The sequence below is a fragment of the Balaenoptera musculus genome, chromosome 12 (genome assembly GCF_009873245.2).
Source record: "Balaenoptera musculus isolate JJ_BM4_2016_0621 chromosome 12, mBalMus1.pri.v3, whole genome shotgun sequence".
Lineage (NCBI taxonomy): Eukaryota > Metazoa > Chordata > Mammalia > Artiodactyla > Balaenopteridae > Balaenoptera > Balaenoptera musculus.
Window position 1 is genome coordinate 132,023 of NC_045796.1, and position 72,089 is coordinate 204,111.

The window sequence follows — 72,089 nt, forward strand, 5'->3', positions numbered from 1 at the left end:
CTGAATATCTAACTTTGAGTCTCTGCCTTTCATATATGACATTTTTCCCCCCTATTTTGAAGTCTTTCTAATTCAGAGCCTGAATGTGTACGTAAAGAACCATGGATGAGTACAGAGAGGTTCCCCAGGGAAAACTGCTATATGGAGAGGAAACCCCAGACCCTTAGAGGAAAACAGCCCTTAACTACCATCTGCACCTGCTCCAGGGGCTGAAACACACAGTTGTATGTCTTGAGTGCCCCCTGCATCCCCCCTCCTGTCTCCCTGAAAGGAGGTTTGTGTCTGGGCTCACACTGACTTCCCCTCACTGTGTATCTTTCACACAGTAATACACGGCCGTGTCCTCAGATCTCAGGTTGTTCATTTGCAGATACAGCGTGTTCTTGGAGTTGTCTCTGGAGATGGTGAATTGGCCCTTCACCGAGTCTGCATAGTATGTGCTACCACCACTACTACTACTAACTGAGACCCTGTCCAGCCCCTTCCCTGGAGCCTGGCGGACCGAGCGCATGGGATAGCTAATGAAGGTGAACCCAGACGCTGCACAAGAGAATCTCAGAGACCCCCCTGGCTGCATCAGGCCTCCCCCAGACTCCACCAGCTGCACCTCACACTGGACACCTGCAAACACAGAGACATACTGGTCAGGAGACTGTCACACAATCACTGATGCCCTCACTCATATCCATTCACATCCTCAGTATCTCTTGCTCTCCATAAATTACCTTGTAAAATAGCAACAAGGACAACCCAGCTCAGCCCAGACTCCATGGTGAGTGTTCTGTCCTGAACCCCGAATGGGAGCACCTGGGAATCCCGGGCTGGAGCTGCTCTCCCAGAGCTGCAGGGTCAGGGCTGGGGCTGCTTTATATCAGCAGAGGAAGGACCCTATTTGCATGAACTTCTAGTATATAAGAGGCTATGTCATTGAATGTCCTCACAAAGGGGAGGGTCTCAGAGCAGGTGTGAGAGTCTCGGATTTCGTGGTGTTGATAGCATTTGGGAAATATAACTTTCATTATGTGATTCTTCCAGAGTAAACACTTAGGACCCATATGTCATTTTACATATGCACACACATCCTGTGATGTAGCTGTCATTGTTACCTTCATACTAGAGGTGTAAACTACACCCAGAGGTATAGAAGGTTTGTGGAGTGTCCAGGAATAAACATGGGGTGACCATAAGATGCAGCATCTGCACCTGTGCTCTGGGCCAGGGTGCCCCCCTGAACGTACTCCAGTACAGAGTTGGACTTGCCGGGTGAGGTTTGCAGATCCCCCTCCTGTAATGGGATCATTATGACTTTGCTCTCTTCCAGTGTTTACCAGAAATACATGGAGAGGGTCAGGGTTCATGAGAAGTATTTTCAAGAGTCTCTTATGTTTCAGTTTCTTTCCTTCACTCCTTCCCTCCCAAGTCATGCATTTCTTTATTTGTAATTACTTTAATGAGGTTCTTGACATATAATGAAGCGCACAAACTCAGAATGAACAATCTGATAAATACTGACATAGGCATCAGCATTATCAGGAGAGAACAGATCAATTCCTCTCATTATTTTCAGTAGTTTCTGGGTTTCCTCCTTCCTGTCCCTTCTTATCTTCCATCCTGTCCCCACATAACCATTGATCTTCCCTTGTTACTTCAGGTTACTTTTCATTTTCTGGAATTTATAAAAGTGGGATCATATTATATGGATTTTTATTGTTATGGCTTATTTTCCTCAGCCCAAATAGTTGTGAATACTATCATGTTTTTGTGGGTACCAAGAATCCTTAGTTTTAATAACAGGTGGCATTTAAAGAATGACCATAGCATGATTGGCTTATTTATTAAGCTGATGTGTGATAGTGGAATTGTTTCCAGTTCTCGGTGTTACAATAAAGGTGAGAGTCGTCTTGGAGATGTAGAGAGATGAGAAGCTTAGAAAATGCTTCTTACTTAATGTTCTTAAAACCACCTCAAAATGGAACAAGTTGCACATTATGAAAATCTCACCAATATATCAGATAACTATAGAACTAAAAGAGCAACAAATTTAAATCTTGGCAAGAGACAAATGCTCACAGAATAACAAAGAATAAGAATAGTAATCCTGACATAGGCTGCTGAATGGAATAAAAACTACTACCAGATTAATCTAGAAATGGATGCCTTGAGGTCGAGTGTGGTTAAGGTGTAATAGTGTCCCAATGTCTCCTAACTAACTACCTCACCAGTGTCAGCATGGTCCTGCTAAAGTGTGAATCAGATGGTGTTACCTCTCTATTCACACAGGTGTGTCTTCCTACCTGGGACATCCCAGGATTCCCGCCTGAGCTCTTAGGTTCTCCTGTATCATGGGGAGGAAGGCCTTGGCTCTGGACTTGGATCTGCACTGTGTCATAGCATCTCCACTTACAGTGTGATCTTTGTCCTCTCATTCAGTCCAACTGTGCCACATATTTACCACATATGAAATGGTGAAATAGGATCGCACGTGGAAATGAATAATAATGTTCCAGGTGCTGACTGACACACAAAACCCTGCCACGACCCATGACAGTTTACACAGAGAGCAGCTCTATATTTTGTTCACCATCTCTGCTTTGGGAGGGCCTGGAGGAGAAGCTCACCCTGCCCCATGCAGGGTCACTGTGAGAGGCGCAAGTTCAGCTGCAGGATCTGCTCCCGTGATGCACACGCACGTGTAAGGGAGGGTGACCCTGACTGTAGGCTGGGGGCTCAGCCAGGTCTGAGGGCTGGGCCTTGTGTCCACCTTGTGTGGACATTGCTTGGGCTCTGACTTCCTTTCAGCAAGATGACTGGGACAGCTGAGTGGTCTCCGCATCAGAGCCCTTCCTTAGGGCAGGCACTTACACACCTAGACAGAGCGTAATATAAGATGCCAGAAGTCATGCTCCTAATATTTACCTAACTGACTTGAAACTTATAGCTCCATAATAGACTTCCCATGAATTATCGTAGTATATTCATTTAGTATTGAGATAAAGTGGAAGCAACAAACACGTTTTTCCATAAATTAGTAGATAAACAATGCGTGATGTATCCATGCTGTGGGATTGTATTCGGCAATTGAAATATTAAACTATTATACCACGAAAGGACATGAGGGAATCCTAAATGCATATTGCTAATTAAAAAATCGACCTGAAAACGTTCAATTTCACCTATTTCCCATTTGGGAAAAGGCAAGTCTATATATAAAGCAAGCAGATGAGCATTTAGCAGGAATTTGGGAGAAGGTCTTTGATAAGAGAAACATGGACAATATTTAAGGGTAGTTAAATTCTTCTCTACAAAATTGCAGTGGTGGAAACATTGCACTATGACCTTGTCAAAATATATAAAGTAATAGCAGAAAGAGTGAACCTTATTGAATATAAATATAAATTTCACTTATAAGTCAGAGACTCAAGGATGGAAAGATGTACACTGTATAGATGATACCTAATATCATAGTGAAACTATGAATTAACATGTCTGAAGAAGGTGGGAACATAGGGTTTGACCTCAGTGACTTTGGAAATGAGTGGAGTCTGAAGGCTAAGTTCTAAGCCTCTGCACATAAGCACTAGAGCCTGTCAGATAACGGTATTTCCATCAGGAGTCAGGCTAAGAATTCTGTTACTACTGTGCCTGTGGAATTGAACAGTTAGTAGCTGGATGGCATCGGTGGAGCCAGGTTTCTCACTGTTGGATGGAAAGTAACAGGCAAGCAAGGGGGAAAGGCTGGATTTACCCATGTGATGTTGCATTAGGTTCGGATACGTAAGCATGATCTCACATTTACCTTAACACAGGTCTGAAGGTGAGATAGAGAGATAGTTGCAGACGTGTGTGTGTATATGTGGGGTAGTGCACAGAGACATATTTCCAAGGTCTGTTAGCTTATAGGGTCTCGAGGCAATGCCCCCAGTAGACAGGACACCAGCATTAGTATCCTAATACCCACTCTTCTGCTTGCTAATACTGTTCTCCAGAAAAGGATACACAACTCATGTAAGGCATGGCTAATTCTAGGGCCGGAGAAGAGAATACACATGATTATCCTGCAGATTCTTGTAGCCCCAGAAAGTAAGGAAGTGTTCACACAAATGGATGGGGGCCCGTAAAGAGGAGGCAGGAGACAATCTGAACGAGCTCCCCATGGCTGACAAGCCCTAACAATTACAGAAGCAAAGAAAATGCTTTAGTATATAACCTTAACACAAGTTATGAAACAAATATCTTGATTCATACTTATATAAAGAGATTGAATAAATATATCTAATGCAGAAGGTAGGCTAAATCTCCCTCAAGGAATAACTTCAGGTAACTCATCATGGTCATCCTCCCTTCAAGAAGGTGGACTTAACCCTCCATCCCTGAATGTGGCCTGGCGTAGGGACGTGGCAGAAATTACGAGTGTCCTTGAGTTTCATGATGAATTTTGAGGTATAATATCCCAAACATCATTCATAAAATAAATTTGTAATTTTTCTGTATGCATTAAAAATTCTGTCCTGAAAACAACAACAGCAACAGCAGCAATAACTTCACTGATAAGGGAATTAGAGCACAGACTTGGAGAATGTGCTTTCTAATATCATATTATAAAGGACTTGTATCATGAATATACAGCAAATTCACAGCTCAACCACAGCAACAAAAAATGAAAGTAATGAACACTGTGCCAGTGATCTGAAGATACTTCCACAAAGAAGAGATAAAAGGTTTTAACAGCATTCTTCATTAAGGATACATAAAATAACACCATGATGAGATACTGCTACTCACTTATTACAACAGTTAAAGCAGAAAATAATAAGAAATTCAAATATTGTGGGTGCTGTAGTGCGAAAGGCCCCTCATCCGCTTGCTGGAAGGAATGGCAATGGCAGCCAATTGGAATATATTTGTCGATTTCTTAGAGAGAAAAGCAGACACTCACCATGGGATTGAGGAGTGAGCTTGAAAAGTATTTACAAAAATTGTTTGAATATTTATGTTTATACAAATAACTTCATACGGGTGCTTGTTTCATCTTTACACATTTGAGCCTTTACCATTCCCTAAACATGGGTTATGTACTCAGTTTTCATGGTTATTTTCCATATGATTAGGATATACCTGTTTCTGTTCCCTTTTATCTAATTATTATTATCAATCTCCACACTAGATAACAAGGTACAGGCAACACAGCACATATGTTACAGCCCAACCTGTGTCCCGACATTTCAAAATGTCCTCTGGGGAGAGAATGACTCCAGTGCTATATGGAAAGCAATTTCTGAATATAAACATGACTGATACTATTCAAGTGAAAGGCATTGCATCAAACAGGACTGGGGAGATTTTCAGGATGAGAGGAATTGGAAATCCATCTGATGGTGGAAAGCAAATTTAAAGTTCAACAGTAAAAATTATTTATGTCATTAAACGATTAAAAGCTTGACAACTAATAACAGAAAGTAGTGACCTAATATTTAAATAAAGGTTTCATGAAGAAATATTTCTGTGCGGCTCGTCCAAAGATAGATCGGGAAAGACAGACAAGCCTGACTCCATGAAAAAAGTCTCAAGTTTAGAGACAAGAATGTTCCTTGGAATCATTGTGGATGAGGCTTCCAGGGGCGGTAATGATCCAGTGGGGAAACCAGGGCTTCTGAGAGAAAACCCCTCCATGACATCCTGTGCACCTGCCCTGAAATTGGTCCTCTTTTTTCCTGATGACCCTGTGCGCCACCTGGTGGTTCGAGCGGCCCCTGCAGGGGGGTCGTGTCTGGACTCACCCTGACTTCTCACTGAGCCTCCTGGGATAGTAACACAGGACTGTGTCCTAGGTCATCACGGAGCTGAGCTGCAGGGAAAACTGAATTTGTGAGGTGTCTCTGGAGGTGGAGAGTCATTTTTGGAGAGACAGGTTGTATGCTGTGGTATTCCCAGAACCAAAGCACCCAAGTCACCGCAGCCCTTTCTCGGGGGCTGAGGGACCCAGTCCCAGCAGTCAGCACCGTTTGTGATGGAGAATCCAGAGACTGAGCAGGTGAGGGAGGGGGTCTTCAATAGTCCTGGGCCCGATTCCTGCACCAGCACCTGGGACAGGACACCGGGGGAAGGAGAAACCATGAGACACCCACTTTGCAGATGTCACCCCATAATTCCACTTTCCTCAGACCCAGGAGATGCTCACAGCTCAGAGATGCCAGCAAGAGGAGGAATGACCAGAAGATTTTCATGTTCATTTTGATTAATGCTTTGACTTTCAGAGAGTTATGTCAGTGAAGATGAGAACCCTGACTCTGAGTAGCACAGGTGCTGTGTTTTCCCCTTGAGCCTGGGTGTGATGTGCAGGTGGGAAGCATGTTTCCATATAAAGATGGTCATGGCTGGTCCTTGTCTAGGGCTCTGGTGGAGGGTGCTGGCTGAGATCCAGGGTGGACACAGCTTCTGTTCACTTACCACAGGTCCTCTCCTTCCAGAAGAAGAGTGTTTGGGCAAAGGAGAGTCATAGGGCAGGGGTGTGACAGAAAGCACAGCAGGTCTTACATTCCCTCCCAGGGTTTCAGGTGAAAACTTCCTGAGGACACATCCGATCCTAACGCCCAGAGCTGGGCATCTCTCACATTTCTCCTCTCATCCCCTCCCGGCCGCCTTGGGCCTTCTCCTCTGCCTCCTGCACACCTTCTCTGTTTCTCTGTTCTAACTCTGAGCTGCTTGTTAAACAAGTGCTGTGCTCTTTCTCATTAGTCACACAACCAGCTATACACATTTCATCACACTGTGTTGGCATTTTTATTGTAAATGTAGTGAACACAGTTCAACAATATGGGTTCTATTCATTTGTTGTTGTTCCGTACCTCATTTCTTCACCTCTCATCTTATGTCGATGATACTTACGTATAAATCCCCAGAAAAAATTTGCATACTCTTTAAAACAACCTCCCTTAAAAATTTGAGTTCTCTTTTGTAAGAAAATATCACACCTTTAATTTTAATCCATTTTTATATTATTCATTTCCAACTTATAGAAATAAAATTTGGTCATTAATTTATCCAGCAATCATTCTATACCCGATTATGAATTCTAAAGACTGTTACATTAGGCACTTATATGTCTTTCTGGAGATGATCATCAGATCACCTCTGAAGAACGGGTGATGTTTCTTTTCCAATATATTTACATTTCCATATATGTCTATCTGCATCTATATTATAGGTGTATTAGTTGGCTTCTCTCAAACCTGGATGCCAGAACTCTGACATCAGGTGTCAGCAGGTTTGGGTCGTTCTCAGGTCTTCCTCCTTTCCTTGCAGATGGACCTCTTCTCACTGAGTAAACAGATGGTCTTTTCTCTGTGTGTCTGTGTGCATCCATGGTTTACTTGTATGTTCATTATTACTCTTCTTAAGTGTGACAAAGACCCTTGACCACCCCTTAGCCAACAGGCTCCTTGTAATGCTCTTCTCAACTAGTCTTGACCTGTGGGCTTCTGTGTTTGTATTTGCATGGCCAGGTTTTGCCAAGACCCCTGCTAAGTGAGAATAATGAGAATCTCCCACCCTTGAACTCTGATCGCCCTCAGTATTTGATCAAATCCATCAAACCTCCTATCATCACCCACACGGTATCTGATCACCCTGGTCTCCCTTTAGCAAGAATCCTTGTGACTCTGTGCAACCAGAATCCCCTTAGCCTGTATTTCTTCTCTTAATAATTTCCACTCCACTTCACCCCACCCCACCCTCTTCTTGGCCATAAGCCCCCACTTGCCCTGCTGTATTTGGAATTAAGCCAAGTTTCCAAGACTGCCTCAAATATGCAACAGCGAGTTTTGTCTTCATGTTTTGGATGAGCTTTATATTGGAAACATGAGTACCATTTTCACCACCCATGGCCATATAACTCATGCCTGAATGAAGGTGATCTCTCACGTATATCTTCCCTAAGTCCACTCCCAGCCATTTGTGCGTAGGGACACTAGACTGTTCTTCAGCCCTATGCCTGGAACTACTTTATCGAACTGCCAAGAATCCCAGAAATGTGAAAAGCATGGCACTAATTTGACCTCAGAAAATGCTCAATTACATGACGGGAGTTGAAACAAGAAAAGAGAGCATCACCTTGACTGACCTCAACTGAAAATGTGTGTGTGTGTGTGTTGGGTGATTCAAACAACCGGCCACATTGTTAATGTCCGTGAATGAGCACAAGATGACAGTGTTTATTTTGGGGTGCTAATAAAAGCTAGAAGTAAGTGAATTTGCAGATATGGAATCTGTGAATAGTGAGGATCATTGCATGTGCAGTATTGGAGCACTCTGGCATCAGAGTCTATAACACTGCCTGCTGCAGAATTCAAACTGTTTGTGCAGGTTGACTGAAACAGGAGGGTGTATCTCTTCCTTCCACATGTACAAAAAAAACCAACAATTAATAATGTTTAAAAATCTCATGTGCATTCTCAGGATATTTACAAGTTTCACGAACTTCAGGCTCAAATTGAACATTATGGTGAGCCGCAGGGTTATACTGAGCTCCTTTGAGAAAAAGAAAAATAAAGAAATGAAAAACAACCTTAATTCTTGAATATTATATGTGTGTGTGCATATGAATAAATATATATACACAACTATAATAAAAATAAAAATTAAGCGAATATGTACATGCACACAAAATTTTCTAGACACCGCATAAACCACTACAGTGAAACATTAGGATACAGAACAGGATCTCTGGTGGAGCTCCTGGGCAGGAAGAGGAAAGCACATGTTCTCAAATTAATCCCCTCCCAGCCCCGATCCGCACCTGCTCCAGGGCTCAGCCCTTAACTTGTTGGGTCCTGAGCGCCCCCTGGTGGTTATGGGCTCCAGTGGAGGGAGTTTTGTGTCTGGGTTAACCCTGACTTCCCCTCACTGTGTCTCTCGCACAGTAATATAGGGCTGTGTCCTCAGTTGTCAGGCTGTTCAGCGACAAATAGACTTGGCTCTTGGAGGTATCCCTGGTGATGCTGAGACGGGACTTAAGAATTGGGTTATAATATGTGCTTCCACTATACCACATTACACCAACCCACTCCAGCCCCTTTCCCAGAGACTGGCAGGCCCAGTGTACACCATAGCAGGTTAATGAGAATCCAGAGACAGTGTAGGTGAGGGAGAGGGTCTGTGAGGGCTTCACCAGGCTGGGTCCCGACTCCTGCAGCTGCATCCGGGACAGGACACCTGTGGACAGAGAGAACCAAGGTGACTCAAGGACTCAGATGCAGCTTCCCCATGTGTTCACGTCTGAATCCCTGAGACACTCACCTCTGGGAGCTGACACCAGAAAGAGGAAGAACCACAGTGGATTCATCTTCTTGCAGATGAGATTCATGAAACCCAGAAAATCTCTTCAAGCATGAGGAAAAACCCGAATTTATGTGAACTGGTTCTGTGCTTTTATCTTGTGTTCTAAGGGGATATTTGCATATAGGAGGGACCTTTTTATAAAAAACATCAAGTAGTGAAGGGAGGTCCCTGTATCTGGGGCTCCCCCTGTGAGCGGGGTGCTGACTGTGCCCTCAGAGAACTCAGCCCCCACCTGGGGTCCCCCTCCTGATGCCTGGGGGACTCTTTGTCCAGGAATGAAATGATGCTGAAGGGCTAGTCAAGAAATCAGACGTGGTCAAGCATCAATGGCAGATTTGGGGAATAGACTTTAATCCCAAGGATGTAAATATTTCTCATAAATACCCTTCAAACATTCAGGGTCCTCCAAGATGTCAGACACAAACTCTTGTTTTTTCCTTTCTGCATTACCTCATGTATATTTCCTGGACACCCAAGTATTTGAGTCAAACCATACATGTAATAATCACATTGAATTCAGACAAAGTTAGGTAAAATTTAATGTTTATCATAATTCACAACGGACTTCATGTTTCCCTTAACTTGGGTGAACATTTCTTCACCTGAAGCAGTTTAAATATTATGAAGAGTTGCTCTGGAGGTGGATTTATTCATAACAACTAAACACACAGTGTATTTTGTGGACAAGACAGTCATTCTTGCTGAGATGGTCATGGTTTCTAGCACTGCTGACTTGGCCAGTAGGCTGTCCTGGGTTTTTCCTGTGCACAACTGAGTGTCTGCAGGAACACCGTGAGCTTCAGGGCTCCTTCCTTGAGGGTGGACATTGAGGAATCCCCAAGGCTACCAAGGTCTAAGAACAGACAGCTTCGGGAGGCTCCTCAGGACTCCAATATGCTGGGCAGGTGACCTGGTCACAGTGCACAGACTCACTCTTTCTAGAAGTGTTCATTTCTACCTCTGTCACTGCCAGTGACATTGGAGGTCAGGAAACATAGTTCCCACTGCAATGGGTGAGAGAACATGCATGATTTTTGGAAGTAAACTTTCACAGTGAATGGCTTGCAGAATATGAGGGCGTGATAGTCAGAGGAAAGCCCCCACCTCAGGAAGCAGGTTTCTTTGAAAAGTCCACCTTAGAGCAGCTTTCCCGAGTCCCTGGGTCAGTGAGTCCTGGAACTGTGCCTGAGGTCATATAAGTAAGTGGTGCTGGAAAGCAGAGCACAGCTCCATCCCATCTCACTGTGGGCAGTGAGGATGTGGCCTCACCATCTGCATTTCAGTCTGCAAGGATGTAAATTGGGGATCACGATGGTAATGGTATGTCTGAAATTTATAGTGGGTTTGTCAGGGGTGTTGAATGTTGTCATCAGTGTCATCAGTGATGTTACCTCTCCTGGGAACCAGAAAGACCAATGTGAGTCCCCATCTCTGATGGACACCCTTGTACATGTAGCACTGGCTCCACTCCTGCCCTGAGAGATCATACCTGTGGGTCTGGAGCAGGTCAGCTCTCTCTCAGCCGAGTGATCTCACCCACTGACTGATGTGGAACCTGCTGTCTATGAGAAGCCCTTTCCTCCATACTATTTCATCAACAGAGTCCTAAATATACCATATTGCTTCTAGCTTTTTCAATTATATTACTAGAGAAAGTTAAATAATAAAAAATCTGCGTTCCTGAATGTAGACAAAAGGACAGTGAACTAAAACAGGATGAGCAAGAATCAGAGGACAAGTCTGGACCCTCTGGTCTCGACCTGAAAAGTGAGCCGAGATGCTGTGGGACAGGGGAGGGGAAGGGATGGTATCCACCACCTAGAACCAGGTGAGCCCATTATTCACCAGGTGGAAGCAGGGCCTGCCTTTGAACAGATGCACTAGCATCTGACCTGGCCTTCATGAGCTGGTGGACTGGAGGAGACCCAAACAAATTCATGTTCACGTAGAAGGAAATATAACTGGTGTCCTTATGTTTCAGTGGGTGGGGTGTGCTGTTAGGGTGTATTTACCCCTAGGAAAATGTGTTAGGTCACATGCACTAAAAAAGTTATTTTGTCTATGTGTGGGTAACTGAAGGCAATTATGTCTAGAGACTAGATCATATTATAATGCTGGAGGGAATATCCATAAGAGATGATCAATGGGTGATGGTAAAAAGAAGTGCTGAGATTAAGTTGTATTCTTTCCCAGGTCTCCAGTGATGGTCCCACCAAGAGAGCCCTACCACTGTGATGGAAGGGAGAAGCACAGATGGTGTTGGGCTTCATGTTAACCACATGGACAGGTCCATCAGATGGTCTCTGTATTTCCCCTTATGAAGGCTTGAGAGTATAAGCTCAGAATGGGGTGTGGACTTCAGGAAAGTTGAGGCCAGATGATTGAGGACACCCCACCCACCCGAGTATACACACATGTCCATGCCAACTCACACACAGAACACACAAGTACACACACATATATTGCAAAGACTCACACATGTCTCATATCTGCATTCAAAAATATTCGGTCAAAAAAAAAATATTCGGTCAAGAAATTGTGGCTACGTATTCCAAACAAAACTAACTTCTAATACAAAATTAATCCAAACTGGTACATTTTGGAATAAATAAATAAATGAAAAACCTCAATTAAATGGAGTTGGGTGACATGCAGTGTGGGCTCTCATGTCATACAATGACAGCAGAATCCATCAGAAAGAAGAAAGGATTCCTCTCCTTTCCTGGCAAGGACTCAGCCAGGGAGATATTGTCACAACGCATCCAATGAAAAGCCGTGGGCTCTTTGTTCACTGGAGCCCTCCCAACCTCATTTCTCCTCTCTAAAAGGGTTATTCTCTCCATTTATGCTGGGACTTGCAGGAGGGCGCCATGGTTGCGGACACTGAATTTGAAGCATTTGTTGGTTCTAGATAAATCCCTTTTTCCTGAGGAAATAACTGGCCATTTATTTGTGTTGGTCACCTTTTGGTGGCCATGTGGATTAGGAGAAGACTCCTCTATGACTCGAGGCTGTTGAGCAAAGAGGTGCTGGACCTGCATTGAGCCCAGTGTCGCTCGCTGCTTTTTTCACCCACTCTTGAGTTCGAGGGTAAATTTTCCCCTTGGGTTCCAGTTTCCACATATTTGCACTATGAAGCTCTCCAGGACTTATTTGAGATCTATTTCAAGGTTCATCATTTCTAGATAAGTACTTGTATTATGTGTGAGTATTTATTTCTCAATCAGCCTGATTTTAAGATCAGATTGTTGCACCTGGAACTGGCTGGATGTCCTTCAGCTTATTTCTTGGGAGTAGGGGATGTTCTATTGAAACTGGGCTCAGCAGCCTTCAGCCTGGGTCCTTCAGAACCAGACTGCTCCCTTAGAACTGACTGGTATTAGGCCCACTGTTTCTTTGAGATGTTTGATCATTTAGGCTGTGTGAAATTTTTTCTTACTCTCTCAAAAACCCTTTGAGTAATGGGTTCCCCGTTATCTAAATATTTTGAGGCCTCCACCCCTACAGGGACCCCAGCTTATTTTCTGTTTTAAAATCAGGCACCTTCCTTATTCAAATTTCTCATGAAATAGACTGACCTGGTGAAAGGAAATTCATACTTCAATGAAATTTGTATATCACTGTCCATTATGGGGAAATTTGAAATCCTCAAACTTACTTTTCTTAGAAGTAAATTGAACCAATATAGCTCTAAAGTTTACAAAACTGAATGGAAAACTTATTTCCATTGTTATTCTGAGGCTTTCAAACATTATTAGGAACCTGCAATTGTCTCTCTGTAAAATAAGATGATAAGATTAACGGAGGAAGCACAGACTAAAGAAAGAAAAATTGGCTTCTGAAGCATCAGATTTCACCTTCAGCACCATCTTCCTCCTTCTCTTCTTGACCCCTACACCTCCTCTATACCCTCATTCTTCCATAGAAATTATCTCACCAAACTTCCCTTTTTCTCTGAAATTTTCTCCACAAAAATTTTCTCTGAGCTTGTCGGGACCTGTCTTTTTAAAATTAATCCTCCTGAGGATCCAGAGGGTAATATCCTAAGTTCTTATATTCCCTGGACTAAAGCTGAACTACAAACAATCATCAAAGATTTTTCCAAAGAAACCAAAAGTCTTCACTGAGAAATTTAACCTGGTCATTCAGACTCATCAACCTGGTGTCTCTGACTTATATCATCGAGTTCCTATGCTTGTTGGTGAAGGCCAGGTCTAGCATTGGATGCAAACTCATTACTGGGAGAACCTTAAAAGTTCTTTAGAATTACAGTCAGGAGAGCAGCCCACTGACTTATTATTTGATCAGGCTCTAGCATTTGCTAGGCAACTTCATTGGGAAATTCCTAGGGCTTTTTCAAGCCTAATGTTTGGGAGAAAATTCAGGCTAGCTCACAAAAATCTAGTGAGGCTCTTCATGACTATTACAAGCAACTTCAGAAAATTTTAAAAGAAAATTATGGGCTTCTTCAGATGTTTATTCCACCCGGGCTCCCTTTAACTCTGTGTTTATCAATGGGCTGAACCAGGACTTTTCCATTCTTGTGAAAAGAAACAAGATGGAATGGAAATTATGTCCACTCCAGATGTAGATAGCTCTATCACAGCATAGATGAGACACCTAAAAGGAAGATTTCCAAAATTCTTAAAGTTCAATTCTGGCAAATGAAGGCCTTGGAAAAAAAAAAAAAACTCTCCTGGCTTCTGCTTTTATTGCAAAGATGTAGGACGTTGGAAAAGAGATTGTTACATATGTGTGCACTTCAGACATAGTCGCCCCTCTAGCCAGCCCTTCTATCATCCTCCTACTTCTCAATGCAGGACTCCCAGGAAATACAGGTACTCTTCCCAATCTTTTCTCTTAACGGGCTTGGGCAAACACTTCTCCAGATTGGGGATGAATCTCTTCCAGTCCTAACTGGCACCAGAACCATACTCTTGGTGCTGAACTCAGCTACTTACAGCAGCCCCTGCTTCAGAGAAATAGAACAGTTCAAATGGTGGGGGATCTGTAATGAACCTCAGGAGGTGCATGCCTCTGAACCTATTCCTTTCTGTTTAGGCCTTTTGAGAGATACACAGCTTGTTCTCCTTAGTTACTCCACGCCTATCCATTTATTAAGATTGAGACTCTTTAGTGAAGCATCATGCTAGAATTTCTTTATCTACAAAAAGGGGAAATAATTCTAGAAGTTGATAATAGCCATCAAAGAAACTAACCATATTAATTAAATGACCCATAGACATCTTTTGTTTATTCTGCTTCTGATGGTACTAAAGCTAATTCTGGAATCACTGATTATTTGCTACATTTGAATCAGTTATCACCTTCCCTGTGGCTAAAATCTCCAACTGACATTGGCAAAATTCACACCACAACTCCCTTCAAGATACAAACAGATTCTCCTAAACACCTTCTTAGGATTAATTGACATCCTACAAGAAAAGAAGCCCTTCAAGCCACAGAGTGCATAAGAGACGATTACAAGTCTCAAGGCCTCATTATCCCTTGTACTTGTCCCTGAAATACTCTTATTTTCCTGGAGAGACAACCTAAGGACCAAGAGTGGAGGTATGTCCAGAACCTTGGAGCAATAAACTGTATTGTAAACCCGAAACACTCTGTTGTGCCTAACCCTCTTATGACACTAACCTCCATTCCCACTGGAAATATTTTTTTTACTGTAAGTAATTTATGCAGTACATTCATTAGGATTCCAGTTGATAAAACTACCAATACCTTTTTGTCTCCAATGGGAAGACTAAATATTTATCTGGAAGGGAATGCTTCAGGGTTTTATTGAGAGACCTTCTTATTTCTGGATAATCCTGAAGGCTGATCTGGATGATATAAAATGTTCTAGAAGTTCTATTTTGTTGCAATGTATGGATAATTAGCTTCTTTCTCTGCTTCTCAGACTATCTTGCTAGAAGACAGCATCCTCTTATTAAAATTTTAGCCTTACAGGGATGACAGGTCACTACAGAAAAATTGCAGTTTGCTTAAACTCATATATGATATTTTGTGCATCTGATATCAGAACAAGTGCTATACTTATATCCAGAGAGGATTCATGGTCTCCAAAGTTTCCTAACACTCAAAATTGAGTTCCTAATGTGAGGTTTTCCTTGGGCTTGTTTATTATTGTTGAGATTGGGTTCCATAGTTCTCTCTTATGGTCAAATCTAGGTGACTTTTCTCAACAGTAACAATCCAGACCCAGTTTTATGGGAGGAAGCAGATGAGACAGATTTCAAGTCCTTAAAGGAGAGTTAGAAGAAGCCACATGCTTGTGGATGTCCCAATTACCAGATTCCTTTTTTTTTTTTTTTTTTTTTTTTTATAAATAAAAGAAGGGAACATATTCGGGTACTCACCAAAAAAACACAGGGACCACCACAGATATATAGGGTGTTATAGCCAGAAACTGGATGCTGTGTCATGGGGATAAACCCATTGCCTTAGAAACATTATGGCCACTGCTCTTCTGGTTAAGACCACTCATCACACTCAACGTTTCTCAGTCAGCCGCCTCACCTCTAAGACGTCCTTTTGTTAGCTGCTCCAATCTTAACTCTTGTTTGTTGTGTGAACTTCATACAGCTGCTCTCTCCGCTGCATCACCAATGACGTCCCTCATGAGTGCTTCACACGGATGGACCAGCTCCTGACTCCTGATCATTTACAAGAAAGCCCTCTGAAGCAATCTCTTCACAGTGGCTCTCAGGAGATGAAGACTTAAGCATCATATATTGCAACCTGCAAAGTTTATGTATTGGAAAAGTCACCTCCAGAAGAACTCTTCAACCTCCCTGGAAAGTCCCTACCAAGCACTGCTAACCATCCCCTGTGCCACGAGTCTCCAGAGAATAGGAACATGGATTCACATGACACACCTAAAAAAAGAGCTGAGCCCTGAATGGACCTGCATATCAAAGGTGACCTGAACATAAAGAATTTTCAGAATTGAAAATGATATCTTATGAGAGATTTCCAAGATATCTGGACCAGAACTATTGGACATATTTCTGCCAAACCTTTGAATATAATGTAACATGTCCAGTGATCTCCAACATCTATGATCTTGATAACATAGGGACTTTAGGTAAAAAGCTCCCAAGAGCTCTCTCTTACCCCTCCTTGTTATTGAAATGTGACCTCAACTGTTTTTCACTCTTTGCACTTCCCCTCTGACATGAAACATTACACCCAGAAAAGTTTCTTCCTGGAATTGAGAGACAAAAATCCAAACAAAACAACAAACAAACAAACAATCCCCCCTCCGTGGAAAGCCCAAGGCTTGATCTGTGATGTTTTTAGAGACATATCTTGATCAGAGTTGGAAAATGTAAAATAATAATAATAATAATAATAATAATAATAATAATAATAATAATAATAATAATAATAATAAAGAAAAACCACAATAGATCAGATGGACTTAGCTGATCTCTATAGAGTGTTCCATTCTTTTTTCTTTATTCTGCTCCTTGTCAGTTATTTCCACCATTCTGTCTTCCAGCTCACTTATTCGTTCTTCTGCCTCAGGTATTCTGTTATTAATTCCTTCTGGAGTATTTTTCAGTTCAGTTATTGTTCATCACTGTTTGTTTGTTCTTTAGTTCTTCTAGGTCCTTGTTAAACATGTCTTGTATTTTCTCAATCTGTGCCTCCATTCTATTTCTGAGATTTTGGATCATGTTTACTATCATTACTCTGAATTCTTCTTCAGGTAGGTTACCTGTTTCCTCTTCATTTATTTGGTCTTTTAGGTTTTTACCTTGCTCCTTCGTCTGTAACATATTTTTCTGTCATCTCAGTTTTTTTGATGAATGGGGCTGTGTTTCTGTCTTGGTGGTTGTTTGTCCTTAAGTATCCAGCACTGAAGTTTGCAAGCAGTTGTGAGGAGCTTGGCTTTGGTGCCAAGATGAGGACCTCCAGGAGGGCTTGCACCAATTAATATTCCCTGGGGGCTGAAGTTCTCTGTTAGTCCAGCAGCTTGGATTCAGCACTCCCACTACATTAGCTCAGGCTTAACCTGCAGCCTGATATCCAAGACCCTGAAAGCTGCACAGTACGGAAAAAAAAAAAAAAAAAGAAAAGAAAGAAAAGAAAAAGCAACAAACAAAAAGGTGCAGTACAATAGCAAAGAATAAAAATTTTAAAAATTAGAAAAATAAAAAATATATTTGAAAAAATAAAAATAAAAATGAAACAACAACAAAGCAAAACAAAACCACAACAGTCAAAACAAAACAAGCCAGAAGAGGCTCTGTTGGGGTGGGGCTCAGGCTAAGGGCCAGTGTGGCTGGACAGGCCCTGGAGTGTGGAGGTTCAGGTCTGGGACCCCAGCAGTCTCTCTGTTGCCCAAGTGGGCAGGAGAGATGCTGGCCGAGATCCCCTCAGATCCCCAGAAGTTCTCTTCTGGTCCCTGCTGATCCCCTCGCCACGAGAGGACCCCTCCAAGCATGGAATACCCTTCTCTCACCAGCCGCCCCTCAGGAACGCCAGTCCCATCTGGCCTCTACTTTTCCTCCCCTCTCTTCTTCCCCTGCTACATCCTAACCTTTGTGTGGGGATTCTTCCCATCACCTTTGGTGTCCAAGGTGCCCCACCAGCACCCAGTAGGTGTCCTAGTTGTGTGGAGACACAAACTCCATGTCCTCCTAATCCACCATCTTTGCTGAGAGCTTTTTAAAAAAATCACTGATGCCCAACAGGAAGCCTCTTCCTTAACCCCTTGTGTATTTGCTCCTGGGGTTGAAATTTGTGCTGTTTCATCTTGAGCACCCCCTGGAGGTCCTGAAAACCCCCTTCAGCCTAGCCCCTTCTGTGTCCCTGCAGGGAGGTTTTTGTCTGGGCTTGGAAGAATTTCCCTCACTGTGTCTCTTGCACAGTAACACAAGTCCTTTTTCTTGGTGGTCACATAGCTCAGACGCAGGGAGAACTGGTTCTTGGAAGTGTCTCCAGATATGGAGGTGCTACTTGTGAGGGATGGACTGTAGTAAGTGCTGCCACCAGAATTTGTACATTTCCTCCATTCCAGCCTCATCACTGGGAACTCGAGGATCCAGCCCCAACCATAAATAGTGGTTATAGAGTAACCATCACACTCAACATTTCTCAGCCAGCCTCCTCCATTCTGATGTGGTCCTCGCTTCACAGACATTCCTGGAAAATCTTGTTTATAAGAGAGAGTGTGGCCAACAAGAAGTGTGCAAGAGATGAGGGGACATGAATTTTAGCACTGTGCTCCTGATGGGGAGGAGATATGCATATTGGTGAAGATCTAGTACTTTCTGCACAATATTTCTGTCACAAATGTCCATCTCAGTGATCTGCTGAGTAAATTATAGGAGAGTAAACATAAAGTACCATGGAGGTTAAGACCTTTGGTGACCTAAACCAAAGAGACTGCTAGTTATTTCTTCATACAAAAATTCGTTTATTGGGAATCAACAGAGAATTGCAGTTCAGGGTCTGCAACCATGGTGAGCCACACGGAAATCCCCAGCAATAATGTAGAAGAGAATGTGTTTATTGAAAGTAAAAGGAAGTTTTGAGAGCTATAGTATACCGAGTGCCCATGGGTTTTCTTTGGCAGAGTTCTGACAGTCTCTCATTGACTGAGCTCTTGCTAGGAAAAGACATGCATCTTCCTTCTTCCTGTTGGACTCTGCTATCATTCTTGGGTATGAAATCTCCCCGTTATGGCCTCCTAACTGTATTTAGTTGAAGGGTTTTTCTCTCTCTCTCTCTCTTTTGTTCCCTACATTTCCCTCTTTTGATACAGATGATTCTCTGAACGCATCACTGATCAATAGTAAGGTTTTCCAGTTTCAGTGGCTTTTTGATTCTCAATGCCAGTAAGGACTTTTCCTGGTTGTAGTGTCTCATGTCAGAAAAACAGTGCACAAATTGGAAATCTTTTGGAGAAGGTCTAGTCATTTCTGCGACAATGCATCTTGAATATATTGGTTTGGTTTGAAAAATTACTATTAAATGTATTTTAGACTTAGAAAATAAAATATCGGATATGTTCTTCATATTTTTAAAATACTTATTAACCATGGGCTAAACTATCATTCCAAAGTAAAACTGTCAAATATTCAGTATCTATACAAGTACAGGTGGGAAGTTGTAGGCATTAAAATAGTCAAGTCAGCCTTGACACAGACTTGTTCTTGGGGACTTAGGTTTGGCACAGAAAGAACTGGGCTTCAGGTTCTAAAATCCATGCAAACCATGCAGAGTTCCCTACCCAGTCCTGGGTCTCTTCCAAGTCCCTCCCCCCATTCTCTTGTTAGCTCCATGCTTAGGTCCCCTCTGCCCACATCTGAAGTATACTGTAGAAGATTATTTAATGGTTTCTCTGAGTGCACAGAAATCCAGAGGTTTTTGTTTCTTTTTTCATTTTACCATTTAGTTAGAATAACTTAAGCACAGCAAATATGCCTTCTACAGGGAAATATTTATACACAATTTGACCAGATATAACATTTTAAATCAGAGTACCTCACCATTATTGACTATGTGCTCAGATATTCCCGTGTTGTGGGTGCTGTCTTGTGCAGTGTAGGATGTCTGGCAGCATCAGTGGACTCTCCCAACTAAATTACTAGGTACCTGTACCACCTCCTCCTGTTGTTACAAACCAGCCTGTCTTCAAACATTGCCAAATATCATCTGAAGGACAAAATAACTCCAGTGATATATTGACATAAATTTCCAAATATGCAACATTACTCCTACTCTTCAAGAGAAAGTCACTTCATGAAAAAGGACTGGGTTGGACACTTCAGAATAAGTGGACTTGGAGGTTTTTCTGAGAGTGGAGGGAAGATTTGAAGTTCAACAGAAGAACCATTCGTGCTATTAAATGTTTATAAATTGTAAACTTTATGTACAGGCTTATAAACCTGTCTTATTGGTTATTAGACAATTAATAGCTTCTATGGTAACCTAAATTTAAAATCAAGTTGCCATGAAGAAGTATTTCTCTGCAGCTGTCCTAAGATAGATGGGAAAACAAAGACATACGTAACTCCATGAAAAAAGAAAGTTTCAAGTTCAGAAATAAGAACGTTATCTCTTACCTGGAATCATTATGGATGAGGTTTCCAGGGAGGGCAATTATCCAGTGGAGAATTCACAGCTTCTGAGAGAAAACCCGTCCATATCTTCCTCTGCACCTGTTCTGAAATATGTTCGCTGGTTTTCCTGGAGAACCTCAGCATTCTCTGATGATATTGAACATCGTCTGGGAGGTCCTGAGTGCCCCCTGCAGCCCACCCTGTCCACTTGCAGGGAGGTGTGTGTCTGGACTCACACTGACTTCCCCTCACTGTGTGTAGTGCAGTAATATATGGCTGTGTCCTCAAATATCACGGAGCTGATCTGCAGGGAGAACTGGTTCTCTGATGTGTCTCTGGAGATGGAATGTAATTTTTGGAGAGACAGGATGTACACTGTGCTTTGCACAGACTCAGTGCACCTCAGATGACCCAGCCCTTTCCCTGGGGGATGATGGATCCAGTCCCAGCAGTCAGCACTGTTTGTGATGGAGAATCCAGAGACAGAGCAGGTGAGGGAGAGGGTCTTCAATAGTCCTGGGCCCGACACCTGCACCAGCACCTGGGACAGGACACCTGGGGAAGGAAAAATTATGAGAACCTGCTTCACAGACGTCACCCCATAATTCCATCTTCCAAGAAGATGCTCACAGCTGAGAGATGCCAGCAAGAGGAGGAATGACCAGAGGATTTCATGTTCTTTTGGATTATAACTTTGACTTTCAGAGAATTACAGCAGTGAAGATAAGAACTCTGAGCCTGAATTTGTATAGGACCCCTTGACCTTATTTTAGTCAGGCTTCTTGAAGTGCTTTTCTCAACCATGTCTTGACCCGTGGCTTTCTGTGTCCATCTTTGCCTAGTTTTATCACGACAACTGCTAAATAAGATTAGTGAGAATTCTTACCATTGAACTCGGTTCACTGTCAATATTTGATCCAATTCAGTGAACCTGCTATCTCCTATGTGATATCTGATCATCCTGGCCTCCTTTTATCAAGAATTCTCTGGACACAGTCTAGCCAGAATCCCCCTGAACTTGAAGTCTCCTCATAGTCATTTTCCATCCAGTCAACCTCACCATCTTCTTGGCCATAAATCTCCATTTTACCACCTATATTTGAAATTGAGCCAAGGTTCCTAGTCTCCCTCAAATACCAAAAGTGAGATGTGCATTTTTATTTTTAATAGTATTTATATTTGAAACATTAATATCAAGCTCACACTCCCAGCAGTATAATTCATACCTGAATGAAGCTTATCTGTCATAGATATTTTCTACTTAGGTCAACTCATAGCATTTTGTGCTTAGGGATGCTAGCCTGTACTTCAGGTCTATACACGGGGCCACTTTAACAGGGAAATTGTCAACTAATAGGACAAAAGTATTAAAAATATGGCACTAACTTGACCACAAAAGAGACTCATTTGCATGATAGGAGTTGAAACAAGAAGGCAGAGCCTTGACTGACTGGCTTCAGGTGGGAATGTGGGTGTGTTGGGTGCTTCAACTACTGACCACAGTGTAAATGTCCATGAATGACCATAAATACAACAGCAGTGTTCCTTTTGGACTGCACAAAAATTTTACTGAGGATGTGAATTTACAAATATGGAATCCGTGAATGAAGATCATTGTATATGCAGTATTGGGGCTCTCTTCCATTAGAGTCTATTACACTGAATGCAGAAGGATTCAGACTCTCTATGCCCATTGACAGAAACCTGGAGGGTGTGGCTCTTCCTTACATGTGTACAAAAAGCAAAAAACAAAATAATACTTTATACATGTTTTACAGTTGCTTGTGCCTTCTCAGGACATTCACCAATTTCGAGAACTTCAGAATCACCTTGATAAGAATGGTGTTGTTGTAGCTTCTTTGAGAAGTAGTAAAAAATATACTTAATTCATGAGTAAAAATATTATTTTCTGAAAGCAACATAAGCCACATCAAGAAAAAGTAGAATATATCAGGGGAGCTCTAGTAGATTGATGGGCAGGAAAAGGAATCCAGGGATTCTCAGTATTGGGTTGGCCAGAAACCCGAATGAACTTTTCCGCCAACCCCATACAAACTCTTCCCCGCCCCCTCTGCACCTGCTCCTGGGTTCAGCCCTGTACTTGGTGGGTCCTGAGTCCCACCTGGTGGTTATGGGCCCCTGTGCAGGGAGGTTTGTGTCAGGGCTCACACTGACTTCCCCTCCCTGTGTCTCTTGCACAGTAATACATGGCCGTGTCCTCGGTTGTCACAGAGCTCAGCTGCAGGGAGAACTGGTTCTTGGATGTGTCTCTGGAGATGGGGGTGCAGCTCTTGAGTGATGGGCTGTAGTAAGTGCTACCATCGTACTCTATGTCCTGCATCCACTCTTGTCCCTTGCCTGGGGGTTGGCGGATCCAGCTCCAGTAGTAACTACTGGTTGTGATGGAGAATCCAGAGACAGCACAAGGGAGGGAGAGGGTCTGCTGTGGATTCACCAGGCCTCGGCCCGACTTCTGCAGCTGCATCTGGGACAGGAAACCTGGGGACAAGGGGAATCAGTCCCTGTCAGTCACCTGCAGTCACAACCATGCCCACAGACTCATGTCTGACCCCTGAGACACTCACCTGAGAATCTGTCACCAGGCAGAGGAGAAGACCCCACAGCCTCATCTTCTTTTAGACCACAGCTCTGCCTTCCTCAGAGATCTCAGCCCTGCCTGAGGGGAGAGCTGTGAGCTCCCTCAGCCCAAGAGTGGATTTCACCCTCGATCTTGAAGAGGCATTTGCATGTGGGCAAGCCCTGTCCTTATAAGTGGGGAAGGACTGAGGTCAGAGTCCTCTGATCCTTCCTGCTTTCTTTCCCTATCATCTCTCCTGTGATGTGGTTCTCATCACCCCCAAGCACTTGTTACATATAAAATAAATACTTAGTCATCCAGACTGATATTAATTCAAGGCTGAATAAATAAAACATATGGAATGAAGGGACATATCTCTCTTAAAGTATAATTACAAATAACTTATGTAGATTCCCCTTCTTTCAAGGGTTTCTGGACCCCACCTGAAAATACCCAGTAAGAATTCAGTAGATCGAAAACAGACTCACAGACTTAGAGAATGAACTTATGGTTAAAAGGAGGGAAGATTGGTGGGGTGGGGGGAGGGACAGATTGGGAGTTTGGGATTGGCCTCTACACACTACTATATTTAAAATATATAACCAACAAGGACATACTGTATAGCACAGGGAACTCTGCTCAGTATTGTGTAATAACCTAAATGCGAGAAGAATTTGAAAAGGAATAGATTCATGTGTATGTATAACTGAATCACTTTGCTGTACACGTGCAACTTACACAACATTTTAATCAGCTATGTTATAATATAAAAAAAATTTAAAAAAATAGAATTCAGTAGAATGAAAATCTGTTATTCACGTTCATGGATGTGAAGTATACATTCTACCTAAAGTGTTGCCTCCACTTTTGCACATGGGAGAATTTCAAGGTTGAACTTGAATGTAGCAATGAGATTTTAGACAAAACACCAAATATATAATCCATGAAAGAAAAAAATTATATATTTAACTGCGTCCAAAATGTAAATTTTGCTCTACCAAAGGCACTGTTGAATGAGTGAAATTACAAGACACAGTCTCGAAAGATATATTTTCAAATTGCATATTTGTCCCATGAGTAACAAAGACACATATGGGAGAAAAGAAAACCAATAACCTAATTTAAAAATAGGCCAGAATATGAACAGACATCTCAATGAAGAAGATGCAAAAAAGTGTTCAGAATAATTTTCATTAGGAAAGTGCACTTTTAAACAACAATGAAATACTACTCACCTATTAGAGTGGCCAAAATCCAACATACTGACAATAACAAGTGCTGATAAGGACATGGAGCAACAGGAACTCTCACTCACTGCTGCTGAGAATGCAAAAGGGCACATCCACTTTGGAAGACATTTTGACAATTTCTTATGGAGTGAAAATTTCACTTCCCATAACATTCAGTGGCTCACTAGGAAGGCTTGTGTGGTTTTGTCATCACACTGAAGGTCCTGAGTTATCAGGAGAAAGATACCAGCAGGGAAATAACACACCACAGCATTCATTGTAGAAATGCTTCTCAGATTGCTGTGAGGGGAGGTATTTCAGGGGGAGGAGTTAAGAGTCCTGCGCAAATGTGCAGGCATGGTTTGGAGAAAGTCCCTTGTCATGACAATCTCAATTGAGGGCAACACGGCATTCTCTGCCACTCATGAGATTCCTAATCACTGTAGAGATTCACTTCATTGATTTTAAACACTCAGCCCAGCCAGGTCATCAGATAAACCTACATGGATTTTCATGTATGTGGAAATACAGATGCACACAGACTGCAGAATGGAGCCTGAGCATCCTTCACTCACCTGTGTTCCTGGTCAATTTCAGCTGTGGGTACACATCTTGTGAGTTCTCAGTTCTCCCAACTCCTGCCCAAAGCGCGCAGAATAGGATGATATTTAGCAACTGGTATCACTATTCCAGAAGACCTCACTTGATGTCTTGACTAGAGCTGGAAGCATAATAATGGATATCAAAACACAGACAGAGGATCAAAGTAGGAGAGTGCTGAACATTATTTAAAAAGAAGCCATTATAGATTTTACATCCATGGAAAAAGAAGCCACAGCGAGATGGTAGGAGGGCCACTTTCTTAATATAATTAATCCCATATGCATTGGATGGGTGACCCACAAACAGGAAAATAATTATATTTCAGAGATTCTCCCACAGGAGTGAAAGTTCTGAGCCCCAAGTCAGGCTCCCCAGCTGGAGCATCTGGCATTGGGAAGAGGAGCCCCCAGAGAGTTCGGCTTTGAAGGTCCATGGGGATTGTGTGCAGTAGCTGCACAGGACTGGGGGGAGCAGAGATTCCACTCTTGGAGGACACACACAAATTTTCACGTGCAATGGGACCCAGGGCAAAGCAGTGACTCCACAGGAACCTGGGCCAGACATACCTACATGCCTTGTAGTATCTCCTGGGGAGGCAGGGGTCAGCTGTGTCTTACTGTGGGAGTGAGGACACTGGTGACAGAAGCAGATGACATGATACTATACATAGAAAATCTTAAAGATGCCACCAGAATGCTACTAGAGCTCGTCTATGAATTTGGTAAAGTTGAAGGATGCAAAATTAATACACAGAAATCTGTTGCATTTCTCTACATTAAAATCAAAAGATCAGAAACGGAAATTAAGGAAACAATCCCATTTACTATCACTTAAAAAAGAATAAAATACTTAAAAATAAACCTACCTATGGAGACAAAAGACCTGTACTCTGAAAACTATTAAATACCAATGAAAGAAGTTGAAGATGACATAAACAGATGGAAAGATATACCATGTTCTTGGACTAGAAGAATCAATATTGTGAAAATGACTGAACTACCTGATGTAATCTACAGATTAAATGCAATTCCAATTAAATTGCCAACTGCATTTATAACAGAAATGGAAAAAATTTAAATTTGTATGAAAACAGGAAAAACCCTTAAGTAGAAAACTCAAGAAAGATAAAAAGAGCTGAGGAATCAGGCTCACTGAATTTAGACTATACTACAAAGCTACAGTCATTAAAACATTATTATGCTGACACAAAAACAGAAATATAGATCAATGGAACAGGATAGAAAGCCCAGAAAAAAAAAAAAAACCCACACATATGGTCATTTAACTAATGACAAAGGAGGCAAGAATATGCAAAGGAGAAAGGACAGTCTCTTCAATGATTGGTGCTGGGAAAACTGGACAGCTACAAGTAAAAGAATGAAATTAGAACATTCTCTAACACCACACAGAAAAATAAACTCAAAATGGATTAAAAACCTAAATGTAAGGCTGGTACTATAAAACTCTTAGAGGAAAACAGACAGAATACTCTTTGACATAAATCACAGCAATATCATTTTCAATCCATCTCTTAGAGTAATGGAAATAAAAACAAAAATAAACAATGAGACCTAATTAAATGTTAAAGCTTTTGCAGAGCAAATGAAATTGGGGGGGAAAAAAGACAAACTACAGAATGGGAGAAAATAGTTGTAAATGATGCAACCAACAAGGGATTAAACTTCAAAATGCATAAAAATCTCATACAGCTCAATATCAAAAACACAAACAATCCAAACAAAAATTGTCACCTCTCATGTATGTATGGATGATTCTTTTTGCTGTACAGTAGAAAGTAACACAACATTGTTAGGCAACTGTACTCCAATAAAAATTAATTTAAAAAATTGAGCAGAAGATCTAAATAGACATTTCCCCAGAAAAGATACACAGATGGCCAAAAGGCACATGAAATGATGCTCAAGATCGCTAATTATTAGAGAAATGCAAATCAAAACTATAATCAGGTATCACCTCACACCAGTCAAAATGGCCATCATTAAAAAGTCTACAATTAATAAATGCTGGAGAGGATGTGGAGAAAAGGAAACCCTCCTACACTGTTGATGGAAGTGTAAGTTGGAACAGCCAATTTGCAGAGTGGAGGTTCCTTAAATTACTAAATATTGAACTACCATATGATCCAGCAATCCCATCCCTGGGCATATATCTGGAGAAAACCATAATTCAAAAAGATACATGCACCCCAATATTCACTGAAGCACTATTTACAATAGTCATGACATGGAAGCAACCTAAATGTCCATTGACAGATGAATAGAGAAATAAGATGTGATTTTATATATATATATATATATATATATATATATATATATATATATATATATATATATATATATATATATATATATATATACACACACACACACACAATGGAATACTACTAAGCCATAAAAAAGAATGAAAGAATGTCATTTGCAGCAATGTGATGGGATTTTGAAATTATCATACTAGGTGAAGTAAGTCAGAAAGATAAAGACAAATACCGTACGATATCACTTATATGTGGAATGTAAATAAAAATGGTACAAATGAACTTATTTACGTAAGAGAGACACAGAGACTTCAAAATCAAACTTATGGCTAGCAAATGGAAAAAGTGGGAGGGAGGGATAAATTAGGTATTTGGCATTAACATATACACACTACTGTATATAAAATAGATAATCAACAAAGACCTACTGCATAGCACAGGGTACTCTTCTCAATATTTTCTAATAACATATATGGGATGAGAATCTGATAAAGGATATATATATATATGTATATATGTATATATATACATATATATATACATATATATATATGTAGGTTTAAATGAATCATTTTCTGTACACCTCAAACTAACACAACATAGTAAATCAACAATACTTCAATAAAATAAACTAATTTAAAAATAAAAAGTAAAAAAAAAAAAAGCTTTTCTCTGCAATGACATGTGTTTTCTTATGGTAGGATAATTACAACTCATGAAGCAAAATTGGTACAATTGTATTCAATTGGTTCCAAAGGTTATTGTTTATTTCAAACCTCATCTCTGATTAAAATTAGAAAAAGATGTTTTAAAAAAGTGGAAAATATAAAACAACAACAGCAACAATAATAATAATGAAGAGAAACCTCAATTAAATAAAATCGGGTGAACAGAAGGGGGAATTCTCATTCCCTTTGGAGATCTCAGAATCCTACAAGAAGAAAGTTTACCTGTACTTTTCTGGCAAGAACTCAGCCAAAGAAAAAAAAATGGACTTAGTTCTCTATAGCCCTCTCAACTCTCTCTTTACCTTGATAAAAGAGTTATTCTCTCCATTTTTACTGGGGACTTGCACATGGTTCATGATGTCGTGTGCATTGTAGGATGTGTGTCAGCATGGATGGACTCTACCCACTAGATAACTAGGTACTGACAGCACAGCCCAAATGTTACAGCCCAACCTGTGTCCAAACATTTCCAAATGTCCTCTAGGGGACAAAATGACTCCAGTGCTATATGGACAACAATTTCCAAACATAAACATTACTCATACTATTCAAGTGAAAGGAATTGCATCAAAAAGGACTGAGGGAATTTTTCAGGCTGAAAGAACTTGGGAATCCATATGAGAGTGGAAAGTAGATTTGAAGTTCAACAGAAGAATCATTTATGTTATTAAACACTTAAAAACTTGACAACTAATAAGAGTAGGTAGTGGCCTAAATTTCAGATAAAGGTCTCATGAAGAAATATTTCTGACATTAATTTATCCCACAATCATTTCACATCCTATTATGAATTCTAACTAATGTTACAGTGGGCACTTATATGTCCTTTTGGGGATGATGTTCAAGTCGCCACTGGAGGATGGGTGATTTTACTTTTCCAACATGACACTTACCTTTCTATATATTTCTATCTGGGTCTATATCATTTGTACAATAGCTGGCTAGTGCGACCATTACGAAATAAAAGACTGGGTATCTTAAACAACAGAAATGTATTTCTCTCAGGCCTGGAGACTAGGAGTCTAATGTCAACCTGTCAGCAGGTTTTGGGTTCTTCTCAGGCCTTTCTCCTTTGCCTGCAGATGGACCTCTTCTCACTGAATCCTCAGATTGTCTTTTCTCTATGTGTGTGTGTGTGTGCATCCCTGGTTTCTTTGTGTGTCAATATTACTCTTCGTAAGTGTGACAAAGACCCTTGACCACACCTTACCCAACAGGGTCCTTGTAATTCTCTTCTCAACTAGTCATGACCTGTGGGTTTCTGTGTTTGTATTTGCATGGCCAGGTTTTGTCAAGAACCCTGCTAACAGAGAATAATGAGAATCCCCAACACTTGAACTCTGATCACTGTCAATATTTTATCAAATCCATCCAATCCCCTATCACCCACATGATATCTGATCACCCTGGTCTCCCTTTAGCAAGAATGCTTTTGAGTCTGTGTAACCAGAATCCCCTTAGCCTGTATTTCTTCTGTTAGTAATTTCCAATCCCCTCCACCCCACCCTCTTCTTGGTCATAAGCTCCCACCTGCAATGCTGTATTTGGAATTAAGCCAGCTTCCAAGGCTGCCTCAGATATGCAACAGTGAGTTTTGTCTTCATGTTTTGGATGAAATTTATATTGGAAACATGAATATCAACCTCACAGCCCATGGCCATATAACTCATGCCTGAATGAAACTGATCTGTCATGTATTATTTCTCCTAACTCCACTCACAGCCATTTGTGCTGAGGGACACTAGACTGTTCTTCAGCACTATGCCTGGGGTCACTTTAAACAATTGCCAAAAATCATGGAAATGTGAAAAGCATGGCACAAAGTTGGCCCCAGAAAGTGCTGATTTACATGACGGGAGTTGAAACAAGAAGGGAGAGCATCACCTTGACTGACCTCAGCTGCGAATGTGTGTGTGTGTGTTGGGTGATTCAGAGTACCAGCCACATTGTAAATGTCCATGAATGACTACAAAATGACAGTATTTATTTTGGGCTGCTAATGAAAGATAGCAAGTAGATGACTACAAAATGACAGTATTTATTTTGGGCTGCTAATGAAAGATAGCAAGTAGGTGAATTTGAAAATATGGGGTCTGAATAATGAGGATAGTGACATATGCAGTATTGGGGCACACTGACATTAGAGTCTATAACACTGCCTGCTGCAGAATTCAAACTGTTTGTGCAGGGTGACTGAAAGTAGGAGGGTGTGTTTCTTCCTTCCACATGTACAAAAAAAATCCCAAATGAATAATGTTTAAAAATCTCATGTGCCTTCTCAGGATATTCACCAGTTTTGAGATTCAGACTCACCCGGAAAATGAAGGTGACCCTCAGTGTTGTATTGAGTTCCTTTGAGAAGAAGAAAAATAAAGCCAAAAAACAACCTTAACTGCTGAGAAGTGTGTGGGTTTGTTTGTGTGTGTGTATAAAATCAACCATAGTTCAATAAAAAATTAAGATATATATACACACACACAATTTTCTGAGCGTGACATAAACCACAACGATGAAACTTTAGGATACAGAACAGGATCTCTGGTGGAGCTCCTGGGCAGGAAGAGGAAAGCACTGGTTCTAACAAGAATCCCATCCCAGCCCCCGCTGCACCTGCTCCTGGGGCGTAGCTTTGTCCTTGATGTGTCCTGATCTTCCCCTGGTGGTTATGGGTCCCCGGGCAGGGAGGTTTGTGTCTGGGCTCACCCTGACTTCCCCTCACTGTGTCTCTCGCACAGTAATACACAGCTGTGTCTTCAGTTGTCAGGCTGCTCAGTGATAAATAGACTTGGCTCTTGGAGGTGTCCCTGGTGATGCTGAGCCGGGACTTCAGAGTTGGGTTATAATATGTGTTTCCATCACTTCACATAGCACCAATCCACTCTAGCCCATTTCCTGGAGGCTGTCGGACCCAGGCTACAGCATAGCTGGTTAATGAGAATCCAGAGACAGTGCAGGTGAGGGAGAGGGTCTGTGAGGGCTTCACCAGGCTGGGTCCCGACTCCTGCAGCTGCCCCTGGGTCAGAACACCTGTGGACAGAGACAACCACGGTGACTAATGAGCTCAGCTACAGCTTCCCCATGCATCCATGTCTGAATCCCTGAGACACTCACCTCTGAGAGCTGACACCAGAAAGAGGAAGAACAACATTTGATTCACCTTCTTGCATATGAGATTCATGACACCCAGAAAATCTCATCAAACATGAGAAGAAAACTGAATTTAAGTGAACTGGTCCGTTGGTTTTACCTTGTGACCTAGGTGGATATTTGCATATGGGGGGGACCTTTCTATAAAACGTAGAAAGGAGTGAAGGTAAGTCCCAATCTCTGGGGCTTCCCCTGTGAGGAGGGCTCTGGCTGTGCCCTTAGAGACCTCAGCCCCCACATGGGTTCTCCCTCCCCATGCCTGGGTTCCTCTTCACCCACGAATGAAATGATGCTAAAGGGCTGGTCATGAAATCAGTTGTGGTCAAGCATCAATGGCAGATTTTGGGTGTAGACTTTAATTCCATGGGAGTATATATCTTCACTTATCAAATACCCACCACACATTCAGGGTCCTAAAATTTGTCAGACACAAACTCATTTTTTCCTTTCTGCATTAGCTCATGTTTATTTACCGATTATTCAAATATTGGAGACAAAACTTACATGCAATAGTCACTTTGAATTCAGACAAAGTTGTGTAAAATTCACTGTTTAACATAAATCACAAGACATTTACTGTCTCACTTAAGTTTGTTGACCATTTCTTCACCTTAAACAGCTTAAATATTGTGAACAGTTGCTCTGGAGGTGGGTTTGTTCATAACAACAAAACATGCAGTTTATTTTGTGGACAAGGTAGTCTTTTCTGCTGACATGGTCATCTTTCCCAGCACTGCTGCCTTGGCCAGGAGCCTGTCCTGCTTTTTCCTGTGCACAACTGAGTGTCTGCAGGAACACTGTGAACCTCAGGACTCCCTCATTGAGGGTGGAGATTGAGGAATCCCTAAGGCTAACAAGGACTAAAAACAGTCAGCTCCTGGAAGATCCTCAGGACTCCAATATGCTGGGCAGGTGACCTGGTCACTGTGCAAAGACACACTCCTTCAAGAAGTGTTTATTTCTTACTCTGTGTGTCACTGCCAGTCAAATTGGAACTCAGCGAACATAGTTCCCACCACAGTGTGTGAGAGAATATGCAACGTTCTTGGAAGTAAACCTGCACCTGAATGGCTTCAGAATATGAGGGCATCATGGTCAGAAGAAAGCTCCCACTTCAGGAAGGAGGTTCCCTTGAAAACTCCACCTGAGAGCAGGTTTCCCGAGTCCCTGAGTCACTGAGTCCTGAGACTGTGCCTGAGGTCATATAAGTAAGTGGTGCTGGAGAGCAGAGCACAGCTCCATCCCATCTCACTGTGGGCACTGAGGATGTGGCCTCACCATGTGCATTTCAGTCTGCAAGGATGTAAATTGGGGATCACGATGGTAATGGTATGTCTGAAGGTTATAGTGGGTTTGCCAGGGGTGTTGAATGTTGTCCTCAGTGATGTTATCTCTCCTAGGAACAAGAAAGAGCCAATGTGAGTCCCCATCTCTGACTGACACACTTGTACATGTAACACTGGTTCCACTCCTGCCCTGAGATGTCACACCTGTGGGTCTGGTGAAGGTCAGCTCTCCCTCAGCCCAGTGATCTCACCTGTACACTGACTGATGTCAAGCCCGCTGTCTGTGAGAAAATATTTCCTCCATACTCTTTCCTGAACAGAGTCCTAAATTGCTTATCTCGTTTCAATAATATTAGTAATAATATTAGAGTTATTTAATAATTAATTATTAATAAATTAATTATTAATTAATATTTAATAATATTAATAATAATATTAGAGTTATTTAAATAATAAAGAATCTGCCTGTCTGAATTGTAGATAATAAGAGAGTCAACTAAGGCAGGTTGGGCAAGAATCACCGGACAATTCTGGACCTTATGGTCTAGATCTGAAAAGTGAGTCGAGATGCTGTGGGACAGGGTTGGGGAAGGGATGGCATCCAACACCTAGAACAAGGTGAGCCCATTATTCCCCAGGTGGAAGCAGGGGCTACATCTGAACAGATGCACTAGCATCTGACCTGGCCTTCATGAGCTGGTGGACTGGAGGAGACCCATACAAATCCATGTTAAAATAGAAGGAAATATAACAGGTGTCTTTATGTTTCAGTGGGTGGGGATTTGTTGTTAGTGTCTATTTCACCCTAGGAAAAATGTGTTAGCTCACCAGGACTAAAAATTTAATTTTGTCCTTTGTGGAGATAATTGGAGGACTTTATTTCTGGAGACCAGATCATATTATAATTCTGGAGGTAATATCCATTATACGGGAGCAATGGGTGATGGTAAAGAGAAGTGGTGAGATTAAATCACATACTTTTGCAGGTTACCAGTGATGGTCACAGAAATAGGGACAACCATTGTGATGGGCAGGAGAAGGACAGATGTTGGTGGACTTCGTGTTGCTGTTGACCACATGGACAGGTACATCTCATGGCCTCTGTATTTCCCTTTATGAATGCTCGAGAGCATAAGCTCAGAATGAGGTGTGGACTTCAGGAGAGTTGAGGCCAGATGGTTGAGGTCATTTAGCATCTTTGCTGGAATCAGTGAGAAAAGAGGAACCAGAAACTATATTTGGAAAACATCAGTGTGCCCAGGTGATATTAGATTATTTGCCGTAGATGTTACTGAATATACAAGGATTCACTGTCCTCACATTTCATACTCTGGTTCCACTTGGAATCCAATTTCAAACATGAGGGATATAGATGAAACTTATTTATTAGGAAACAAAATGGTGCCTAAATTTTAAGAGGTATAAGTCAAAGCTATGTAAATATGTTACTGATATTGTAATTGTCAATCACTGCACTGGGGTGAAATAAATTAAGGCTAATGATAATAATATAAAGAACCACTGATTTTGTTTTCAGGCATTGCTAAATCCATAGAATAATTCAAATAACAATCATTCGCAGCTTGATATCCATCTCTGGTAAAAGTTAGGGTTAGAAAATGGTATTTATGATAGATGAAATCTCACTCTCTCTCATGGAGGATCTGTGTCTCTGTGGACATGCAGCATAGTTCTCATCAGCAAGACAACAGGGAAGTTTGTTGGGGCATTTCAGTTTATCCAGAAGAGCATCTCTGAAGAAACCCATCCTCCATTTACGCATTCCATCCTCGTATCTAAAAGAGGTCTTTGAGTTCACTGTCACAAATTCATGCATAAAGTTCCCCAAGGTTTAGGCAGTGAAAGTTCATTTAACTTCACTTTTCACTGAAGTAGAAACACCTAATATTTGAGAAGCATGAAAAAAACACATACATTTAAATTTACCCAAAGACAAACCATAGATTAGAATAAAATATTTGCCAAAGACATATGTAGTATATCTGATTGTTATCTAAAATATGCAAAGAAGTCAATCTCAAGTAGAAGAAACAAGCAGACTAGACATAGAGAATGGACTTGAGGACATGGGGATGGGGAAGTGTAAGCTGGGACGAAGTGAGAGAGTGGCATGGACATATATACACTACCAAATGTAAAATAGATAGCTAGTGGGAGCGGCTGCATAGCACAGGGAGATTAGCTCTGTGTTTTGTGACCACCGAGAGGGGTGGAATAGGGAGGGTGGGAGAGAGACGCAAGAGAGAGGGGATATGGGGATATATGTATACGTGTAGCCAATTCACTTTATTATACAGCAGAAACTAACACCATCGTAAAGCAATTATACTCCAGTAAAGATGTTTTTTAAAAAAAGAAACAAGCAGACTACTAAAAACATGGGTCAAAATCTTTAACACACACCTCACCAAAAAGACATACAGATTGCAAAAAAGGCTATGGGAGAACGTATGTCACAGGGAAATGCAAAATAAAACAACAAGGGCAGATCCCAGCAAACATACTAAAGTGGTCCAAGTCAGGACACTGAAACCCTCAAACACTGGGGAGATGTGGAACATCCACATCTCCCCTCCTGGACAAAGTCAGGGGGTCCATTCACTGCTGGTGGGGATGCAAAATGGGATGCAGCTTGAGAGACATTCTGGTGGCTTCTTACAAAATAAACATACTCTCACCTCATGTTTCAGCAGTAGTACTCTTTTGTATGTATCTGAAAGAGAATAACACTTATGTCAAGAGAAAAACCAGCACACGATATTTACTTAGCTTTATTCACATTTGCCGAAATTTGAAAACAACCAAGGTGTCTTTTCATAGGTGAATAAACTGTGTACATGCAGCAAATGGACACTGAAATGTCCCAAAGTTTGGCAAGAAAACTCCAAGGTTGTGATGGAGATGCAAAGTAGAGACACCAGAACAACAAAACTGGCAAGATGATGTCAGGAATGTGAAAGTAGTCCGTGAAAACTGAGGCTCCTGAGAGGCTGTACAGAGTGAGGCTGAAGAGAAGACAGCTTGGGTTTGTCAGGAGGGAAATTTTTGCCCCTCTGCCCCTCGTGAGTTCTTGAGGCTGCACTCATAATAAAATGGACAAAGAGAGATTAATAGGAGAAAAGAAATAAATTTTAACCATGGACATGACTTGTCATAGAAATGGACCCAGAAGTAACCAAAGCAAAGAGTTTTTATACTTGTAGACAAAGATCCAATATATTTGTGAGGAATTGACAGGACAAAGAAATGTGTGCTTTTGCTGCTCAAAAAATTGTAAAATTTTTTGTTCTAACTCTGTGAAAAATGCCATTCGTAATTTGATAGGGATTGCATTGAATCTGTAGATGGCTTTGGGTAGTACAGTCATTTTCACAATATAGATTCTTCCAATCAAAGAAACTGGTATATCTCTCCATCTGTTTGTTTAGTCTTTGATTTCTTTCATCAGTGTCTTATAGTTTTCTGCATATAGGTCTTTTGCCTCCTTAGGTAGGTTTATTCCTGGTATCTTATTCTTTTCGTTGCAATGGTAAATGGGAGTGTTTCCTTAATTTCTCTTTCAGATTTTTCATCATTAGTGTATAGGAATGCAAGAGATTTCTGTGTGTTAATTTTGTGTCCTGCTACTTTACCAAATTCATTGATGAGCTCTAGTAGTTTTCTGGTAGCATCTTTAGGATCCTCTATGTATAGTATCATGTCATCTGCAAACAGTGACAGCTTTACTTCTTCTTTTCTGATTTGTATTCCTTTTATTTCTTCTTCTTCCCTGATTGCTGTGGCTAAAACTTCCAAAAGTATGTTGAATAATAGTGGTGAGAGTGGACAACCTTGCCTTGTTCCTGATCTTAGAAGAAATGGTTTGTTTTTCACCGTTGAGGACGATGTTGGCTGTGGGTTTGTCATATATGGCCTTTATTATGTTGAGGAAATTTCCCTCTATGCCTACTTTCTGGAGGGTTTTTATCATAAATGGGTGTTGAATTTTGTTGAAAGCTTTCTCTGCATCTATTGAGATGATCATATGGTTTTTCTCCTTCCATTTGTTAATATGGTGTATCACATTGATTGATTTGCATATATTGAAGAATCCTTGCATTCCTGGGATAAACCCCACTTGATCATAGTGTATGATCCTTTTAATGTGCTGTTGGATTCTGTTTGCTAGTATTTTGTTGAGGATTTTTTTTTCTTTTATTATTTATTTATCTATTCATGGCTGTGTTGGGTCTTCGTTTCTGTGCAAGGGCTTTCTCTAGTTGCGGCAAGCGGGGGCCACTCTTCATCGCGGTGCGTGGGCCTCTCACTATCGTGGTCTCTCTTGTTGCGGAGCACAGGCTCCAGATGCGCAGGCTCAGTAGTTGTGGCTCACGGGCCCAGTTGCTCCACGGCATGTGGGATCTTTCCAGACCAGGGCTCGAACCCGCGTCCCCTGCATTGGCAGGCAGATTCTCAACCACGGCGCCACCAGGGAAGCCCTGTTGAGGATTTTTGCATCTATGTTCATCACTGATATTGGCCTGTAGTTTTCTTTCTTTGTGACATCTTTCTCTGGTTTTGGTATCAGAGTGATGGTGACCTTGTAGAATGAGTTTGGGAGTTTTCCTCCCTCTGCTATATTTTGGAAGAGTTTGAGAAGGATAGGTGTTAGCTCTTCTCTAAATGTTTGATAGAATTCACCTGTGAAGCCATCTGGTCCTGGACTTTTGTTTGTCGGAAGATTTTTAATCACAGTTTCAACTTCAGTGCTTGTGATTGGTCTGTTCATATTTTCTATTTCTTCCTGGTTCAGTCCTGGAAGGTTGTGCTTTTCTAAGAATTTGTCCATTTCTTCCAGGTTGTCCATTTTATTGCCATACAGTTGGTTGTAGTAATCTCTCATGATCCTTTGTGTTTCTGTAGTGTCAGTTGTTACTTCTCCTTTTTCACTTCTAATTCTATTGATTTGAGTCTTCTCCCTTTTTTCCTTGATGAGTCTGGTGAATGGTTTATTAATTTTGTTTATCTTCTCAAAGGACCAGCTTCTAATTTTATTGATCTTTGCTATCATTTCCTTCATTTCTTTTTCATTTATTTCTGATCTGATCTTTATGATTTCTTTCCTTCTGCTAACTTTTTGGGGGTTTTTTGTTCTTCTTTCTCAAATTACTTTAGGTGTAAGGTTAGGTTGCTTATTTGAGATGTTTCTTGTTTCTTGAGGTAGGATTGTATTGCTATAAACTTCCCTCTTAGAACTGCTTTTGCTGCATCCCATAGGTTTTGGGTCATCGTGTTTTCATGGCCATTTGTTTCTAGGGATTTTTTGATTTCCTCTTTGATTTTTTCAGTGATCTCTTGGTTATTTAGTAGTGTATTGTTTAGCCTCCATGTGTTTGTATTTTTTACAGATTTTTTCCTGTAATTTGTATCTAGTCTCATAGCATTGTGGTCGGAAAAGATACTTGATAAGATTTCAATTTTGTTAAATTTACCAAGGCTTCATTTGTGACCCAAGATATGATCTATCCTGGAGAGTGTTCCATGAGCACTTGAGAAGAAAGTGTATTCTGTTGTTTTTGGATGGAATGTCCTATAAATATCAATTAAGTCCATCTTGTTTAATGTATCATTTAAAGCTTGTGTTTCCTTATTTATTTTCATTTTGGATGATATGTCCATTGGTGAAAGTGGGGTGTTAAAGTCCCCTGCTATGACTGTATTACTGTTGATTTCCTCTATCATGGCTGTTAACATTTGCCTTATGTATTAAGGCACTCCTATGTTCTGTGCATAAAAATTTAAAATTGTTATATCTTCTTCTTGGATTGATCCGTTGATCATTATGTAGTGTCCTTCTTTGTCTCTTGTAATAGTCTTTATTTTACAGTCTATTTTGTGTGATAGGAGAATTGCTACTCCAGCTTTCTTTTGATTTCCATTTGTATGGAATATATTTTTCCATCCCCTCACTTTCAGTCTGTATGTGTCCCTAGGTCTGAAGTGGATCTCTTGTAGACAGCATTTATACGGGTCTTTTTTTTTGTATCCATTCAGCCAGTCTATGTCTTTTGGTTGGAGCACTTAATCCATTTACATTTTAGGTAATTATCAATATGTATATTCCTATTACTATTTTCTTAATTTTGGGGGGTTTGTTATTGTAGCTCTTTTCCTTCTCTTGTGTTTCCTACCTAGAGAAGTTCCTTTAGCATTTGTTGTAAAGCTGGTTTGGTGGTGCTGAATTCTCTTAGCTTTTGCTTGCCTGTAAAGGTTTTAATTTCTCCGTCAGCTGTTGACCTTATGACGAGTCCCTTGTATGTTATTTGTTGTTTTTCCCTTGTTGCTTTTAATATTTTTTCTTTGTATTTAATTTTTGATAGTTTGATTAATATGTGTCTTGGCGTGTTTCTCCTTGGATTTATCCTGTATGTGACTCTCTGTGCTTCCTGGACTTGATTGATTATTTCCTTTCCTATATTCGGGAAGTTTTCAACTATAATCTCTTCAAATATTTTCTCAGCGGCTTTCTTTTTCTGTTCTTCTCTTGGGACCCCTATAATTTGAATGTTGGTGCATTTAATGTTGTCTCAGAGGTCTCTGATACTGTCCTTAATTCTTTTCTTTATTGTACTTTGCAGTAGTTAATTGCACTATTTTATATTCCAGTTCACTTATACATTCTTCTGCCTGAGTTATTCTGCTATTGATTCCTTCTAGAGAATTTTTAATTTCATTTATTTTGTTGTTCATCATTGTTTGTTTGCTGTTTAGTTTTTCTATGTCCTTGTTAAACCTTTCTTTTATTTTCTCTATTCTATTTCCAAAATTTAGAATCATCTTTACTATCATTACTCTGAATCTTTTTCAGGTAGATTGCCTATTTCCTCTTCATTTGCTTGGTCTGCTGGGTTTTTACCTTGCTCCTTTATCTGCTGTGTGTTTCTCTGTCTTCTCATTTTGCTTAACTTACTGTGTTTGGGGCCTCCTTTTTGCAGGCTGCAAGTTCGTAGTTCCTGTTGTTTTTGGTGTCTGTCCCCAGTGGCTAAGGTTGGTTCAGTGGGTTGTGTAGGCTTCCTGGTGGAGGGGACTGGCACCTGTGTTCTGGTGGATGAGGCTGGATCTTGTCTTTCTGGTGGGCAGGACTGCATCTGGTGGTGTGTTTTGGGGTGTTTGTGACCTTATTATGATTTTAGGCAGCCTCTCTGCAAATTGGTGGGGTTGTGTTCCTGTCTTGCAAGTTGTTTGTCCTGGGGTGTCCAGCACTCTATCTTGCTGCTCGTTGAGTGGAGCTGGGTCTTAGCATTGAGATGGAGATCTCTGGGAGAGCTTTGCCATTTGCTATATGTGGATCCGGGAGGTGTCTGGTGGACCAATGTCCTGAACTCGGCTCTCCCACCTCAAAGGCACAGACCTGACACCTGGCTGGAGCACCAAGACACTGTCAGTGACACAGCTCAGAATTAAAGGGAGAAAAACAAAAGAAAGAAAGGGAAAAATAAAATAAATTAAAGTTATTAAAATCAAAAATTAAAAAATATTAAAAATAAAAAATTGAAAAGTAATGAAAAAAAAGAAAGAAAGAAAGAAGAGAGCAACCAAACCAAAAAAAAAAAAAAAAAAAAACCACCAATGATAACAAACGCTAAAAACTATACCAAGCAAACAAACAAAGAAGCAAAAACGGACAGACAGAACCCTAGGACAAATGGTAAAATCGAAGCTACACAGACAAAATCACACAAAGTCCATCACTTCAATTTTGGGATGATTCGTTGTCTATTCAGGTATTCCAGAGATGTAGGGTACATCAAGTTGTTTGTGGAGATTTAATCTACTATTCCTGAGGCTGCTGAGAGAAAATTCTCTTTCTCTTCTTTGTTCCCACAGCTCCTTGTGTTCAGCTTTGGATTTGGCCCCGCCTCTGTATGTAGGTATGAGGGCATCTGTTCTTTGCCCAGATAGGATGGGGTTAAAGGAGCGGCTGATTAGGTGGTTTTGGCTCACTCAGACTGGGGGGAAGGAAGGGTAAGGAATGCAGGGCGAGCCTGTGGCAGAAGAGGCCAGTGTGACATTTCATCAACCTGAGGCGCGCTGTGTGTTGTCCTCTTGAATTTGTCCTGGATCACGGGACCCTGGCAGTGGCAGGCTGCACAGGCTCCCAGGAGGGGCGGTGTGGATGGTGACCTGGGCTCGCACACAGGCTTCTTGGTGGCGGCAGCAGCAGCCTTAGCGTTTCATGCCTGTCTCTGGTGTCCGGCTGATAGTCTCGGCTCGTGCCCATCTCTGGGGCTCATTTAGGTGGTGCTCTGAATCCCCTCTCCTCATGCACCCCAAAACAATGGTGTCTTGCCTCTTAGGCAGTTCCAGAGTTTTTCCCGGACTCCCTCCTGGCTAGCTCTGGTGCACTAGCCCCCCTCAGTTTGTGTTCACACAACCAACAGCAGTCCTCTCCCTGGGATCTGATCTCTGAAGCTGGAACCTCAGCTCCCAGCCCCCACGAGCCCCAGTGGATGAGCAGACAAGCCTCTCAGGATAGTGAGTGCTGGTCAGCACCGATCCTCTGTGCAGGAATCTCTCCAGTTTTCCCTCTGCACCCCTGTTGCTGCGCTCTCCTCCATGACTCCAAAGCTTCCACCCCACCACCCCCTGTCTCCACAAGTGAAGGGGTTTCCTAGTGTATGGAAACTGTTTAGAAGGCTCACTAATATCTCCATGCCCTTGGAAGCAACGTAAATGTCCATTGACAGATGAATAGGTAAAGAAGATGTGGCTCATATGTACAATGGAATATTACTCAGCCACAAAAGGAACGAAATTGAGTTATTTGTAATGAGGTGGATGGACATAGAGTCTGTCATACAGAGTGAAGTAAGTTAGAAAGAGAAAAACAAACACTGTATGCTTACGCACATTTATGGAATCTGAAAAAAAAATGGTACTGATGAACTTAGTGGTAGGGCAGGCAAAAAACACAGATGTAGAGAACAGACTTGAGGACACAGGGGCAAAGGGGAAGCTGGGATGAAGCTAGAGAGTAGAATTGACATATATACACTACCAAATGTAAAATGGATGGCTAGTGGGAAGCTGCTGCATAGCACAGGGAAATCAGCTTGATGTTTTGTGACAACCTAGAGCAGTGGGATAGGGAGGGTGGGAGGGAGGTTCAAGAGGAAGGGTATATGGGGATATATGTATATGTATAGCTGATTCACTTTTCTGTACAGCAGAAAGTAACACAACATTGTAAAGCAATTATACGCCAATAAAGATATGAAAAAATCCCCATGCCCTGATGAATATCCACTAGGTTCTTTTGAGTTGGTCAATCCATATTCCTCTCAATATCAGGTTTAGTGACACCCTTCTTAATTTATTTGGAACAAGCTTTCAACTTTCTTGAAATATGGATAGGCTGAGGCTGTTGAAAAAATTTAAGTTGTATTTCTTCATGATTAACAATTATGTCTTTAAGTCATTTCTCTCATCTCACACTTACAATAGTATTCAAGAGAAACGAGGTTGATTCTTCAACATTCACTTAGAAATTTCCTCAGCCAAATATACAGTCTTCTCTCACAAGTTTTATCTTCCACAAAACACTAGGACACAAGCACAGTGCAACCAACTTTGCACTTTATAACATGATTACATTTCCTCCAGTTTCAAATGGCATTTCTCTCATTCTACCTGACACCTCATCAGATTGTCTATTTCTAGTGAATTCTGCTCACAACTACTTAGTTCTCTCAGAAGATTGGGGCTGTCTCTATAGGTGTCCTCTGTTTTTTCTGAGCCCTTAGCAAAATCACCCTTAATAAACCCTACATGGCAATGTAGGCTTGTTGTATCATTCATCTCAAAGCTATTTCATTCTCTACCTGTTACTGAACTGATCTTGGGCCTCTTGCCTGCCCCACAGCAAAGCCAGTTTACTGACACCAAGGTGTAGTGAAGAAAAGTATAGCATTTGTTTCAGGGCCTAGCAAAGTCTATGGGCAGCTCCCGCTCAAAAGATATGAACTCGCCAACAGTTTTTGGGAAAGAGTTTTGAAAGGTGAAATTTTGGGTGAGGGCTGCAGAGCGTGTGACTTTCTTCTGATGGGTTGGTGATGAGGGAACAGCATGGTGTTCCAGGAATATTGTGCTCAACATGAATTTACCATCCTCCACCTGGGTGGGGGCCTGATGTTCTGTCAAAGAACTAAAAGATATATTGTTATGTATATCCCTTGAGGAGGAACTAGGACTCTGTGTTATCACTGCAAAATTTTTTTTAATTTTAATAGTTTTATTATATATTGGAGTACAGTTGATTAGCAATGATGTGTCAGTTACAGGTATACAGCAAAGTGATTCAGTTATACCCATACAAGTATACATGCTTTTTCAAATTCTTTTCCCATTAGGTTATTACTGAATATTGAGCAGATTTCCATGTGCTATACAGTAGGTCCTTATTAGTTGTCTATTTTCAATATAGTAGTGTATACCTGTCAATCCCAAACTCCCAATCTATCCCTCCCCCACCACCCTTTATGCTGGTAACTATAAGTTTGTTCTCTAAGTCTGTGAGTGTTTCACTTTTGTAAATAAGTACATTTGTATCATTTATTTTTAGATTCTGCATATAGGCAATATCATATGATATTTGTCTTTCTCTGTCTGACTTACTTCACTTAGTATGATAATCTCCAGGTCCATCCATGTTGTTGCAAATGGCATTGTTTCATTCTTTCTAAAGACTGAGTAATATTCTATTGTATATATGTACCATATCTTCTTTATCCATTCCTCTGTTGATGGACATTTAGGTTCCTTCCATGTCTTGGCTATTGTAAACAGCTCCACAATGAATATTGGGGTGCATGTATCCTTTTGGTCCATGGTTTTCTTCAGATATATACCCATGAGTGGGATTTCTAGATCATATGGTAGCTCTATTCTTAGTTTCTTAAGGAACCTCCATACTGTTCTCCATAGTGGCTGTACCAATTTACATTCCCACCAACAGTGTAGGAGGGTGCCCTTTTTTCCACACCCTCTCCAGCATTTACTGTTTGTAGACATTTTGGTGATGGCCATTCTGACTGGTGTGAGGTGATATCTCATTGTAGTGTTTTTTTTTGTTCACACACACACACACTGTATTTTATTTTTACAAGAGATAAATAGACTGACACCAAGCATTGTACATGGATAACCACAACAAAAGCAACAATGATTGCAATTACCAAACATGAAACACACTCATACTATGTCATAATATTGACATTCAGTCCAGTAATCCTCCACTGTAACAGCTCCTTTACTTTGCAGTGAAAATTTATTTGTGTATTCTTTGCCTCTGAGTCCTTGTTGGATTTTTTTTTAAAATTCAGACAGAAAGTCACAAAAATTATACTCATCCTCATCAGTTCACTCAGTCCCATGTAATTAATTTTTTTTTCATCTTGATCTTTTGTTAGCACTTTTATGAGTTCATCAGTTTTTCATTAGAGTTCTGAAAATGCTTATTCATTCAGTTCAGCAGTACAGTCAGTTACCAGAAACCTGTACTTGTCAGAGTCTTTTCCATGAATTTCTTAAAGATGAAACCCTTTTATAGGAACATATTTGCAAAAGCATCAGAGTACACACAGACCTGTCTGTAAATGACAAAAGACTTTAAAATGACCACAGTTAAAAATTTGATGAAAGTTCATAACAATGCAGTTGACAAGAAAATTAGTTATTTCTGAGATATACATTTTAAGGTAATAACTAGGATTATGACTTATAACATTATACCAGAACATATAAGATTTTTAGAAATTTCATGTAATGTCTGAAACATTTATATTAACATATTTCCATACAAATAACCCAATGAAAGTTTAGTATTAGTTGCTTTGTTTGTTTGTTTTTTTATACTGCAGGTTCTTATTAGGCATCAATTTTATACACATCAGTGTATACATGTCAATCCCATTCGCCCAATTCAGCACAACACCATCCCCACCCCACCGCAGTTTTCCCCCCTTGGTGTCCATATGTCCGTTCTCTACATCTGTGTCTCAACCTCTGCCCTGCAAACTGGCTCATCTGTACCATTTTTCAAGGTTCCACATACATGCGTTAATATACGATATTTGTTTTTCTCTTTCTGACTTACTTCACTCTGTATGACAGTCTCTAGATCAATCCACTTCTCAACAAATGACTCAATTTCGTTCCTTTTTATGGCTGAGCAATATTCCATTGTATATATGCACCACAACTTCTTCATCCATTCGTCTGTTGATGGGCACTTAGGCTGCTTCCATGACCTTTCTATTGTAAATAGTGCTGCAATGAACATTCGGGTGCATGTGTCTTTTTGAATTACGGTTTTCTCTGGGTATATGCCCAGTAGTGGGATTGCTGGGTCATATGGTAATTCTATTTTTAGTTTTTTAAGGAACCTCCATATTGTTCTCCATAGTGGCTGTATCAATTTACATTCCCACCAACAGTGCAAGAGGGTTCCCTTTTCTCCACACCCTCTCCAGCATTTGTTGTTTGTAGATTTTCTGATGATGCCCATTCTAACTGGTGTGAGGTGATACCTCATTGTAGTTTTGATTTGCATTTCTCTAATAATTAGTGATGTTGAGCATCTTTTCATGTGCTTCATGGCCGTCTGTATGTCTTCTTTGGAGAAATGTCTATTTAGGTCTTCTGCCCATTTTTGGATTGGGTTTTTTGTTTCTTTAATATTGAGCTGCATGGGTTGCTTGTAAATTTTGGAGATTAATCCTTTGTCAGTTGCTTCATTTGCAAATATTTTCTCCCATTCTGAGGGTTGTCTTTTTGTCTTGTTTATGGTTTCCTTTGCTGTGCAAAAGCTTTGATGTTTCATTAGGTCCCATTTGTTTATTTTTGTTTTGATTTCCATTACTCTAGGAGGTGGATCAAAAAAGATCTTGCTGTGATTTATGTCCAAGAGTGTTCTTCCTATGTTTTCCTCTAAGAGTTTTATAGTGTCCAGTCTTATATTTAGGTCCCTAATCCATTTTGAGTTTATTCTTGTGTATGGTGTTAGGGAGTATTCTAATTTCATTCTTTTACATGTAGCTGTCCAGTTTTCCCAGCACCACTTATTGAAGAGACTGTCTTTTCTCCATTGTATATCTTTGCCTCCTTTGTCATAGATTAGTTGACCATAGGTGTGTGGGTTTATCTCTGGGCTTTCTATCTTGTTCCATTGATCTATGCTTCTGTTTTTGTGCCAGTACCATATTGTCTTGATTACTGTAGCTTTGTAGTATAGTCTGAAGTCAGGGAGTCTGATTCCTCCAGCTCCGTTTTTTTCCCTCAAGACTGCTTTGGCTATTCGGGGTCTTTTGTGTCTCCATACAAATTTTAAGATGATTTGTTCTAGTTCCATAAAAAATGCCATTGGTAATTTGATAGGGATCACATTGAATCTGTAGATTGCTTTGGGTAGTATAGTCATTTTCACAATTTTGATTCTTCCAATCCAAGAACTTGGTATATCTCTCCATCTGTTGGTATCATCTTTAATTTCTTTCATCAGTGTCTTATAGTTTTCTGCATACAGGTCTTTTGTCTCCCTAGGTAGGTTTATTCCTAGATATTTTATTCTTTTTTTTGCAATGGTAAATGGGTGTGTTTTCTTAATTTCACTTTCAGATTTTTCATCATTAGTGTATAGGAATGCAAGAGATTTCTGTGCATTAATCAGGCTCTCAGACTTCAGACTATACTACAAAGCTAGAGTAATCAAGACAGTATGGTACTGGCACAAAAACAGAAATATAGATCAATGGAACAGGATAGAAAACCCGGAGATAAACCCACACACATATGGTCACCTTATCTTTGATAAAGGAGGCAAGAATATACAGTGGAGAAAAGACAGCCTCTTCAATAAGTGGTGCTGGCAAAACTGGACAGCTACATGTAAAAGAATGAAATGAGAACACTCCCTAACACCATACTCAAAACGGATTAAAAACCTAAATGTAAGGTCAGACACTATAAAACTCTTAGAGGAATACATAGGTAGAACACTCTGTGACATAAATCACAGCAAGATCCTTTTTGACCCACCTCCTAGAGAAATGGAAATAAAAACAAAAACAAACAAATGGGACCTAATGAAACTTAAAAGCTTTTGCACAGCAAAGGAAACCATAAACAGGATGAAAAGACAACCCTCAGAATGGGAGAAAATATTTGCAAATGAAGCAACTGACAAAGGATTAATCTCCAAAATTTACAAGCAACCCATGCAGCTCAATATTAAAGAAACAAACAACCCAATCCAAAAATGGGCAGAAGACCTAAATAGACATTTCACTAAAGAAGATATACAGATTGCCAACAAACACATGAAAGAATGCTCAACATCATTAATCATTAGAGAAATGCAAGTCAAAACTACAATGAGATATCATCTCACACCAGTCAGAACGGCCATCATCAAAAAAGCTATGAACAATAAATGCTGGAGAGGGTGTGGAGAAAACGGAACCCTCTTGCACTGTTGGTGGGAATGTAAATTGATACAGCCACTATGGAGAACAGTATGGAGGTTCCTCAAAAAACTAAAAATAGAACTACCATACAACCCAACAATCCGACTACTGGACATATACCCTGAGAAAACCATAATTCAAAAAGAGTCATGCACCACAATGTTCATTGCAACTCTATTTACAATAGCCAGGACATGGAAGCAACCTAAGTGTCCATCAACAGATGAATGATAAAGAAGATGTGGCACATATAAAGAATGGAATATTATTCTGCCATAAAAAGAAATGAAACTGAGTTATTTGTAGTGAGGTGGATAGATCTAGAGTCTGTCATACAGCGTGAAGTAAGTCAGAAAGAGAAAAACAAATACAGTATGCTAACACATATATATATGGAATCTAAAAAACAAACAAAAAAATGGTCATGAAGAACCTAGGGGCAAGACGGAAATAAAGACACAGACCTACTAGAGAATGGACTTGAAGATACGGGGAGGGGGAAGGGTAAGCTGGGACGAAGTGAGAGAGTAGCATGGACATATATACACTACCAAATGTAAAATAGATAGCTCGTGGGAAGCAGCCGCATAGCACAGGGAGATCAGCTCGGTGCTTTGTGACCACCTAGTGGGGTGGGATAGGGAGGGTGGGAGGGAGGCAGACGCAAGAGGGAAGAGATATGGGGATATAAGTATATGTATAACTGATTCACTTTGTTATAAAGCAGAAACTAACACCCCATTGTAAAGGAATTATACTCCAATAAAGATGTTAAAAAAAAAACAACACATGGCTCAGAATATTATCTGTAGCCCTTGAGGAGGAACTAAATGTCCTTTACATAGTTTAATGGCTAAACTCATTATTTTGTCTTGCTGGACTGTTTTCTTTTCTTTCTGCATTTTCTCACTTTTTTGATTCAATGTATTATTTCACTAAGTTTTTTCTACAGACAAGAGGGAGGGGGAGGACATGGGGGTGGACTGCCTGGGGAAGGCCCCATTATGTCTTACTCGGCTGCTTTAGTGAAGTACGTTGAAAGTCTTACCATCCTCATCACCGTGTCACTCAAAATGCAGTAACTGGTGGTTTCAGGATGTTAGCAGAATGTGTAGTGAATGTTCCAGACATCCTTAGTTGACAGAGGGGCTCCCACTTAGGTAAGTGCTCATTTCAGAACTATGGAAACTGACGTTGTTTAAGACTTGTTCCAGAATGGTTGGCAAAGAGGTGCTTGTTGGTGTTAGGGAGTGTGTCACACAGGTGTATATGGGTCCCATGGACTTCCTCATTTACCCATTTCTCCATCAGTTATTGAAATCTTTGGTTTTATGAAGTAACAAATAATAGAAATAAAAGGATGACAGAAGCAAAATTTTATATGGGGAATACAATACTTATGAAATCTAGATTATTTTTCTACAATAATGTGCTCAGAAAGTGTGGTTCACACTCACTCTGTAGTTTTATGAGAGCTGAGGCTCTGTGGTAAGGACTAAGGGAGTGTCCTGAGCAGTGGGCTCTCGGGAGAGAAGTGAAGTCTCCAATATCCAGGTGAAACCTCCCAGCACCATCACAGACCTGAAAGTGCAGGTGGGGGCTCTATGAGAAAGGATCCCACCCAAATCCTCCTCCTTCACTGCCTGGAAAAGTCTAGTCAGAGCCACACGTTCCAGGCCTTCCCAGGGTGTGGCAGGTTGAATAATGTACCTGAAGTAGTCTAGGTCCTGATCCTGGAAGCTATGAGGGTTCCCTTATACGGTACAGTGACTTTGTAAATGTGGGTAAATTAAGGTCTTGACATGGGAAGTGTATCTTGGATTATCCTGGCAGGGGGAGCAAACCCTGGAGGGACTTCCAACCTCCAGAGCTGAAAGAGAATAAATGTGGTCGTTTTAGGTCACCAAATTCATGTGCATTTTCTACAACAGCCAAAGGACTAGAACAGGATTTGGTATCAAGAGTGGTGTGCTTCTATAAGGAATATCCAAAAACCTGGAAGTGGCTTTGGAATTGGGCAATGGGAAGGTACTGGACCCGTTTTGAGGCACATGTTAGAACAAGCCCAAATGTTCACGAACACAGTGTTACTAGAAATATGGATTTTAAAGACTCTGCCAGTGAAAGCTCAGAAGAAAGAACAGAGAATGATATAGACATGCTTTAACATCTTAGAAAATACTTAAATAGTAATAAACAGGAGTTTGTTAGAAATAGGAATGTTCAATGTGCTGCAGGTACAACTCAAGAAAATAAGGAACATGTCATTGGGAATTGGTAGAAGGGGAATCCTTGTAGCATGCATACACACCTGCGAGCTCTTTGCTGTATAACCTCATAGGTTCAGGGGATTAGGGGGTGGACATCTTGAGGTCATTACTCAGCTGACCACACCATGGACCACAAAGGCTTCACAATCCACTTAGTGCTCCATTGATGAAGTTTCTCAACATCTACGGGGAAGAGTGGACACCCCTTATTGGAGGAACCACAGTGACAGTGTGTCTGCATGAGGAGCCTTCATTTCCTCCAGATTTCCAAGCCCTGGATAGGAGAAAGCCTATCTGCCCAGGGTGGCTGATGATATACTTGGGAGCATGAGATTTATGTCTCCAGATGGCCCTCTGGAGGCTTAACTGTGAACTCATCTGGAGAACTCTGTTTGTAGATATGAAAGCATCAAATATTGATTTTAATTAGATCAATCTTTAATTACATTATTGATTTGTATATCATAATATAATATATAATATGATAAATTTGTTGTTGATCACATCAGCTTCTCTTTTGAAGTGACAGAGCAACTGACACCCACAGACCAAAAAATAATAAAAATAACGTGAACCCTGACCTCACATTTTGTATAAAAATTAACTGACTGGATCATAGATTTCAATATAAACTGTGAGATTACATAAGATCTGAATATAACATTCCAGAAATTCTTCATTACATAGGTCTTGGGAATACTTCTTTGAGGCAACATTAGGGGCAGAATCAATAAAAGAAAAAATCCATTAATGAGAACTCATCAAAATGAAATCAAAGAAACATATAAACCAACTTCTGCTCTGCAAAATAAATTTGGTTTGTACTTGAATTGTCAAATTGAGAACTTTAATTATTTTATTTTGTTTTTTTAATTTTATTTACTATACTATGAGTGATTTCTTTCTAAACCTGACCCTTGTCAAATCTGTGTTATTGACTCTGCTTCATGTCAATTCTCCTGGAGAATGCTGGTTTTCCTTTCTTTGCTTCTTTGGCTGATATCACCCCAGTCTGATGCAGACTGCAATCTTGACCTACCTGCTAATGGCTCTGGCTCCAATATGAGTTCTATTTTCAGGTTTTGAAGCACAACTCCACACTGAGGATGCTGTCTGAAATCATTACAGTGGTCTGCAGCATCCTGCATTTCTCAGACCTGGTTCTGTGGATCCCTGTCCATCACACAAGCATAGACCAGGAGAGAAGCCAGGTCTTCTCACACAGAAGTGATGGATTCCCTCTCTACTGGTCTCATCTCCCTGGTCTTCCCCCCACTCTGTGCGTCCCAGGGGTTTCCTTCCTGTTGTTGTTCCTACAAACCCTAGGTTTTCACTGGTGCTAGTGCTTCTCTGGTGCAGAGATGAGTGATTCAACAGGTCTCCTCGTCTCCACGACCAAATCTACTATAGGCTGTGGGGAAAGGGGTGACGCCTGGTTGTTGGAACCTTTGGTGAAGTGTGGGCAGAGCTAAAGGTCCCTGATGCACAGAGGCTGCCTCCTTCAATGGTCTAATATTCAGGGCTGTGCAAAGAAGTCTTACCATTCGATAATAAAAAGATGAAAAATTCAATTAAAAACAGTCAAGATAGAATACAGAAATTTCATCTGAGAAGAAAAATAAATGTCTCACAAGTATATGGAAAGATCAACAATTTTAGTAGTCATTAGGGAAAAGTAAATTAAGAAAAAAAACTTATGAGATACCACTTCACAGCCACTAGAATGACTCTTTTTTTTTGAAGAAAATTAACAAGTGTTGTCCTGGATGTGAAGAAATAGGAAATTTTGTAGACTGCTGGTTGGAATAAAAATAGTTCAGGTGCTGTGGAAAATCGCTTTTCAGTTCTTCAAAAAGTTAAAAACAAAATTAATATATGATCTAAAAATTCTATTCCATAGAATATGCCAAAGAGAGTTAAAAACAGACGTTCAAACAGAAATTTACAACTGTCCATAGCAGCAGTATTCACAATAGCCTAAAAGTGGACAAACACTAATGGAGTTCAACTGATGAATGGATAAACAAATGCGGTATATTCATAAAATAAACACTATTCATCCGTAAAAAGGAATAGAATACTGATACATATTATATCAGGGATAACCTTGAAAAATTATGCTAATTGAAAGAAGCAGCACAAGAAGACACATACTATATCACTTTATTTACATGAAATATCCCAAAGAGACAAATCTGTAGAGACGGAAGGTACAGGAGTGGATTCAAGAGTCCTTGGGGAGGGAGAAGCTGGAAGGGACCACATGTAAAATAGGAGGTTTTTTGTAAAGTGAAGAAACTGTTTTGCAACTAGTCAGTGGTGAGAATAACAGAAACGTGTGAATATATCAAGGGCCACTGGACAGTATAGTTCAAAATGGTTAAGATGGTGAATATAATGTTATGCGCTTTTCACCATTACATTAAATGAGTGAGTTTAATTCTTGTTCTACATTGTCCATCGTAAAGTCAGAGAGACCAGGGGGTTACAAATGCAGAAAACAGGAATTTCTGTGTAAGATTTTGCTGTGAAGGAACAGGAAACACCAGAGTGTTTATACATCCTCAGCACCTGCTCCTGGGGCTGACCCTGTGCTCCATGGCTCCTGAGCGTCCCCTGGTGTGTCCTGAGCTCCCCCTGCAGCCCCCCTACTGTCTCCATGCAGGGAGGTTTGTGTCTGGGCTCACACTGAATTCCTCTCACTGTGTCTCTTGCACAGTAATACACAGCTGTGTCCTCGGTGGTCACAGAGCTCAGCTGCAGGGAGAACTGGTTCTTGGACGTGTCTCTGGAGATGGAGATGCGGCTCTTGAGCGATGGGCTGTAGTAAGTGGTCCCATCATTACATATGTTTCCCATCCACTCTAGTCCCTTCCCTGTGGGCTGGCGGATCCAGTTCCAGCAGTAGTAACCACTGGTGATGGAGGAACCATAGACAGCACAGGGGAGGGTGAGGGTCTGTGAGGGCTTCAGCAGTCCTGGGCCCCACTGCTGCAGCTGCACCTCGGACAGGACACCTGGGAACAAGGAGAATCAGTCCCTGTCAGTCACCTGCAGTTACAACCATCCCCACAGACCTATGCCTGACACCTGAGACCCTACCTTGGGGAGCTGTCACCAGGCAGAGGAGAAGACCCCACAGCCTCATCTTCTTCTAGACCACAGCTCTGCCTTCCCCAGAGACCTCAACCCTGCCTGAGGGGAGCGCTGTGAGCTCCCACAGCCCAAGGGTCAATTTTACCCTAGAGAATGGAGGAAAATTTGCATGTGGGGCATCCCTGTCCTTATAAGTGGAGAAACGCTGAATTAGTCTCACCTGGGCCAGCTGCGGCATTTGGATTCACTCAGCCTGTCACTCCCAGTAGGACACTTGGTCTGTGTGGGACGTTGGAATCAGGTCATGGGATGGCACCGACTTCGTGATCATTAGAACAAAGCTACACAAGATGAGTAGCTTATTATAATTTTAATTTCTTGTATTATTCAAGTAGCTATTTTAAATGATTATAGTTATCTCCAGACCCTTTTTGAAATCCAAATAAACACATTAAATATATCTAGCATTGCCAAATTTTATAATCATAAAATTATATAAATTGGTATTTTGATATCAACATGCTACAAATATAATTCCATAATAAATGACAATCTGTCTCAAACTTCCATTTCATTTAATTTGAGCATTTATGACATTACTTTTAACTGACCCACTATCTCCAAATCAGAGACATGTGTTTCATGATGTTGAGTTTTATGATTGTGGCTTATTTTACTTTTATTTTGTAGTAAATGCTTGTTTCACCTAATAGTTAAGATATACATGTTTTAATTATATTCCTGCAATCAGCATTTTCTGTTAATTTTATTAAATGAATCTTTCACATTTCCAACATTTTAAAATGTGTGTATAAATAAGTATATTCTGTTTTATGTTCTGTACATAATATGTCTTATCAAATTAAAGCTAGGCTTATCCAAAGGCACACATCATCTGTTACACTGATCTGTATCTATCCCGTCACCAATGTCACACGGTCTTATTTCTGTGTATATAATAAATCTCTTTCCACTTGTACAACGTTATCAATCATATCTGAATATAACAAAATTTAATGCTAGGTTTGGATTTCTGAAGGTTCCTGTAAAGAGCTGCCCACAGAACCTTCGTCTTCATCTCAGCCATCGTTGTAGGTCCCAGGCACACCCCTGGTCTAAGGATTTAGCCCTCCCCATCCTTTGTCACAGATGGAGACAGAAATCAGGTTACAGAGTGGATGGAAGCCAGAGACTATGGATTTGGGTGTGGGGTTGATTGTGTCTCAGGGGTGTGAGCTTCATGACCATGCTTTCCATCCTCAGTTCGCTGTTGTCTATATTGATAACCAGTGTTGGGTTTGAGTGACCACTGGCCATTTTCAACAAGAGATCGAGGGCAGTGAAGCCCAGTGAAGTGCTGACCATGTTCTCTCTGTTCTCTTCTCAGAGAAGTGCACAGAGGCTGAGGTCAGCTAGAGAACCTTGGTCCGGTGCTTAGATCCCAGACTCCACAAATATGAGAGGGACCTCCACCCTGTCCTTGTGAGAGAAGAAGGGAAACTTGGAGAAAGGAGCAGACAAAATCTAAGATTATTTGTGAGCAGAAAAAGGCAAAGTGCACGTTCACTGTGGTGACATTTGTATAATATCTGGAAGATATGAGTGTATTTTAAACACTTAAATTCAACAGGGATAATTTTTCACCCATTCTTACCTCTCTATCCTGTCACATAATATCTTTTTCTTTCTTTTTTAATAGATCTTTATTGGAGTATAATTGCTTCACAATACTGTGTTAGTTTCTGTTGTACAACATAGTGAATCAGCCATATGCATACACATGTCCCCATGTCCCCTCCCCCTTGAGCCTCCCTCCCACCCTCCCTATCCCACCCCTCTAGGTCATCGCAGAGCACCGAGCCAATCTCACTGTGCTATGCTGCTGCTTCCCACTAGCTAACTATTTTACATTCAGTAGTGTATATATGTCCATGCTACTCTCACTTCGCCCCAGCTTTCCCCTCCCACCCCGTGTCCTCAAGTCCATTCTCTATGTCTACATTTTTATTCCTGCCCTGCAAGTAGGTTTATCAGTACCATTTTTTCTCCTTTTTACATTCCATATATATGTGTTAGCATATGGTATTTTTCTCCTTCTGATTTACTTCACTCTGTATAACAGACTCTATGTCCATCCACCTCATTACAAAAAACTCAATTTCGTTTCTTTTTATGGCTGAGTAATATTCCATTGTATATATGTGTCACATCTTCCTTATCCATTCATCTGTCGATGGACACTTAGGTTGCTTCCATGTCCTGGCTATTGTAAATAGAGCTGCAATGAACATTGTGATACATGCCTCTTTTTGAATTATGGTTTTCTCAGGGTATATGCCCAGTAGCAGGATTGTTGGGTCATATGGTAGTTCTATTATTAGTTTTTTAAGGAACCTCCATACTGTTCTCCATAGTGGATGTATCAATTTACATACCCACCAACAGTGCAGGAGGGTTCCCTTTTCACCACACCTTTTCCAGAATTTATTGTTTGTAGATATTTTGATGATGGTCATTCTGACTGGTGTGAGGTGTACCTCATTGTAGTTTTGATTTGCATTTCTCTAATAATTAAGGATGTTGAGCATCTTTTCATGTGCCTCTTGGCCATCTGTATGTCTTCTTTGGTGAAATGTCTATTTAGGTCTTCTGCCCATTTTTAAATTGGATTTTATGCGTTTTTTTTTTTTTTTTTTTTGATATTGAGCTCCATAAGCTGTTTGTATATTTTGGAGATTAATCTTTTATCTGTTGTTTCATTTCCAAATATTTTCTCCCATTCTGAGGGTTTTTTTTTGTCTTGTTTATGGTTTCCTTTGCTGTGCAATAGCTTTTAAACTTAATTAAATCCCATTTGTTTATTTTTGTTTTTATTTCCGTTACTCTGGGAGATGGGTCAAAAAAGATCTTGCTGTGGTTTATGTCAAAGGGTGTTTTTCCTATGTTTTCCTCTAACAGTTGTATAGTGTCTGGACTTACATTTAGGTCTTTAATCCATTTGGAGTTTACTTTTGTGTATAGTGTTAGGTAGTGTTCTAATTTCATTCTTTTACATATAGCTTCCAGTTTTCCCAGCACCACTTATTGAAGAGGCTGTCTTTTCTCCACTGTATATTCTTGCCTCCTCTGTGGTAAATTAGGTGACCATATGTGCGTGGGTTTATTTCTGGGCTTTCTATCCTGTACCATTGATCTATATGTCTGTTTTCGTGCCAGTCCCATACTGTCTTGATTACTGTAGCTTTGTGGTATACTTGGAAGTCAGGGAGCCTAATTCCACCAACTCCTTTTTTTCTTTCTGAAGATTGCTTTGGCTATTCGGGGTCTTTTGTGTTTCCATACGAATTGTAAAATTTTTTGTTCTAATTCTGTGAAGAATGCCATTGTTAGTTTGATAGGGATTGCATTGAATCTGTAGATTGCTTTGGGTAGTAGAGTCATTTTCACAAAATTGATTCTTCCAATCCAAGAACATGGTATATTTCTCCATCTGTTTATGCCATCTTTGATTTCTTTCATCAGTGTTTTATAGTTTTCTGAGTACAAGTCTTTGCCTCCTTAGACAGGTTTATTCCTAGGTATTTTATTCTTTTTGTTGCAATGGTAAATGGGATTGTTTCTTTAATTTCTCTTTCTGATTTTTCGTTTTTGGTGTAAAGGAATGGCAGAGATTTCACTGCATTAATTTTGTATCCTACAACCTTCTTAAATTCAATGGTTAGTTCTCGTACTTTTCTGGTGGCATCTTTAGGATTTTCTATGTATAGTATCATATTATCTGCAAACAGTGACAGCTTTATGTCTTGTTTTCCAATTTGTATTCCTTTTATTTCTTTTTCTTCTATGATTGCCATGGTTAGGACTTCCAAAACTATGTTGAATAAGAGTGGCAAGAGTGGACATCCTTGTCTTGGTCCTGATCTTAGTGAAAATGCTTTCAGTTTTTCACTCTTGAGTATGATGCTTGCTGTGGGTTTGTCATATATGGCCTTTATTATGTTGAGGTAGGTTCCCTCTATGCCCATTTTCTGGAGAGTTTTTATCATAAGTAGGTGTTGAATTTTGTCAAAAGCTTTTTCTGCATCTATTGAGATGATCATATGGGTTTTATTCCTTAATGTGTTAATGTGGTGTATCGCATTGATTGATTTGCATATATTGAAGAATCCTTGCATCCCTGGAACAAATCCCACTTAATCCTGGTTTGCTAGTATTTTGTTCAGGATTTTTGCATCTATGTTCATCAGTGATATTGGTCTATGATTTTCTTTTTTTATGATATGTTGGTATGGTTTTGGTATCAGGGTGGTGGTGGCTTTATAGAATGAATTTGGGAGTGTTTCTCCCTCTGCAATTTTTTGGAAGAGTTTGAGAAAGATTGGTGTTAGCTCTTCTCTAAATGTTTGATAGAATTCACCTGTGAAGCTGTCTGGTCTGGACTTTCGTTTGTTGGAAGATTTTTAATTATGATTGCAATTTCATTACTTGTGGTAGGTCTGTTTATGTCTTCTAATTCTTCCTGGTTGAGTCTTGGAAGGTCGTACCTTTCCAAGAATTTGTCCATTTCTTCGTGGTTGTCCATTTTATTGGCATATAGTTGTTTGTAGTAGTCTCTTATAATCCTTTGTATTTCTGTGGTGTCAGTTGTGATTTCTCCTTTTTCATTTCTAATTTAATTGATTTGTGTCCTCTCTCTTTTTTTCTTGATGAGTCTGGCTAAGAGTTTATCAATTTTGTTTATCTTCTCAAAGAACTAGCTTTTAGTTTTATTGATCTTTGCTACTGTTTTCTTCATTTCTATATATTTCTTCTGTGATTTTTATTATTTCTTTCCTTCTACTGATTTTGGGTTTTCTTTGTTCTTCTTTCTCTAGTTGTTTTATATGTAGGGTTCAATTGTTTTTTTGAGATTTTTCTTGTTTGTTGAGGTGAGATTGAATTGGTATAAACTTCCCTCTTAGAACAGCTTTTGCTGCGTACCATAGGTTTTGGGTCGTTGTGTTTTTGTTGTCATTTGTTTCTAAGTATTTTTCTAATTTCTTTTTTTATTTCTTCAGTGATCTCTTGGTTATTTAGTCGCACACTGTTTAGCCTCCATGTATTTGTGTTTTTTACAGTTTTTTTTTTCCTGTAATTGATTTCCAGTCTCATAGCATTGTGGTCAGAAAACATGCTTGATAGGATTTCAATTTTCTTAAATTTGCTAAGGCTTGATTTGTGACCCAAGATGTGATCTATCCTGGAGAATGTTCCCTGTGCACATGAGAAGAAAGTATATTCTGCCACTTTTGGGTGGAATGATCTATGAATATCAATTAAATCTATCTCGCCTATTGCGTCATTTAAAGCTTGAGTTTCCTTATTTATTTTCTGTTTGGATGATCTGTCCATTGGTGTAAGTGGTGTGTTCAAGTTCCCTACTATTATTGTGTTACTGTAGATTTCTCCTTTCATGGTTGTTAGCATTTTCCTTAGGTATTGAGGTGCTCCTATGTTGGTTGCATAAACATTTATAATTGTTATATCTTCTTCTTGGATTGATCCTTTCATCGTTATGTAGTATCCCTCTTAATCTCTTGTAACAGACTTTATTTTAAAGTTTATTTTATCCGACATGAGTATTTCTATTTCAGCTTTCTTTTGATTTACATTTGAATGGAATATCTTTTTCCATGACTTCACTTTCAGTCTGTATGTGTCCCTAGGTCTGAAGTGGGTCTCTTGTAGACAGCATATATATGGGTCTTGCTTTTGTATCCATTCAGCCAGTCTGTGTCTTTTGGTTGGGGCATTTAATCCATTTACATTCAAGGTTATTATTGATATGTATGTTCCTATTACAATTTTCTTAATTGTTTTGGGTTTGTTTTTGTGGGTCTTTTTGTTGTCTTGTGTTTCCTGTCTAGAGAAATTTCTTTAACATTTTTTGTAAAGCTGGTTTAGTGGTGCTGGATTCTCTTAGCTTTTGCTTGTCTGAAAAGCTTTTGATTTCTCCATCGAATCTGAATTAGATATTTGCTGGCTGGAGTAATCTTGGTTGTAGGTTTTTCTCTTTCATCACTTTAAGTATATCCTGCTACTCCCTTCTGGCCTGCAGAAAATTCAGCTGATAACCTTATGGGGATTCCTTTGTATGTTGTTTTTTGTTTTACCCTGCTGCTTTTAATATTCTTTCTTTGAATTTAATTTTTATTAGTTTGACTAATATGTGTCTTGGTGTGTTTTTCCTAGGTTTTATCCTGTATGGGACTCTGTGTTTCCTGGACTTGGGTGACTATTTCCTTTCCCATGTTAGGGAAGTTTTCAACTATAATCTCTTCAAATATTTTCTCAGACCCTTTTTTTTTCTCTTCTTCTTCTGGGACCCCTATGATTCGAATGTTGGTATGGTTAATGTTGTTCCAGAGGTCTCCAAGACTGTCCTCAATTCTTTTCATTCTTTTTTCTTTATTCTGCTCCTCAGCAGTTATTTCCACCATTTGTCTTCCAGCTCACTTATTCGTTCTTCTGCCTCAGTTATTCTGTTATTGATTTCTTCTAGATTATTTTTCATTTCAGTTATTGTGTTGTTCATATCTGTTTGTTTGTTCTTCAGTTCCTCTGGATCTTTGTTAAACATTTCTTGTATTTTCTCAATCCGTGCCTCAATTCTACTTGTGTGATTCTGGATCATCTTTACTATCATTACTCTGAATTCTTTTTAGGTAGATTGCCCATTTCCTCTTCCTTTATTTGGTCTTGTATGTTTTCCCCTTCTCCTTCATCTGTGACATATTTTTTTGCTGTCTCATTTTTTTTTTTTTTTTAATGTTTGGGATTGTGTTCCTGTCTTACTGGTTGTTTGACCTGAGTCTTCCTATAAATGAACTTATTTACAAAACAGAAAAAAGACTCAGAGACTTGAAAACCAAACTTATGGCTACCAAGGGGGAAGGTGGGAAGGATGGATAAATTAGGAATTTGGGATTAACATATTCACACTACAATGTATAAAATATATAATCAACAAGGCCCTACTGTAAAGCACTGGCACTTTTCTCAATATTTTGTGATAACCTATATGGGACATGAATCTGAAAAAATATATATATGCATACATGTATGTATAACTGAACCACTTTGCTGTATACATGAAACTAACACAACATTGTAAATCAACTATACTTTCATAAAAATATACTAATTAAAAAATTAAAAAGCAAAAAGTACATAAATAAGCTTTTCTCTGCAATCAAATTTGTTATCTCATGGTGGGATATTTACAACAAGTCATGGAGAGAAATTTGTAAAATTATACTGAATTGGTTCCAAAGGTTATTGTTTATTTCAGCTTTTACTTCCTTTTTTTTTTTTAAAACATCTTTATTGGAGTATAATTGCTTTACAATGGTGTGTTAGTTTCTGCTTTATAACAAAGTGAATCAGTTATACATATACATATGTTCCCATATCTCTTCCCTCTTGCATCTCCCTCCCTCCCACCCTCCCTATCCCACCCCTCTAGGTGGTCACAAAGCACCGAGCTGATCTCCCTGTGCTATGTGGCTGCTTCCCACTAGCTATCTATTTTACATTTGGTAGTGTATATATGTCCATGACACTCTCACCCTGTCACATCTCACCCCTCCCCCTCCCCATATCTTCAAGTCCATTCTCTAGTAGGTCTGTGTCTTTATTCCCGTCTTGCCACTAGGTTCTTCATGACCTTTTTTTTTTTTTCCTTAGATTCCGTATATATGTGTTAGCATACTGTATTTGTTTTTCTCTTTCTGACTTACTTCACTCTGTATGACAGACTCTAACTCCATCCACCTCATTACAAATACCTGCATTTCATTTCTTTTTATGGCTGAGTAATATTCCATTGCAGCTTTTACTTCTGATTAAAATTAGCAGACAGATGTATAAAAAAGTGGAAAATGTAAAATAACAACAAAAACAATAATAATAATAATATTAAAGGGAGACCCCAATTAAATAAAATTGGGTGAACAGAAGGCAGATTTTACATGCCCTTCAGTGATCTCAGAATTCAAGAAGGAGAAGAAAGTTTACCTCTTCTTTCTGGCAAGAACACAGCCAAACAAACAACAAATGGACACAGTTTACTATAGCTCTCTCAACTCCCTTTTAATTTCAATAAAAGAGTTATTCTCCCCATTTTTACTAGGTACTAGCACATGGCTCATCATGATTGCAGTCCCCAAATTGTAATTCTTGGTAGGTCCCGAATAAACTCATTTTTGCTATTGAAATAAGCAGCAGTCTGTTTCATGTCAAAAAATATTTACTTCCCATGACACTTTTTTTTCACTTTATTACTTTTTATTTTTCTGTAATTTACTGAGCAGGTCAGTGTGATGAACTTGTGGACCTTCCTGCAAGCATCCTTGATTAGAAGAGAGAAAGTGACCACAACAAGTTAGTAAGAGACAAGAGGAAATGACAATTAGCTGTGCTCTCGTGCAGGGAGGGATATGGATATTGGTGAAGGTCTAGTAACTTCTGTCATACTGTGTCTGGGAAACAAATTGCATGCATTTTGGTTGTATTAATGTAATTTTTAAAATTACAACTCAAACTACTCTATGTATAGAACAAATTAAAAATTGTTATGCTTTATACATTAAATATCAGTTAATTTTGGGATAAATTATCATCCCAAAATAAAACTCTGAAATACTTAAGTACAGGTAGGAAGTTGTAAATGTTAAAACAATCACATCCAGCCTTGGTCCTGTCTTGTCTTTTGGAGACTCAGGTCAGACACAGACGGTGTTGTCGTTCAGGTCTCATAATCCATGAAGAAATACTTCTGTGCAGCCTGTCCTAAGATAGATGGGGAAAGACAGACAAGCCTGACTCCATGAAATAAAGTCCCAAGTTCAGAAAAAGGAAAGTTCCCTGGAATCATGATGGATGGAGATTGCAGGGGCGGCAACGATCCAGGGGAGAAACCCCAGCTTCTGAGAGAAAACCCCTCCAGGAAACCCTCTGTATCTGCCCTGAAATTTGTCCTCTTGTTTCGTGATGACCCTGAGCACCCCTGGTGGTTGGAGCGGCCCCTGCAGGGAGGGTCATGTCTGGATTCACCCTGACTTCTCTCGGCACCCCCTGGAAGAGTAATACAGGGCTATGTCCTAGATCATCACGGAGCTGAGCTGCAGGGAAAACTGAATCTGTGATGTGTCTCTGGAAGATTGAGAGTCATGTTTGGAGAGATAGGTTGTATGCTGTGCTATTTCCAGAAAAAAAGCACCCCAGTCACCCCAGCCCTTTCCCTGTGGGCTGAGGGATCCAGTCCCAGCAGTCAGCACTGTTTGCGATGGAGAATCCAGAGACTGAGCAGGTGAGGGAGAGGGTCTTCAATAGTCCTGGGCCCGACACCTGCACCAACACCTGGGACAGGACACTGTGGAAGGAAAAGTAATGGAACACCCACTTCACAGATGTCACCCCATAATTCCACCTTCCTCAGACCCAGGAGATGCTCACAGCTGAGAGATGCCAGCAAGAGGAGGAATGACCAGAAGATTTTCATGTTCTTTTTGATTCTTTGACTATCACAGAATTATGTCAGTGAAGATGATAACCCTGACTCTGAGCAGCACAAGTGCTGCCTTTTCCCCTTGAGCCTGGGTGTGATGTGCAGGTTGGGAGCATGTTTCCGTAAAAAGTTGGTCATGGCTGTTCCCCCTCTCTACAGGGCTCTGGAGGACGGTGCTGGCTGAGATCCAGTGTGGACACAGCTTCTGTTTACTGACCACAGGTCCTCTCCTTCCAGAACAGGAGTATTTGGACAAAGGAGAGTCAGAGGGCAGGGGTGTGACAGTAAGCACAGCAGGTCTTACTTTCCCTCCCAGGGTTTCAGGTGAAAACTTCCTGAGGACACATCTGACACTAATGCCTAGAGCTGGGCATCTCTCACACTCCTCCTCTCGTCCCCTCCCAGCCTCCTCAGGCCTCCTCCTCTGCCCCCTGCACAGCTTCTCTGTATCTCTGTTCTAACCCCGAGTTGCTTGTTAAGCAAGTGCTGTGCTCCTTCTCTTTGTCACACAACCAGCTTTACACATTTCATCACACTGTGTTGGCATTTTTATTGCAAACGTAGTGAACACAGTTCAATAGTATGGATTCTATTTTTTTTGTTGTTGTTCTGTGTCTCAGTTCGTCACCTCTCATCTTATATCGATGATACTTACATAGAAATTCCCTGACAAATTTTGCATATTCTTTAAAACATCCTTCCTTAAAAATTTGAGTTTTGTTTTATAAGAAAAATCGCACTTTTAAGTTTAATCCATTTTTATATTATTCATTTCCAGCTTATACTCAAAGCAATATAATTTGGCCATTAATTTATCCAGCAATCATTCTATACCCTGTCAAGAATTCTACTGACTGTTACATTAGGCACTTATATGTGTTTTGGGGGATGATTATCATGTCACCTCTGAAGAATGGATGATGTTTCTTTTGCAATATGATACTTATATTTCCATATGTGTCTATCTGCATTTATACCATATGTGTATTAGTTGGCTAGTGTGGCCATTACATAATAAAGACTTGGTGACTTAAACAACAGAAATGTATTTCTCTCAGACCTGGATGCTAGAAGTCTAAGATCAAGGTGTCAGCACGTTTGGGTTCTTCTCAGACCTTTCTCCTTTGCTCGTAGATGGACCTCTTCTCATTGAGTCCTCAGATGGTTTGTGTGTGTGTGTGTGTGTGTGTGTGTGCGCGCATCCCTGGTTTCTTCATGTGTGTTCAACATTTCTCTTCTTAAGTGTGACAAAGACCCTTGATCATACCTTAGTCAACAGGCTCCTAGTAATTCTCTTCTCACCTAGTCTTGACCTGTGGGCTTCTGTGTTTATATTTGCATGGCCAGGTTTTGTCAAGAACCCTGCTAAGTGAGAATAATGAGAATCCCCCACACGTCAACTCTGATCACCCACGGTATTTGATCAGATCCATCAAACCTTCTATCACCCACATGATATCTGATCACACTGGCCTCTCTTTAGCAAGAATCCTTGTGAGTCTATGTAACCAGAATCCCCTGAGCCTGTATTCTGTTAATTATTTCCAATACACTGCACCCCAATATCTTCTTGGCCATAAGCTCCCACTTGCCATGCTGTATTTGGAATTAAGGCAAGTTTCCAAGGCTGCTTCCAAAATGCAACACTGTGTTTTGTCTTCATGTTTTGGATGAGATTTATATTGGAAACACGAATATCATTTTCACCACCCATGGTCATATAACTCATGCCTGAATGAAGCTAATCTGTCATGTATGTTTTCTCTTAAGTCCACTCACAGCCATTTGTGTGTAGAGACACTAGACTGTTCTTCAGCACTATGCATGGGACCTCTTTAAACAATTGTCAAAAATCACAGAAATGTGAAAAGTAAGGCACTAATTTGATCCCAGAGAATGCTCATTGCATGACGGGAGTTGAAACAAGAAAAAAATGTATCACCTTGACTTACCTCAGCTGGGAATGTGTGTGTGTTGGGTGATATTAAGAACCGGCCACATTGTAAATGTCCATGAATGACTGCAAAACGACAGTATTTATTTGGGGTGCTAATAAAAGTTAGCAAGCAGATGAATTTGCAAATATGGAATCTGTGAATGAGGAACATTACATATGCAGTACTGGGGCTTTCTGGCATTAGAGTCTATAACACTGCATGCTGCAGAATTCAAACTGTTTGTGCAGGTTCACTGAAAAGAGAAAGGAGTGTCTCTTCCTTACACATATAGAAAAACAAACAAAAAAATAATGTTTAAAAATATCCTGGGCCTTCTCAGGACATTCACCAGTTTCACGAACTTCAGACTCCCTTTGAAAATTATGGTGAAACACAGTATTGCATTGAGCTCCATTGAGAGGAAAAATAAATTAGAGAAAACAAGCTCAATTCCTGAGTATTATATTATATGTGTGGAGATATATATATAATACATATAATATATATATATATATACATTATATATTTCAATAAAAACAAAAACTAAAAAATATATGCACACAGCCCTTTTCTGAAAGCAATATAAACCACCACAAGGAAACATTAGGATACAGAAGAAAGTCTCTGGTGGAGCTCCTTGGCAGGAAGAGGAAAGCACTGGTTGTAGCAAGAATCTCCTCCCAGCCTCCATCTGCACCTGCTCCTGGGGCTCGGCTTTGTATGTCGTGGATCCTGAGTGCCCCTGGGTGGTTATGGGCCCCCCTGCAGGGAGGTTTGTGTCTGGGCTCACACTGACTTCCCCTCACTGTGTCTCCCGCACAGTAATACATGGCGGTGTCTTCAGTTGTCAAGCTGCTCAGTGATAAATAGACTTGGCTTTTGGAGGTGTCCCTGGTGATGCTGAGCCAGGACTTAAGAGTTGGGTTATAATATGTGCTTCCACCAGTATTTATCCACCCAACCCACTCCAGCCCCTTTCCTGGAGGCTGTCGGACCCAGGCTACAGCATAGCTGGTTATTGAGAATCCAGAGACAGTGCAGATGAGGGAGAGGGCCTGTGAGGGCTTCACCAGGCTGGGTCCCGAATCCTGCAGATGCACCTGGGACAGGACGCCTGTGGACAGAGAGAACCACGGTGACTCATGGGCTCAGATGCAGCTTCCCCATGTGTTCATGTCTGAATCCCTGACACTCACCTCTGGGAGCTGACGCCAGAAAGAGGAAGGACCACAATGGATTCATCTTCTTGAAGATGAGATTTATGATACCTAGAATATCTCTTCAAGCATGAGGAGAAACCTGAATTTAAGTGAACTGGTACTTCGTTTTTACCTTGTGACCTAACTGGATATTTGCATATAGGAGGGGCATTTCTATAAAAAGTGGAAAGTAGTGAAGGGAGGTCCCTTTCTCAGGGGTCCCCCTGTGAGGAGGGTCCTGACTGTGCCCGCAGAGAACTCAGGACCCACCTGGGGTCTCTCTTCCCATGCCAGGGGACCCCTTTGTCCAGGAATGAAATGATGCTGAAGGCTGGTCAGGAAATCAGATGTGATCAAGGATGATTGGCAGATTTTGAGAATAAGCTTTAATCCCATGGAGGTATATATCTTCACTTATCAAATACCCACCAAACATTCAGGGTCCTCCAAGTTGTCAGATACAATGTCTTATTTTTTGCTTTCTGCATTAGCTCATGTTTATTTACTGGATATTCAAATACTGGAGACAAAACTTACATGTAATAGTCACTTTAAATTCAGTCAAAGTTCCATAAAATTCACTGTTTCTCATAATTCACAAGAGATTTAGTGTCTGACTTAACTTGGGTGACCATTTCTTCACCTGAAACAGCTTAAGTATTTTCAAGAGCTGCTCTGGAGGTGGACTTGTTCATAACAAATAACCACACAGTGTATTTCATGGACAAGGTAATCATTCCTGCTGAGATGGTCATCTTTCCCAGCATTGCTGACTTCGCCAGTAGCCTGTCCTGCTTTTTTCCTGTGCACAACTGAGTGTCTGCAGGAACACCGTAAACTGCAGGACTCCCTCCTTTTGGGTGGACATTGAGGAATCCCAAGGCTACCAAGGACTAAGAACACACAGCTACGGGAAGCTCCTTGAGACTCCAGTATGCTGGGCAGGTGACCTGGTCACAGTGCACAGACTCACTCCTCCTAGGAGTGTTTATTTCTTACTCTCTGTGTCACTGCCAGTGAAATTGGAGCTCAGGGGACATAGTTCCCACCACAGTGGGTGAGAGAACATGTATGATTCTTGGAAGTAAACCTTCACAGTGAATGCCCTGCAGAGTATGAGAGCGTCATGGTCAGAGGAAAGCTCCCAAGTGAGGAAGCAGGCTCCCTTGAAAACTCCACCTGAGAGCAGCTTTCCCGAGTCCCTGGGTCACTGAGTCCTGGGACTGTGCCTGAGGTCATATAAGTAAGTGGTGCTGGAGAGCAGAGCAGAGCTCCATCCCATCTCACTGTGGGCACTGGGAATGTGGCTTCACCATCAGCATTTCAGTCTGCAAGGATGTAAATTGGGGATCACGATGGTAACGGTCTGTCTGAACTGTGTAGTGGGTTTGCCAGGGGTGTTGAATATTGTCATCAGTGTCATCAGTGGTGTTATCTCTCCTAGACCAGAAAGACCAAGGTGAGTCCCCATCTCTTCCTGACACCCTTGTACATGTAACACTTGTAATACCTGAAAGATGATTTATTAAAGGATATTTGTTAATTTTTCTGTGTTCATATTTTTAAAAATGTGTTTTGAAAATAGCAATATTAGCAACAACTACACTAATAAGGGAATTAAAGACACGGAATTGGAGAATATACACTAAAATGTCATATCTGATAAAGGACTTGTATCATGAATATACAGTAAGTTCACAGCTGAACAAACAAACAAAGGATTTCAGCAGATTTTTCATTGAGGAAACACAATAACACCTTGATGAAATACTGCTCCTCACCTATGAGAACAGCTGAAGTACAAAACAGTGAAAAATCAGTTACTGGGGATGACATAGAACAGAAGTACCTCTCGCAGGTCTTCTGGAAGGAATGCAAAGAGCAGCCAATTGAAAATATATTTGATGATTTCTTTAGGGAGTAAAACAGAGATTTACCATGTGATTGAGGAGTGAGCCTCAAGGTATTTACCAAAATACTTTGAATATTTCTGTTCACACAAATACGTTCATGGGAATGCTTATGAATATCTTATTCCTGGATTCCCCCAAATGCTGCACCCAATGAGGTAATACAATTGTCCGTGTCCTACAGTTCCTTACAATTCAGATATCTAAAACCCTATAAATGCCCACTTTAAATGTGGCTCTCACTGATTCATTGAGTTTTGTAAATGTTCCCAGTAGAAATGGATAATTGAAGACAGATCAGCAATCCTGTCAAATACTCTTATAGATTGTGTTTTTAAACTATTTTTTCTTGAAATAAAAACACCCAGTCCCTCACAGGAAACCCTTCCCCGACCCTCTCTGCACCTGCTCCTGGGCTGCAGCCCTGTAATGGGTGGTCCTGAGCGCCCCCTGCAGACCAGCCCCTGCTCTGCCTAGGAGGATCCTGTCTGGGCTCACAGGACAGTTACCTTCCAGTGTCTCTAATCCAGAATTAAATGGCTGTGGTCTGGATACAAAGTGCTCTTTCAAGCACATTGTATGCTTTTTATACCATCTATTTCAATAGTGAATTGGTGTGTCTAAACCCACACACTCTGCAGGAAGATTATAAGCAAGGATTTCATGGAACCTCCAAGAGCCCCTTCCCTGGAGCTGCAGGTGCACTGATACAGTCCACACTCACGGTGAGTGCAGAGACCCTCGGGGGTTTGGGGACCTCGTGTCTCCTTTAGGATGCTTTGGTGGATGGTCACATAACAGAATCCCTGAATTCAGAGACCAGGCGTCTCCTTGTAAAATCCATCTCCACTATTCCGATAACACACACACACACACACACACACACAGTAGCTGATATTTACAGGAGTGGACCCCAGAGTTGATCTTCTTCTGCATAAGCACCTGGGTGGTGCCCCCACACTGACCTTAGGAACGGGCAGCTGATTGACTTCGGCAAAGAGAACAAGAGATACACGACACAAGTGGAGACTTTGAAACTGCTTGCACAATGGTTTTGCTGGTTCTCAGTGAGCTGGGGACCCTGCAGGTACCCTGGTGAGGAGGATCCCGGCTTCGCTGTGATTGGTCAGACCCGCAGCTGAGCCACATCCAGTCAGTCAGCTGATTCTGGTCCACCTCGGACATGTGGGGAGGGTCGTACTGGACCTAAAGCCCGTTTAGGCCCCCATTCTCACAGGGCACAGCCAGGAGTCCCCAGGGCTGGGCTGCCTGTCATGTCCTGGGTGTCATCTGATCTTCAAGCCGTACTGCTGGGCACTCACAGAACACCCCATCATCAAATAGAAGTAGTATGTCCGTGACCTGACCTGAGCAGGTCGTGGTGGCACAGGTAGGTTACACCTAGAGTCGCCCAAATGCCCATGGGCCCCACTCCTGCTACGTGGCCTTCTCTCTCCCAACCTTGACCTGCGACCTAGTGGGGATTTCTCACAATTGGCTGACAGAGGAAAATAAGAATCAGACCTGGACTGCAGACAGTTCTGCATGATACACGGGCACCACCTGGAAGTGGGCAGTGGGAGCACTGCCGTCCTCTGGGACATCCCAGAAGGAGGTGGCGAGGGAAGGTCCTCCTTGTGGGCAGGACTTCAAGCAGTGCACCTGGTTGTTCACTGTTCCTGGAAGGACAAATGCCCAGATATTTGATATTATACCAATTCATGGCTTGTAGCCAGTGGTTTGACTGGATGATCAGGGACTTGAGAGGAGCATGATTGGAAAAAATTGTGACAAAAAATTTCAGGAATATGCTTGTGGATAGACCTCTCTCAACAGGTGAAAAGTGAAGATGTTTGTGTTCCATGAGAATAATGACAAAAAGGGTGACTTCAGGAGAGTAAGAATTTAATAATCAAGTGGATAAGATGACCAGTCCTGTAGATACTGGCCAGGCTCCTTCCCCAGCTGTCCTTGTCATCACCTAATGGTCTCATAATCAAGGTGGCGTTGGTGGCAGAGGTGGAAGGCAAGCATGGGATCAACAGCAAGGACATCCACTTACTAAGGCCCACCTGCATACAGTCCCCCATGAGCACCCATTTGCCAGCAGCAGAGACACATCCTGAGACTCCGATTTTCACCGTTGCCTGGGGTGATCGGCCAGCCACCCGCTGATGGGCAGGTTGATTATGTGCCGGGACGCATCCATCGCAGAAGGGACAGTTCTTACGGAAAACACATATTTATACTGGACATAAATGTCCTCCTTGAATGCAGAGAATGCAATGTTTATGCCAAAACGACACTCTAAGGACTTACAGAATCCCACTGTCATGGGATTCCACACAGCCAGCATTGCTTCTGATCAGGGAACTCACTTCACAGCAGAAGTGCATCAATCTGCCTGTGCTTATGGCATCCACCAGTAAGTATTATGTTTCCCACCATCACATAGCTCCTGGCTTGATAGAATAGATTAATTGCCTTTAGAAGTCTGAAAAGCAGTGTCCTTAGGTTGCAATACCTTGCAGGGCTGAGGTGAAGGTCCCTAGAAGGCTGTGCATCCTTACTCACTCTCAGTATATTGTTCCTTTTCTCCCACAGCCAGGATTCACAGGTCAACAAATCAACAAGCATAAATGGTGCTGTCACCACTCCTTATTACCCCCAGTGATGCAAGAGCAAAATTTTGCTTCTTTTTCCTGTGTCTTCATGCTCTACTGGACTAGAGGTCTTGGTTCCAAGGGGAGGAATACTTCCACCAGGAGCAACAACCATGATTCCACTGAACTGGATGGTAAGAATGTCCTCTGGTCACTTTTGGCTCCTCAAGCCTCTGAATCAATAAGCAAAGCAGGGAGTGGGTGTGCTGGCCTGGGCGATTGATTCTGACTCCCCAGGGGGAATTGGACTTCTTCGTGGAGGTAAGGAGGAGTGTTATGGAATACAGGGGTGGTCCCTCCATGTGTCTCAGTATTTGGATGCCCTGTAATCAAGGGGAACAGAAAACTACAACTCAATCCAAGAAGGAATATTTATGGTCCAGACCCTTTAGGAATAAAGGTTTGGGCCACCCCATCAGAAATGGACCTGAGCAGCTGAGGTGCGTGCTGAAGGCAAAGGGAATACAGATTGCGGGGGGAGAACGGATGTCATACATACTAAAGCTAAGACTTTGGACCTGTTATGGAGACGAGGACTGTAGTTGTCATGAGCACTGACTCCTCATTTTGCTGTGAGTACATTTATGGGTTCTTCCATGTCCTGGCCATTGTAAATAGTGATGCATTGAATATTGGGGTGCATATAACTTTTCAAATTACAGTTTTTAACTTTTTCATATAGATATCCAGGAGTGGGATTGCAGGATCATAACTCTATTTTTTGTTTTTAAAGGAATGTCTATACTTTTTCTATAGAGCCTGCACCAAATTACATTCCCACCAACAGTGTAGGAGGGTTCCCTTTTCTCTACACCCTAACCAGAATTTATTATTTCTAGACTTTTTGCTGATGACCATTCTGACTGGTGTGAGGTGATACCTTATTGTGGGTTTGATTTGCATTTCTCTAATAATTAGCGATGTTGAGCATGTTTTCATATGCCTGTAGGCCATCTATATGTCTTCTTTGGAGAAATGTCTATTTAGGTCTTCTATTTTTTTTTTTTTTTTTGGCTCGGTTATGTGGCTTTTTAGATATTGAGTTATATGAGCTGGATGTTAACCACCTGTCAGTCGCATTATTTGCAAATATTTGTTCCATTCTGTAGGTTGTCTTTTTATTTTGTTTATGGTTTCCTTTGCTGTGTAAGAGCTTATAAGTTTGATTAGGTCCCATATATTGACTTTGGTTTTTGCTTCTTTTGCCTTAGGAGACTGATCTAAGAAAATATTGCTACAATTAATGTCAGAAAATGTTTTGCCTATGTTCTCTTCTATGAATTTTAAAGTGTCATGCCTTATATTTAAGTCTTTAATCCATTTTGAGTTTATTTTCGTGTCTGCTGTGGGGGTGTGCTGTAACTTCATTGATTTACATGCAGCTGTCCAGTTTTCCCAACACCACTTGCTGAAGTGACTGTCTTTTCTCCATTTCATATTCTAGTCTCTTTTTTCAATTAATTGAATAAAGAGACCTAGGCCTTAGGTGCCTAGGTTTATTTCTGGGCTCTCTAGTCTGTTCCATTGATCTATATGTCTGTTTTTGTGCCAATATGATGCTGTTTTGATTACTGTAGGTTTTTTTTTTTTGTATTATACTTTGAAGCCTGCAAGGGTTATGCCTCCAGCTTTGTTCTTTTTCCTCAGGAATGCTTTGGCTGTTCTGGGTCTTTTGTGGTTTGACATATATTTTAGGATTATTTGTTCTAGTTCTGTGAAAAATGTCATGGGTTTTTTGACAGGGATTGCATAAATTCTGCAGATTGCTTTGTATAGTAAGACTATTTAAAAAAATTTCTTTTAAAGTCCAAGAGCACGGGATACCTTTCCATTTCTTAGAATAATCTTCAATTTCCTTTATCAATGTTTCATAGTTTCCAGCTTATAGGTCTTTAATGTTCTTGGTTAACTTTATTCCTAGGTATTTCACTTTTTTAAATGCAATTTAATGGATTTTTATTATTTTTTGGTTTCTCTTTTTGATATTTTATTATTAGTGTACAGAAATGCAACAGATATTTCTATCTTAATCTTCTATCTTGCTACCTTGCTGATTTCACTTATTAGTTGTAAAGTTTTTGTGTGGAGACTTTAGGGTTCCTTATATAGAGTACTATGTCATCTGCAAATAATGCAGTGTTACCTCTTTCCTTCCAATTTGGATACCATTTCTTTCTTGCTCTTCTCTGTTGCTGTGGCCAGGTCTTCCAATACTATGTTGAATAGAAGTTGTGAGAGTGGGCAGGCTTGTCTTGTTCCTGAATTTGTGGGAAGGCTTTCACCTTTTCATCATTGAGTATTATGTTGGCTGTGTGTTTCTCATAACTGGCTTTTATTATGCTGAGATATGTTCTCTCTATACCCACTCTGGTGACACTTTTTATTATGAATGGATGTTGAATTTATTTTGTGTCTGTTGAGATGATTATGCGGTTTTTGCCTTTTCTTTAGTTGATGTGGTATATCACATTGATTGCTTTGTGTATGTTGACCCATCCTGGCAACCCTGGAATGAATCCAACTTGATCATGGTTCATGGTGTATGATTCTTTTTATGTATTGTTGAATTTGGTTTGCTAATATTTTGTTGAGGATATTTGCATCAATATTGCTCAAAGATATTGGCCTGTAATTTTCTTTTTTTGCTGTGTCTCTTCCTGGTTTTGGTAT

The 72,089-nt window shown here is 40.7% G+C and overlaps 2 protein-coding genes across 2 annotated transcripts in view; both read right to left on the reverse strand.

The window, feature by feature from the left end:
• LOC118905420 overlaps window positions 1-801 on the reverse strand; it is a 9,036-nt gene extending 8,235 nt beyond the window's left edge. Inside the window, 3 exon segments of the mRNA XM_036872079.1 lie at window positions 189-317; window positions 320-621; window positions 726-801. Of these exon segments, the coding sequence (XP_036727974.1) occupies window positions 189-317; window positions 320-621; window positions 726-771 (477 nt within the window). The 5' untranslated portion in view covers window positions 772-801.
• A 21,786-nt stretch (window positions 802-22,587) lies between these two features.
• LOC118905421 (putative V-set and immunoglobulin domain-containing-like protein IGHV4OR15-8) lies at window positions 22,588-52,224 on the reverse strand. The gene is made up of 3 exons (XM_036872080.1): window positions 52,170-52,224; window positions 51,755-52,084; window positions 22,588-22,928 (listed from the first exon to the last, which is right to left on the reverse strand). Exons 1-3 carry the CDS (start codon window positions 52,213-52,215, stop codon window positions 22,588-22,590), a joined length of 717 nt encoding a protein of 238 aa, XP_036727975.1. The 5' UTR covers window positions 52,216-52,224.
• Between the last annotated feature and the right edge of the window lie 19,865 nt (window positions 52,225-72,089).

Coding starts and splice junctions, on each gene's coding strand:
- LOC118905421 (XM_036872080.1), bottom strand. CDS start 52,215: ATGAGGCTGTGGGGTCTTCTCCTCTGCCTGGTGACAGCTCCCCAAG. Junction 52,085..52,169: donor CCTGGTGACAGCTCCCCAAG/GTAGGGTCTCAG, acceptor CCTTGTTCCCAG/GTGTCCTGTCCGAGGTGCAG. Junction 22,929..51,754: donor CACAGTGAGAGGAATTCAGT/GTGAGCCCAGAC, acceptor CCTTGTCCCCAG/GTTTCCTGTCCCAGATGCAG.